Source organism: Ixodes scapularis, unplaced genomic scaffold, assembly GCF_016920785.2.
Source record: "Ixodes scapularis isolate PalLabHiFi unplaced genomic scaffold, ASM1692078v2 PGA_scaffold9__187_contigs__length_104089568, whole genome shotgun sequence".
In the NCBI taxonomy this organism is placed as follows: Eukaryota; Metazoa; Arthropoda; class Arachnida; order Ixodida; family Ixodidae; genus Ixodes; species Ixodes scapularis.
In genome coordinates, this window is record NW_024609884.1 from 53,059,204 (window position 1) to 53,131,292 (window position 72,089).

Consider the following 72,089-nt stretch of genomic DNA (forward strand, 5'->3'; position numbering starts at 1 on the left):
ACTATTTGCATAGGCATCAGCCTTCCCCCTACACCAGCACGCTTGTACATTTCTACCTCCCAAGTGCAATAAATAATATCAATACACGTTTGCAAGTGCGGTCTCAGGGCGCCGCCATCTTGCCCAGTGGGGTGCGCTTCGGCGCGGCCATAATCCGATTATGACGCCTTAGCAAGGCTTCGTAATCGGATTAGGACGGAGCAAGATGGCAGCACCCTGAAGCCGGACTTGCAAACGTGTTATACGGATATTTCGAAGAGTGATAGATTAGACAGGTCGACAGGCATATGATTGCGACTTCATTTTCTTGCGAGTTCAAACACAGAACCCTCGCGCAAACAGGAAAAAATTTATAAACCACAAAATGCTATCGCTTTGGTTGAGGAAGTCGAACAGAAAAAGTCACGCCATCAGAAAGGCGGCTGTCCCCTGGCCCGCACGGCACCACCATTTGCAAGCTGCTGCAGAGATATCCTATGTCAAGCGATGAAGCTGATGAAGCTGTAAATGTTCGGGAGAGCCCTCCCTGACGCAGCGTTTATCTTACGGTGCCATGTCTCCAAGGTTGTTTCGGGAAAGGGAGAAGTGAGGTAAGCAAAGAGGTCAGACATTAGACACGGGTGGCGACGAAGGCGTTGGAGAAGAGCGCCGAAAGGGAGCGAGAAAGAGGGGAGCAGAGGGGAGACGACCGCCATTTTTTCCCAACGCTACCGTAGACCTGGCGGAGAAGAGCACTGCTGAGGCTACGCGTCGTCTGCTACGGGCCGACTACTTTTTCGCCTGAATAAAAGTTTGTGGCCATCCGTCGAGAAAACTTCTTTTATTAGCTTTTTAACCCACCGAGGAATAACAGTATATCATTTTCTTGCCAGAGCCAGTGATATAAAAGGAAATAATCGAGATTTAGAGGTCGATCCCACGCATTCCGCCGGGAGAATGTACGAAAATGGCGGCCCTCCCCGCTCAGCTAGGAGCAGCCGGGAGTTCACGCGCATGAGCTCATGCCTCTCGCTTTGCGCCGCGTGCTGATTGGCTCACTCGGGAGGAGAGCGTTACGGCGGCGAGATCATAGTCTGATGAGCAAACTCTCCCCATTTACGGCTCTGCTTGAACCTAATCAACTGTTAACGAAAAATACAAACGAACCGACCCAATTGATAACGAACGATGGCCGAAGCGGGAAGGTTGTTTTGAGATAGGTCAAAATGGGAAAGGATGAAACGCGAAGGTCGTTTTGAGCCGGGTCGAAACGGGAACCCCAGGAAAGTGTAGGGCGGTGTACTTCTGGTCGTATCTAAATACACATAACGGAAGTAGACTGCCCTACACTTTTCTGCGCTGGTGCAGGAGGTGTAAGTAAATGGAACGCAGAGGTTGCATAGGCTGATCTGTTTGCGAAGTCGCCCCGGTTGCTTCCTTTACGTCACGTAGACGGGGACGCTACACACCGGCTGTTGAAACAGGCACCGCGAAGCATGTTACACCGTGGCACCTCTCGATCGCTCCGGCCCATGGGCATTTTTGGGTCGGTTGTACGAAAATGTCGACCTCTGTGCGGTGAACGTCTTTTCCTGACCACCCCGTAGCTTCTTTGGGCTTTTTAATAATGAAATTGTGAAGAACGGGTATGTGCACGCCCAGTTTATAGCAACCCACGCCCCATTTATAGCAACCGCGTTAGCGTCAATTTGGCCAAATTTCTCGCTTTTCGCAACACAAATACTGCATTATGTTTTTGCATGCTTTGTCAGTACATATTATAAACATTAATTTCGGAGAGCTTAAAGAATATTAAAGATGGCCCCTTTTTTTTAATGATTTTCAAAATAACGCATAGTTAGTTAAATGCCCGTGTGAGCAATTTTTGAAAATTTCTCCCAACCAGGACAATATTGTATGCAAAGATGAACTATATACAGGGCAACACACTGGCAAAGTTTGAAGACCTTAGCTGTCATAGATACGGAGAAACAAAATCTTTAATCGAGAGCATAATTGCGCAATGTGCCGCGTTTGCGATTTTGTTTCTCAAAATAACGACCCTAATACTCGGTGATTAATATTTTTTGTCAATCCTTCCTATGCCTAATTTGACAGTAAATATTTATAGACCCCTAGCCAGAACAGTCTTTTAGGGGGGAAGTCGCCCGAAATGCCAACATCGCGCGATACGCAAAACGAGCGCGTGACTTATAAATTGTTTTCGCAGACCTTTTTTTTAAACAAGGATTGGTTTTATTCTTCTTGGCATAGAGTCAGCAAAATTTTTTTTATCAAGATTAAAAATGGTTACAGGACAAATGGTTGTTCGCTCTGATCTGAAAACGCCCAGCAGAGCTTTTCTCTCTGCCTCACTCCCACTGCCCCATTTCTTACTCCGAGGACTAGGCTGACCTAGCCAAACACTTAAACTGCAGCAATCATTGGCATCAACCGACACGGAGTTGGGTCTAGATTTGAGACTAAACCCACAGAGGCACGGAGTGCAGATTGGACACGAGTCACACCTGTTTGAAACCGGAGGCGACGGATGACACAAACACAGAAAAGAGAGTACCACGGCCCTGTTTATTGTGTAGCATCTGCAGGTGTTGAACGGGGAGCAGAATATAGTATACTTCGTTTCAGCTTCGGTCCGAGCGCGGCCGATGTTATGAGCCGAAGGGCCAATCAAACAGCGGAAAAAGCGCAGCGTCATGGCGTGCTCTCTGTGCCTGATAGGACTAGCCGGCGGAGGAGCACGCAGAGAGACACGGCGAATATCGGCTGGTCCTATCAACTGCAGAGAGCACGCCATGACGTTGTGCCTGTTTCGCTGTTTGATTGGCCCTTCGGCTCATAACATCGGCCGCGCTCGGACTGAATCTGAAACGAAGTATAGCGGTAGAGAGGTGAGGGTATGAAAGTACCAGGTAGGCAAGGAAACCAAGAAAACAAACATTTAACATATTTGACCCCGAAAGCGGGTGGAGGATAGAGGGGACCTGACCTTTCTCTCATTTATTTTTGTGGCTGTACAGCCTGTACTTTCAAAATCAGTCACAAAATGCTACTTATGCGCCGCAGCCGTATCTGGCGCCAGCGCAAATGCTTGAGGGGCGACACTAGCAACAGTGTTTGAGGCTAACCATCGGTGAAACTCGAAAGCCGTGTCCTTGCTAAAATTGACTGCACATCAGGGAATGTCTGGTGGGATAAATACTAGCTTTCTAAGATCTTCGTGAATTATTCCAAGAAGGAAAATGATTTGGACGTAGAAATATACTCCGTTTGCATTTCCCAATGCTGACGCCATTGCATCTTTGCTAAATATTACAAAGAAGCAAACGATTCGGACATTGTATTGTAATCTGTTTGCATTTCCATGTGCTAGCAGATAGACTCGCCGTCTTTATAGCAAAAAAAAAAAAAAAAAAAAAGAGAAAAATGCAAGCCCCTACAGAGATTGCAATGTTGAAGGCTTTACTTCAAGAGGAAAACGGACAGTGGTCATATGTTTATACATCCCAAACATGTGCAGCAAGTCTGAATACACAGGAGTCCCCTTTATAAAAAATAGTTTATTGAATATTTTTGGCACAAGGTTATCACATTACCTACCATCAATGGCTTTCATACTTTGAAGAGCAGCAGCACAACAACCCTCCACCCCTCCCCCTTCCCCCCCTCAAGACAACTGCTCTTAGACAGACTATTGCTGATTTAAACTGCTAGGACCATAATGCTCCTGATACCACTGCAGCTCCAGGGTCTTCATTCTGAGGGATTCCTTAAGGTCTTCTATCTCCTTTTGACGCTCGACTAAGTTGTTTTTCAGCTCGACTAAGTTGTTTTTCAGATCTTTGATAATCTGGAAAGAATCACAATAATGATATGGTGAAGTAAGCTAGACTAGTCATTTGTAGTAAAATACAACATTAGACAATCCAAAACTTTCAGCAAGGTCCCAAAAGGAAGATCAAGTTTCAACAATCATGAACAATCTCGTTTCAAATTACACAAGAAAACAAGCTGATGATTAAAAAAGTTGTGAAAAAATATATATGCTGGGCTAATTCTCGACTATACTCTATTACACCTTATGATGTACCGCAGAAAAGGCTACAAGCGTCAGCTCCTTGCTCTGGGGCGCATCTCAGCGGCACAAGCTCTCGCGCATTCAAGGGACACTGACAGGGTATTTATGCTAAGCGAGGTTTTCAGTTGTACGTCACATATGAGAGCCCAACTACCCAGAACAGAATTTGCGGCTCGAAATTCGGTCTCTTTCCGCCCGAAAACCGCCGATCGAGAACTGGCCGGTTTGAGTCGCGCTCACTCTCTTTTCTGTGGTCACGGACCATTTTCTGAGGTTTCGACGCGACCACCAAATTTAATCAAAGTCGTGGGTCATTGAAGGCACACAGTCAATATTAGAAATAGAAAAAAATATGAAACCCATTTTTTGTGGCTTCCAAAAAGCTGCAAATAAATTGACTGAAAAAAAAAAAAAAAAAGGTAGCACAGACAACCGGAAGCATTCGGTGCATTCACTGCATAATTCTCAACATGGCGTCGTTTCGCGTATCGTGGGACTAGCGGACGGCAGCGGACGATGGGCGTTGGACCTCTACTTCAGAACTGTCGTTCACGGTACCGGCAAATTCTGTCTTCCTTCGAAAGAGAAATTTTGGACCAATCAAAAGAACTGATATTCATCCCATATGACACGCCCGACCAGCAAGCCGATTCCACGACGACGTCGCCGAGTCGTCGTCCCTTCTCGAAGCTGAAGACATCGCTCGCTCAAATGTCAAACACGAAGTGCGTACTTCGAGTTGAATACGCACGCGTACGGTTTCTTTGCGAGGTGCGAATGTGGCCTATGTGTGGTGCTGCCCGACCTCAGGCCTGGAGTGGACATATTGAAAGGAAATCGGCAGTAAACTTCCGACATACAGTCGACCTGCTTCATTACTGCGCATGAGAGTTCCTTCAGTAGCTCAGTGGAAAGACGTCCGCTTCGCAGGCAGAGGGCACAGGTTCAATCCCTGGTGTAAGCGTACAGTCTTTTTTTTTTTTTTTTTTTGTCAAGCATTTTGCGATGTTTACATTTCTTTTTTTTTTTTTACAATTATTAATGAAAAAAAATTGTTGTGGACGATACGTCACTTAACTAAATGGTATGGGATTCCATTTTTGACACCTGCGAACTCAATGTAGTCACTTTCCACAAAATGCAAGGAGCATATGAATCGGGTAGCGTCCGCTTTCCGAGCTTCGCGTAACTGTTCTACATGAATTGCAGCCAGACATTGATCCCGACCCGTTGATCTTTCGGAAACTTGAGCACTCTGCCGCACAATGCCACTTTCACTTAACATCTTGGAAGTATTCTTTTCGGAGCCGATCACGGGGATTCACCACGGGCACTCACTACTAACTGCCAACACTTAAATGTACAAAACGACTCATCTTGAAGTACAGAACATCGAGCGGAACAAACATAACTGCAAAGGAATCGCACGGCGAACGACCGTCTGCTACGTGGTGGGGGGTAAAGGTGGGTGAGGAGGAGTGGCAGATCCCGCGCGCCGACATCCTGGGTCCCGAGTGAAAGATCGCGAAAGAGAGCGACAGAACACGAGAGAAAGAAACTAATGTTACCAGCTGAAGAACGACAGTCGCAATTGTAATCGCGGACTGAAGGCTCTCAGCAATATAAACAGTGATAATTTAACGTTGTAAACTAAACTCCGAGTTATTCTAACGCTTATAAAAAGCAGCATACCCATTACGCTGCATTAACTTCCCTTCTGTTGAAATCTCGGAAATCTGGTGGTTGCGCGGTTTCGTATTCCCGGGGCGCGGCCACCCGCGAAGCCGGTTATCTGGTTTAGTTTAGTGTTGACGGGAGGCCGTACATCTGCGCGCTACGCAAAAAGAAAGCTTCGAAAGGAACGCGAATATCTTTCCACCGGTAAGTTCGTGGATTGTCGAAGTTCATGAAACTGCTCGGATGATATCAGGGGGGTAAATGTGGGTGAGGAGGAGTGGCAAATCCCGCGCGCCGACATCCTGGGTCCCGAGTGATAGATCGCGAAAGAGAGCGACAGAACCATAGAGATCATACATACTAACTCTAGAGGAAAAGGTCCGCCATTTTCCCATACATTCTGGCTGCCGCAAGCGGCGGATCATGCAGGCAGACCTTCGGGGTCCCAAACACGGTTACATCATCAGAGCAGTTTCGTGAACTTCAACAATCCACGAACTCACCGGTGGAAAGATATTCGCGTTTCTTTCGAAGCTTTCTTTTTGCATAGCGCGCAGATGTACGGCCTCGCGTTAACGCTAAACTAAACCATATACCCGGCTTCGCCGGTGGGGCGCGGCTGGGCGCGGTTGAGGAATACGAAACTGCGCAACCACCAGATTTCCGAGATTTCGACAGAAGGGTAGTTAATGCAGCGTAATGACTTTATTGCTTTTTATAAGCGTTAGAATAGCTCAGAATTTAGTTTACAACGTTAAATTATCACTGTTTATATTGCTGAGAGTTTTCACTCTTCGCGTTTACCGTGGCAACGTTGCTTTCTTTCTCTCGTGTTCTGTCGCTCTCTTTTGCGCTCGTTCACTCGGGACCCCGGGTGTCGGCGCACAAATTTGCCACTCCTCCTCACCCACCTTTACCCCCCTGGACAGAACACGAGAAAGAGAAACCAATGTTGCCAGCTGAAGGACGACAGTCGCAATGATAATCGCGAAGACTAAAAACTCTCAACAATATAAATAGTGATAATTTAGCTTTGTAAACTAAATTTTGAGCTATACTAACGCTTATAAAAAGCGGTACATTCATTACGCTGCATTAACTTCCCTTCTGTCGAAATCTCTGAAATTTGGTGGTTGCGCGGTTTCGTATTTCTGGGGCGCAGCCGGCGCGGCCAACGGCGCGGCCATCCGCGAAGCCTATGGCGAAGCCGGTGATCTCGGTTATCTTGTTTAGTTTAGTGTTGACGGAAGGCCGCACATATGCGCGCTATGCAAAAAGAAAGCTTCGAAAGGAACGCGAATATCTTTCCACCGGTAAGTTCGTGGATTGTTGAAGTTCATGTAACTGCTCTGATGATATAATTATATTTGTGAAGTCGAAGGGCAGTTGGTAACCATGTGGGACCCCGAGGGTCTGGCTGCATGCACCGCCGCTTGCTGCAGCCAGAATGCATGGGAAAATGGTGGACCTTTTCCTCTAGAGTTAGTATGTATGATCTCTATTAGCGGCGAGATGTTTTGGTGGCGCCCTCCTACGGTTCCCTCTCGTGACGTCATTACCTTGCGAACAACAAGTTCGACGGTGTTTGTAATTAGCATGGTGGAAGCTCGATATGATTGAGTTCTCAAAGCAACACTGCCAACACCGTCAAAATTAAAGTTCTTACATTCCTCTTATTTCTGTTGATGAGAAAACCTTTGCTGACGTCATAGTCTGCATTTCGCCAATCCTAGAAAGCCGACCACAGCGACGCTTTCGATCGCGCATGTCGCCAATGGCTACGTGCGGAGAAAAAGAAAAAAACCCGCACGGTTGGGTGTAGCCGCGTGACATCCGCCACTCTATCCTCTCTACTTCTCCGTGAAGTGCGGGAGTTTCGGTTTCGAGCAGTTGCATTTTTTGGCTTTATTAAAAAAATAAGTGACTTTGTTCCAAAATATTAATGGGGTAATATTCCGACATAATAAATCGCGTAACAAAAAAGGAAAACATTTTTTTGGGGGGTGTCAGTGTCCCTTTAAGGGCAGCTGCCAACGCTATGAACTCGCGCTTCTAGCCTTCGCTGCGGTACAACATAAGGTGAAGCGGAGTATAGTAGAACGAAAGTGAAAATCGTATTTGTGTCAAATTTTTAGTTCCCGAGTTTTTAATTCTGAAAGGATCGATGACTGATTTCCAGATTTGGGCGATCGTCACAAGTAGCATATGTGGGTGTTTCACGAGGTTAAAGGGACACTGACACCCCCCCCCCCCCCCTCCTTTTTTTTAATCTTTTTTTTTTGTTAGGCGATTTATTATGGTGTCGGAAAAGCACCCAATTAATATTTTGCAACAGAGTCACGTATATATTTATTAAAGCAAAAAAAAAGAAAAAAAAGCGATTGCTCGAAACTGAAACCCGCGCACGCAGGTCGGAGAAGTGGAGATGAGTAAGTGAGTGGCGGAAGTCACGTGGCTACACCCGACTGTGCGTATTTTTTCCCCTCCAATTATTATTTTTCTTTTCTGTGCACAGCAGACAAAGTCAAATTTGAGGGTTTTACGTGCCAAACCTACAACGGGCATCTGGCAGGCCCCAGCGGAGGACTGAGGATTAATTTCGACTACCTGGGGATCTTTTGACGTGCAACCGAAAGCTTGGTTACACGGCGCCTTCTCCGCAATAAGCCTCCGACATATTGCGGGCACCTCGATCGGGATTCGAACCGGCCACCTGGGGATCCGCAGGCCGGCGCTCTCGCCCCGGAGCCACCGAGGCGGCTAATGCACAGCAGACGACATGCGTGGCGGGAACTGTTTGCCGTGCGATTCCTTTGCAGTTATGCTTGTTCCGCTCGCTGTTCTATACTTTAACATGAGTTGTTTTGTAAGCAGTGATAGAGTGCAGGCGAGCTGGTAATTAATATCTTGTAGACCCTGAGATGGGGAACAATAAAAAAACGGATGAACACAACAAAATCTGAGTTTTTGTTGTGTTCGTCTGTTTTTTTATTGTTCCCCATCTCAGGGTCTACAAGTTGTTGTTTTGTACATTGAGGAGTTGGAGATGAGTAGCGAGTGCCCGTGGGGAATTTCCGCGATCGGCTCCGAAAAGAATACCCCCAAGATGTTGCGTGAAGAGCTGGCTCACATGTCCTGCGTCCGAAAAAAGTGTCACTGTGCGGCAGAGTTTGCACAAATTTCCGAAAGATCAACGTGATCGGGACCAATGGCTGGTTGCAATTCCTGTAGAACATTTACGGGGCACCTCGGAAAGCGGACGCTACCCGATTAATGTGCTCATTGCATTTTGTGGAAAGAGACTACATTGAGTTCGCGGGTATCAAAAATGGAATCCCATACCACAACATTTGTTTTTTCAGTGATAATCGTAAAAAAAAAATAAACTGTAAATATCGCAATATGTAATAAACACACACAAAAAAAAAAAAAAAACAGTACGCTACTGGGGAATCTTTTTCCATAGTAGTAATGCAGCCGGTCAACTGTAAGTTGGAAAGTTTGCTGCCAATTTTCATTCAACAAAAGCACTCCCGGGTCAAAGTCGGGAAGCACCACGCATTGGCCACATTCGCACCTAGTAAAGAAATCGTACGCGTGCATATTACACTCGAAGTACACACTTCGTGCTTGACGTTTGCATGAGCGATGTCTTCAGCCACGAGAAGGGAGCAACGGCTCGGCGACGTCTTCGTGGAAATCGGCTTGGTGGTCGGGCGTGTCGTACGGGATGAATACCAATTCTTTTGATCGGTCCCAAATTTCTCTTTGGAAGGCAGACAGAATTCGCCGGTACCGCGAACGACAGTTCTGAAGCAGGGGTGGAACTCATGAAATGTACTTGGGAGCAGCTGAAACAGCTGTTTTGGAGCAGGTTGGGAGCAGCTAAAACTACATTCTGGAGCAGGCTAGGAGCAGCCCAGATCAGTTCTCATTGCGCTTCAGCTTCTGTCTTGGACTCAGCGGAGCGAACGGTGGAGAGGAAGTTGCCTCCTCTGCAGCGTTCGCTCTATTAAAGTGGAAAGAGGTGGGAGGAGCTTCCACTTCGTTCTTGAAATGTTACCGGCTATGGGCAGATGGGATAACAGTGTAACAGATGCGAAAACTTGAAACTTTGTGAGCCTTAATGAGAACCAAAAAGCAAGTACCGTATGTTTCTGAAGATAGTGTACTTGATATTTTCTGAGTGGTTTTCAGCTGCTCAAAATGCAAAACAGCACTGCTTATCGCACAACCCAGACGTGCTCGACATAGTAATTATATGTGCGAACCACGTGACGTGCGTAATCAACGGACGCGCAGTTGCGCTGAGGAACAGGGCAAACACTTTCGAGTTTATCCTATTGTGCAATTCAATATCGAAACAGCCGACTACGATTAACGGAGTTATCGTATTCTAAGCGACCAGCAGGAGCAAGGTTAAATAAGTACGCCGAGCAGATCTACCGCTCGCGTGAGAGCAGGTGGCCGGCAAGGTTTCGGATCGGACCGCGTTTCAGTTCTATCAAATCACGATTTATCTTGCGGGAATGCGGTTCCAACTTGTGACGATGAAGTATTACAATGAATATTTTGCCTATTTGTTTTCAACTGGTTGACGTTCGGATCCCGGGCCGCAGAGCCTCAGACAATCTGAAGCTGAACGACTCGACCTCATCTCGGCCGACTTGCTTAACCGCTTATGGTTGAAGTCTTCAAGAATAACTATCAAGTCGTATGTGGTGTAGCGCTCGGAATCCGACCCGCGAGTTTTTTCACGCGCTTCTGATTCGGGATACACAGGGAAAATAAACAGAACAAAGGCTCGCAAGGCCAACCAAGCTAAAAAATGCTCGTTGTTACCAATCCAGCCGACAGAAACCGAAACCAAGACAATATCAAAAGTTTTTGGCGCACGTTTTGCGATTTGGTGCATAATGGCGAGAGGTATTGGCTGTGGCGCAGTTTCCGCAATATGGCGAAGGATGGCGCAGACAAATGCGTCTGGCGCAAAATAGCGCAAATGGCGCAGCCGTTCCACCCCTGTGAAGTAGAGGTCCCATGCCCGTCGTCTGCCGACATCGCCGTCTCCGCCAGTCTCACGATACGCGAAGCGACGCGGTGCACGCACAGAATGCTTCTGGTTCTCTGAGCAACTTCTTTCAATCAACGTATTTGTAGCTTTGTAGAAGCCACAAAAAATGGGTTTCATCTTTTTTTTTTCTTTCTATTTTTAATATCGAGTGTGTACCTTCAATGACCAACGACTTTGATTAAATTTGGTGGTTGTGTCTAAATCTTAGAAAATGGCCCTTGACATCGGAAAAGAGAGTGAGCGAGACTCGAACTGGCCAGTTCTTGATCGGCGGTTTTCGGGTGGAAAGAAACCGAATTTTGAGCCACAAATCGTGTTCTGGGTAGTTGGGCTCTCATATGTCAAGTACAACTAAAATCCTCGGTGAGCATAAATACCCTGTCAGTGTCCCTTTAAGATACCTTTTGCACAAGGAAACTGTAGATTTTCGAAGAGCAATAGAAGAGCCGAATGACCATAGTTTTCATATGTAATTTTAAAAACATCAAGAACCTAGATGTTTTACAATAACTTACATGACAATGATATGTTGGGCTTGGATAATGATAACCTTCATACAGCCATATTTATGGCAAATTATATATCAAATGCAAGCTTACCAATATACCTATTGAACAAGTATGATATTGTTAATATCGGTTGAAGTTATCTTAGCAAAAAAAAAAAAAAACAACCTTGGATATGAAAGGACACTCTAAAGGTACAATACTGTTATTATCACTTAAAGTTTGAGAGCTATTAATAGAGGTGCATGCTTCTAAGGCACGAGCGCTCTTTCAATGGAGGCCAGAGCCGTATGTACACGTTTGCAAGTCCGGCTTCAGGGCGCCGCCATCTTGCTTGCTGGGGTGCGCTTGGACGTGTCCTAATCCGATTATGAAGCCATGCTAAGGCGTCATAATCGGATTATGGCCGCGCCCAAGCGCACCCCACTGGGCAAGATGGCGGCGCCCTGAGACCGCACTTGCAAAGGTCTGGTCAATGGGAGGAGCCGGCGGGAGCCTGGGTGGAGCGGCGAAAACGGCGTCGCCGCCATCGCCGCGTATTCCCCCGTGATGAATTTGCGAAGTAAGAATGAGCTAGGATGACCTTGAAGTATTTGCGTAGCGTGGCGCAGGTATTTTTCGTTTCTGGATGAGGCTGAAAGTACACGAATGTATAATTGTAGGAGGTTGATAGGAAAAGGGATATTCAAGGTGCTGAGTGTATTTACTCAACCAGGAAAGGTGACATTGACAAGAAAAAATTTCCTGAAACATGAGGCGAAACTGTGAATGTGGGGTGCGCGGTCGGGGTTTGGGTCAAAACTCCCATGGAGCCAAATCGGTAGATTTTACTGACCACTCTGTCATGGCCGCGGCAGCGGCCATGATCAGAAGAAAGGTTAAGCGTGTTCTAAATGTCGCCGTGACAATGACGTCACGTGCGTTGCCCTTTCAGTTACAAACAATGACAAATTTTAGCTCTAGAATTCTGAAATGAAATACTTGAATACATCCTTACCTAGGAATTGTGATTGGACAATATTTTTAAGATCATGGCCTCCGCTAGGGGAATTGTGGCTAGTGGTTGGTCACAAGAGCTGCCGATCATTGCACCCAAGGTCACTAAAACAATTTTGGCCAATCACGTGTTGCCCTATTCTTACCAATTAATGACCAAACTCTCTACATATACGGCTCTGATAGGGGCATGCTTTCAGGTGAAGTGCTAGCACCCTGTGCCTCGCTCATGCACAGCTCACGCCAAAATCTCCCGAATCGGTGGGTGGTACCTGAAAATGGTGGGTTGATTCAAAAATTTACCAGATGATTATTACTCGATATCCCAACAATCCAAGGCTCACCTCATCCTTGGCAATAAAAAGTGGTGAATGTAATATCTCTGCTGCGCTTGGTCTCTCCTTTGGATCCTGGTGGCACATTGCCTGAACAGTAGATGCCTGTAGTGGAAAAGGAAAGGGGTGGGGGGCCAATGAAAACGGAAATTATTCCCGATTAGCCACACACTGCGGCTAGGGACAGTGCAATCATACCACGATTGGTAAATGATTCCTAAGCGAGCTCGGCAGGCACCCCTGGTGTAGCTTCTGGAGTTCCGAGATTCGTTCATGGGCGGTGAAGAAGGGGCAGGCCAGCTCAGTCAGCACCACTCCCAGGCTATATATATCCACCTGCACCAAGCACGAGCATGTAAAACATTACGTTCCAGCAATGTCAGGGTGATTCGGTGAATCCAAGTTGTGAACGAGATGCACAAAACCTTCTTTCTTTGAATGAGAGATACCAGAGATCAATGGATAGGACGTAATAAGCTCCCAGCAAACTGCAGGCATCTTATACTTTGCCTCACACCATAACACACCACGGCCAAAGCTATGGGCCACCCGCTCCAATCACGAACCAGCTGGAAATTACGTGGTATACACTTCCCCAAAAAAGATCTCTGGCCCTGCCATTTTGCTGATGATTATGTAAATAGTGCGACTCTTGAGACACTTAGCAGCAAGAAATATTCTGCGGCTCTCTTAACTGCAAAAACTTGGTACTCAGTAAAAATTTCCACATGCATTGCACACTTTGACTTTTCAGGCTTTTCATGGAAGTTTCAACTTTATTTTCCTTACTTGTACTGGATAACCTTTCTGTGTTCTTTCATCGTGAAAACCAAGTCTCGTAGCCCGAGTGCCTGCTATTCTAGCATTTCTGCTCGGCATTTCCGGGCAACAAAGGAAAGAACACTGAATGGCCTGTGAAGCGACATTGCGAACAATGACTAGGGTTCTATGCCGAGACAATCCTTAGAATGTTCTTCCTCGCCTTCACCGAAAATAGCTGATCGGGTTGGGGTGAGGGGGATCAGACACACCACCTTCATTCCTTTGGCACAGTGCAAAAAGCAAGCTTTTCCCAAAACCTGCCCCAAAACATGTTCCTCTTCGATTCCTTCCAATCGTCATAAAGTGGCTACTGTCGACAGAGTTGATTGGACGGGCTGTGTTATATCAAATGTTTCTCAAATAAACCCTGTTCGGATAACATAGCACGGTTTTTGTGAATGAGCAAGTCTTGACATTCTAAAAAAATATTTCACGTACCATACAATATATTGTTAAAATAAGATAATAATGATAAAAATTTTATTTCGGCATCTGTACAGGTTACAGACGCCGGATCCATGGACAAAAAGTCAACACATGTTGACTTGACGAGGTCCAGGCCTCGTGTACTTTGGCAGACGGCTACTCAGATACGAAAATAACTGTGGAGATTATAGCAAAAGGCAACAAGTAAAATACATGCATAAAAGAGCTAGTTTTCACAGGTTTACATAAAAATTCTATACAAAAAGTAGGTACAATGATTTAGGGTTTATATTATAAATGTCCACGTCATTTACATGATATTTTTTGGGCAATGAGGGTAGATTATGTTTTAAAAACTGGTAACTGTAGTTTGTACGAAACGAAAAAACTTTCCATTTCTCAGAGTAGTGAGCGAGGATGGCGGGCATGTTTTTGAATTATCCTGATGTTTGGTTTAGAAAACTAATCTATTCAGAAGAAAAACGAAATGACAGTCACAAGGTACTCATAAAATCAATGTATATTTATAATTTTGTATCGTGAAAATAGAGCTTCTGTGTGGGCTCTGAAATGAATGTTTCCAACACAGCACAAAACTTTTTTTTTGTAGTAATAATATCTTATTAAGACCTGTCCCTGTGGTCATTTCCCAAACGAGACGACTATAAGCTATTTGGGATTTAAATAATGCAAGATATATTTGTAGTTTTATTTTTTTTGGGCAGAAAGGCTCTACAACGTGCGGGTACACCAACAATTCTGCATAATATATTGACGACCTGGTTTATCTGTTTATACCATTGCAAGTTTTCTGAAAATATAATTCCTAATGTTTTATATTCTTTCACTTTCACTACTTCAATCGGTATGGATTGAAAATGGAGAGTTTCATTTATATTTATGTGTTTGCTGAATGATTTGAATAAAAGTCGAGACTTGCTGAATTTCATGTGTGATGCATGTCGTATACCCTGGTTATTTGTTTGCGAGGGATACACATGCATTTCGGCTATCCTCAGTTGTCAAATATTTTTTACAGTTAAGAACTCTGTTGATTAATGCTGTTGAGTGTGTGGCAGCATGAAAAATCAGCACAGAACACTCCAGTCGTTTTCAGAACATTCCAAACATTTGGTCGCATTCGTCTTGTCCTCATACTCACAAAAATAGTTTGCAGTTGTTTGTCTTTATTCCCGAAGATGGTAGAATGCTTTCTCAATGGCTTAAGAAAGTATATATGCCATAAAACACAAAAAACTGAGAACGCGAGAATTTAGGCACCAGCAGTCTCCAAAATAGCTCCTACACAGGCTGCAACAAGCGAAATCACAGCCTGCTAGATACGGTTAGCAGGCACGCCGGGGAGAGACCAGCCTCGAGAACCCAGTGAGCATGCTCCAAAAAGTGGTTCTCTTGTCCCTGGGGCAGTCTTTCTGGAGAGGTCTTTACTAGTCTTGTGCGAATAGTGGATTTTGAGTTTGAAGCGAATTCGAAGCGAATAGTGGTTTTGGCCGAATTCGATTCGAATATCGAATAGTTTTTCCACGCCTTTCACTAGCATTGCATAATGCATAGACAAAAACCCAGCTAAACTTGTGAAATTTGTTCCACTTGTTCATTTATAAGCTAAGTTTAATCTATCTATATTTATGATTTGTGACCTTAGAAGGTCTGATTGTCTTGGTATGGCAAGTAAACAACGGATTTCACATAAAATGAATCCTGTAGAGATGGCCAACTATACCCAATTGAGTGAATTTACGGATCTAGCTATTTAAATTCCTCTTTCTTTAATCTCGAGTTAAAAAAGAATCATGCATGATGAACGCAGATTGTAAGGGCATTTCTGCCTAACATAGTATACTCTTGCATAACAGTTTAATTTTAAAACTTTTACTGCAATGTAGATATACACATTCACAAATCTTGGGTTGCCAAAGGCATGGTAGCGCTTTTTTGGACGAGGACAGAAGAAAGAAAGACAAGACAGACACGAGCGCTGAATTTCATGCGCTCGTGTCTGTCTTGTCTTTCTTTCTTTTGTCCTCGTCCAAAAAAGCGCTACCATGCCTTTGGCAACCCAAGACCAATACCAACTAGCCCAACATACAGCTTTGATACATTCACAAAGTTTTCATTTATTTTCAAATACAGTCGGCAGAGGTGCACCACCCCACCTTTGAATGTATGCTTTGCTTCTAAGCACGCCATTACGATATTCATACTTTTCCAAGAAGCGCACTCAACGGGTTACCCCGTTGAGTGCGCTTCTTACCAAGCACCGGCGTGCTGAGGAGAAGCAACACCCGCGGAGCTCGCTTCCGCGGGTATTGCTATTATTATTCGTACAGGGACTTGGTACGAAATGCACTGAACGGGGCCAACCCGCCGCAATCAACACTTTGAAAAACGCGAATAGTGCAGTTCTTCTCAAAGCGAATATCGACTAGTGTATTATTCGGAACTACTATTCAAAATTTCGAATATTCGCACAACCCTAGTCTTTACTGCTCCAACGTGTACATCAGTGTGTTGAGATACGCATGTAATATCAAGTCGGTACAACATACCTAACATTCTATGTTTATAAATTAAAAAAAAAGAAAAAACACACATTAGTGAATTTTTTGTTAATTTGGATTTGTTTGATAAACTTCAAATTTCAATGTCCCAATGCAAAAAAATTAAATAAAAGATTGGATTTTACATTTGAGCTTGGTGTCAGCACATAGACTTAATGGTCCTAAAAAAATTCCACCCCGATTTTCTTTCAAATCTCGTATCACTGACAAAAGGGGCCTTACCATTTTTCTCATTAAGGTTCCCTTAGAACAAGTCATAGCACTTTGGATCATGACAAAAGCCAGTGTTCCGGTTTCTAGTCTGGAACATACTATTTGTGCTTCTTAGAGGAAGGAGGGGCCGTGTTTTTTTATAACAGTGAAAGCTATGAACCACAGAGATTCCTTAGAAGGGGAAAGAGGGGGGGGGGGGGGCAGCTGAAGCTTGAGTATTTCACCCTTTGCCACTCCACCCTGTGCGGCCGCAGGATAACACGATGGAACTGAATAGGATGAGATGAAAACGACTTTCCCAGCAACTGTCCCCAGAAGATTAAGATCAAAGCAACACTTGTTTACAAGTTTCCAAGCCTGTTCTTTTAAATCTAGCACATGTTTACACTCAGATATTATTTATTTTTATCTTTGGAAAATAGGAAACACTGCAAAATTAACCACCGAATTTCGGAAAATTGCAAACAAAAATAAACACCGATAACCTCAGAATTTTCAGCAAAAAAATAACCTTCGAAAGAACACCCTCCAAATCTGACAAAAAAAAATTGTGAAAGTATGAAACCCTAGATATACCATATGATTTCAAATTGACTTGTGATTGGACCCTGCGGTCCGTAGCTTGGCTGGACTTCATTGTAGAGCGAGACAAAGTATAGCAGAGATTTGAACCTGCCAACATGAGAAACTTAAGCCAACACATGCCCATTGCAAACTGAAGATTGTCAGATCCATTACGGAAACCCTCCCGAAGGAACGCTACGTCACAGCAACGGCTGAGGAACCAGCATGACACTGAACAATGACATACATAAGACTTCGACAGTTTGATGCACCACACACACCTTGGCATTGTAGAAGGCCTGCCGCTGTTCCGGAGCAGCATACAGGCTTGTGCCAACACCCTGTGTATGTCCCAAACTCTGTCTCCACTGGTGCGAACCAAGCTCTTGGCCACTGTCCTGACAGTTCATGGTGGCCAGTCCAAAGTCACCCAACTTCACTATAGATCCTTTGCTGTCAAACAGAATGTTTTGAGGCTGTAAGAGTAGAATGGAACGACCGACACAAAGCTGTTAGCATTTACGAAGAGGATGTAAAAGTAGACACTTGCATACTATATGTGTATTTATTTACTCTACACACAATGACAGATAACAAGGGTCAACAGAAGGCCACCCACTTTTGTAAACTTTCAGTTCTGATACAGCTTAATTCTGCCATGATTCGGATGGCTTTGACAAAAAATTATATATCTAGAGCACTAACAATAAGCATTTAGAGGGGAAGCAAAAGATCAATCCATAGTGAATAGCCCCCTCATACCAATGCTTTTTTGAAAAAAGTGCAAACGACCACACAAAGTGCTCTATGATTGACAGCGGAATCTGCTGTGTTGTGGAAAGGCATGTTGAAGGAGATTTGCCTTCAGACATTGTGTTGCACAATGTTCGCAGTAAGTTCTTTGTTTTCAGTGGAATCGATGTAGAAGACGTATGTGAGGAGATGTATGCCTTGGTGGAACAATAGTGCGAGATGTTGCATGTGATGGAGAAAGACACATGCTTTTTTTTTTTGTTTTGCTGAATCGCTTTTTCAGAACGGGGGCGCCCGCGACCGTAGCTGCAGTGGAAGAAACAAAAGTATGTACGCGAGCTGTTTTGTAGAGGCGTGCAGTGTGCGAAGGACAACGGGGAGAGGCAGAGCAATGCCTCTGCTGTAGAGTCAGGTTTTGCATACATATATGACAATTTTTTGCCGGCACTAACAGCTATCACTGGAAAAATTGAAAATAATCAGATTATTTTTATTATTATTTTTTTTTAAATTGTGTTAGGTCAGCACTAGAGGGACTTCAGAAATGCTGCTCTTCCATTAAACAGCTGAGTGGCTAGCCCAAGTCTCCTAAGATAGTTTTAAAGAACAATGGATGTCAGAAGGTTCAATGTAACATCTTGAGTGTTAAAACTGTCATACCTTCAGGTCCCTGTGGATAAGCCCTTGGGAATGGATGTACTGAACACCTTTCAAAATCTGCTTAAAGATGGCAAGGGCCCCTTCAATGTTGACACCGCAATTCTCTGCCAAAGAAAAGAGGGTGTGGCACCTTTTAGAGTGAACTGAGGTGGCTTAAAATTTCATTGCAAACCTTGGCTAGCTATATTATATATGTATATGTATATATATATATATATATGTATATATATATATATAAAAAGAAAACTTCAGCCATTTACACTGGCGAGACAAAAAACTTCAACAAAAGAATCCGCCAACGATACAATGTGCTCAAGTTCGACCACAAACGCAGCACAGTCATTGAGCACTGTGATGTCAGAGACCACCGGATTGCTTTCAACAGCACAAGCACGCATGATACTTGCAGAAACTAACCCCCGGCACAGACTTTTAATTTATTCCTGGCACATTCAAGCGACGCCAGGAAACATAAATAGGTGCCTTGGCACTTTGGCAACATGTCAATGGGCTCTGCCATATCACTAAAAGAAGACAGGAAAATACTGCTCCTCAACAACCATCGCGCCAGAGTCACCCCTTGAAGAAAAGCCAAGTAAGCCTCGAAACACAGGGTCCCCCTTTTTAGGATCTGGTCGGTTGTCGTCCTTTATTTATTGTTTTCCCAACCAGAAAGATTTTTCTCAAATGTTGACATTCAGATCTCTATAGGCTGCTCTGCAATTCATTTCCTTCCGACAGATGGCTTTCCAAATGCTACAAGCTCAGTGTGGATATTTGACACACAGCCTAAGGATAAAGAGCTGCTCAGAAAAAAAAAAAAAAAAGTTTTTGGTTTTGTTTAACCACATGCCTCATCTTAACACTTTGACGGTCGCCGTACATGCGAGGTGATGGTTACATATCTGGAAGTTCCCTCTTAAACACGAAACCATCCGCACCCCGGAAGGTGCTGCTATTTGCTATGTCTTTGGGAAACAATAAACATTGTATTCCCTTCGTAGGGACCATTTATAATTTCAAAATTAGACGCTCCATGCACGTAATACGTGAGAGACGGTTGCCTTGCATGTTGACTACTCTGGTCGTAGTGACAATGGGGATGCCAGCTCTTCTGGTTCAGACTTTTAATGCTTCTCAGAATTAAATTCAGATGACAGCTCATCATCGGATGGAAAGGTTCTGTAAAGTACCTCAAGCCCAGAGTCTGACACTGCCGGAATGTCATGAAAGCAGATGCACAAAGATAAAATTGAATGAATAAAAAAGGCAACAACTTTTAGCCCCCAATACTTCCATTCTATGCTTCTCAGCCTGAACAGCTTGCAAGACGTTGATAGCTAAAAAAAAGCTCTGTGCATTTACTTTCTTTGTACTATCCCTCTGGGGAAAAAAACGGACCACTGGGGCACATCTATTAGGGGGGAAAAAAATGACCGCAAAAGGGTTACCGCAAAATACCGGGCAAGCGCCCACTGAAAATTTAGAGATAATCACAAAAAAATGAGGGATGAGCGCTTGTCCAATCATCAATTTTACGTATCAATGTACTGTGCATATTTTCTCAGATCTTACAAATTTGGGAGTGGGTGCTTAGTGTGGAATGGGTGGATGCGCGGTATTTTACGGTAAGAGACAAGACAACTTGACAAGATTTTAAGTACAATTCAAGAGTGGCATAAAACGTTTTGTACTGCCTTTCTGCCCTTTACACGTTTTAAGAGGGCGCGGTACCTCTATTTATTCGTCCGTTTCAGCCACCAGATGGCGCGCGGCTCGAAACGTGGTTGAACGCGCAACTTGTAGATGGCGCCAGTATCGAAGTGTGAAAAGGCCCGCGTTATCCGCTGCGTGAAATAGATCCCGAAATGTGCCGTGTTCTCCCGGCGGAGGAAGTTTCTCCCTCCCTCGCGCGCGCTTGGTATGTACGCGCGGTGGCCGAGTCCGGCCTCTGCGCTGTGTAATGCAGTGGGTGGCGCTCGTTTCTGTTCGGAGGTAGGAATGAAAATGCCTGTCCCCTTTTTTACGACGCTCGTTTCTATAGCTTGTTTCTCTTTTTTTTTTCTATCTCAAGTGACCTACAGTACTGCCTGTTCGAAATCGTCCTTTGCGGTGAGCGATTGAGAGTCAGGTTAGCATTTTATTTGGGTCAGCACTACACGTTCAATGGAGACCTCGGGCTGCGATGTAAATATGCATTGCTCCCCAAAGTGTGTCCAAGGTGCGCAATGACAATTGGAAAGGGTATTGAAGGCGCGCGACCGTCGGTTGGTAAAATACGTGCGTTATATTCACTTATTCAGTCCAATCATTTTTGCCAACGTCTTTTATCTGTTTCGACAAATTACATGGTCGAGTCTATTGAAAACCTTAGCTAGATTGGACGTACGGAGTGTCCGGGCTTTAAATAAATTTGCTTCGTTTATGTGAATGAATAACTGTTTTCTCTTTTCCGTGCTCGGTGCTATGCAAAAATCGCTGAGATGTTATGGTAGCTCAGTGTGGCGGCGTTTTGCACGCTGACTCACTATTGCATTCGCTGTGCACAATATGTGTTCAGATGGAATGTGCCAAATCGTATTTCCGATCGATATGATAGATTTACTTTGCTACGGTGTTAATTATATTTTCCTGATTTAAACTGGTTCGTCCCTGATCTGAGCCTAAGTTCAAATTCGAAGGTGCAGACAGGCTTAGCGTCGTAACAGCCGTAATGCGCAGAAAGAAATTAGTACCATGAAAGAAAAACAAAAGGATACGAGGTGGCTCAGTGTTGTAGAAGTAATGAGTGTGCAAAAGATGCCATCGTATGTGTTTTTTTTTTTTTTTTTTTAACTCTCCGCATCGCTGGGAAACGCTCAAGGTACCAGCAAAGACAGCGAGCTGGCGTGAAATTTCCATCGAGCGGAAAACGAGTGTCATTTTTATTTCATCATGCGCTTTCATTTTGATATGGCTCAATATGGGCGCGAAATAGTAACAGGTAAGGCAACAAAATTTAGATGTTAGGTCTGGAGCACCGCCATACTCAGCCGTGTTGGGGGCGGGATACGGCCCATTCGTCACATGTCGATTCGTCATAGGGCAACTGGTAACAGGCCCGTTCGTCACAGCGGAACATTGGTCATAGGGGATTCGTCACGCTGGCAGTTCGTCACATAACAACTTCAAGATTGTTAAACTTTTTTTTTTTCTATCTTGTTTTCTTAGGAAAGTTACGAAAGGGGGCCACTTAATTAAATCCGTACAAGGCCAGTGAGGTTGACTACGGGAAACAAAAGCATGTCCCAATGACCCCGAGTTAAGGCAGCATGCAGCCTTTAGCCTGCATGTTGTCTTATCGGGGTCACCTTTCTTACAAAAGACCTTCGAGAACATAAAGTTTACAATAGAAAAAAACCCACCGAACGCGATTCTTTTTTTTTTTTTTTTTTTGTGCCCTGTTTCAGGGCTTATTATGCCGGTTGCCCTCCGATTACAAAAATATCACGAGTCTCGATTTCTAAATGGAGGTAGTTACTACTAAGAGAGGTGGCGATATGCTTCTTCACGAAGGACATTCATTAATGTTTACGAAACTACGTTGTATTGGGCCTGCCGGCGGGTTCCCGGACATTTCATCGAACGCCGTTTCGTCGAACGCCGTTTCATCGAAAAAATGGACGTTTCATCGAACGCCGTTTCATCGAACGCCATTTTATCGAATCGCTGACGGCCGTTTCATCGAATGTCTTTTATATAAAAAGTGTGAAAGATGCTCTTTTATGCACGGATCGAGTGCATTTTCGTGTCATTCACCCATTTCATCGTCAGGTTTTTTAATGTACAAACTTGTAGCTGTTACAATTTATTTTGATGCAAGTAACCCATGAGGATATTTGTTCCGATTATTACGTTTGTTTCGCATATTGTGCTTATCTATTCACCCCCTCTGTATCACCCGATGGGCCTTGAGGGTATTGTAACAATTAAATAAAAAAGTCGCACTGCCGGTAAGAGCGCAATCCAACTCGCGGAGGCCAGAAGGCGACTTAGGTTTTGCGCAGGCGCAACAACTTTAGCCCTGTGAGCTACGGCCCTTACTGTGAGCCTCCTAGCCTGCCATGTGTTTCTATTGATACTTTTTTACTGCCCGAAGCTTGCATTAGCTAAAGCTGAAGTGCTATTTATGAAACTACAACGAAACATTTTTTTTTTTAGTTCTAAGACTCAAGTCAAAAGTAAGTCGTCACTTCAATTTTTTTTGAAAACTTTCGGGGGTTTATGTGTTCCTGCGACAGCCATTCACCGTTTAAGATGATGAGCAATTGTTCTTAAAAAGTCCCCCCCAGCCATGCTCCGTCGGTTCTCATAAAAAAGGCGGACCTTCTCATGCTATGGCCTTCTTCTTGCGAGGAGGCTCTTGGGAACTCAACATCGCCTCCAGCTTGCCTTCTGTCAGTTGATGTTCTGCGGCGATGCAAGTCAAAAACTTCCAGAACCCGGGATGGGCACCTCCGACCAGCTTCAGCAAGCGGGAATGCCACCCTGGCGTTCGATAAGACGGCGTTCGATAAAGCGGCGTTCGATGAAACGGCTTCGATGAAACGGTGTTCGATGAAACGGCGTTCGATGAAGCGGCGTTCGATGAAACGGCTTCGATGAAACGGCGTTCGATGAAACGGCGTTCGACGAAATGTCCGGTCCCACTGCCGGCGAAGAGCAGTTTGTAAAACTAAAATAGTCACCGATCACGCCAAGACTCGTGTAATCTCTTATTCAGGAGACCATACGCATGCATTTACAACACCAAGATAAACGTGCTTGGGTTCGTCATGAGATGAAGGAAAAAGCTGGTATGTACCAAAATCTGTTCCTGCTCTTGTATTCCCAAAACAAGGTCATTAATGTCCTTTATTCCAGTGGTAGGCCGTCTATCACCACACCAAATGCTTCTGGCTGCGGTTGCCTGTGTCAGTGACGACACTTCTTTGCAGATTCCCGCACCGCCAACACTCCGGCGCACCATCCGCAAGCAAAGGCAGCGGCCGAATTTCGAGTACAGCGTATCATCTTGCAGAGCCGACATACGATCGAATGCCCACAGAGTTCAAAGTAAAGTGTATTGCAGCGAAATATCACAGTGCGCGACATATTATGAAAATAATGACTGTTTTATTTGCATGCAGACCACAGCCCAAAAAAGACTCCTTTCTCCTCCACGATAGCGGAGAGGGCGACGGCGAAAGAATCCTGATCTTTGCTACCGAGCGCAACTTGAGCTGTCTGGCTCACGCGACTACGTGGTTCGCGGACGGGACCTTGAAAGTGACCCCGGCACAGTTCTACTAACTGTACACTGAGCATGCCACAGTCAACGGCGTGGTAAAGCCAATGGTTTACTGCTTGCTGCCCAACAAATCTGAAGCTACCTACAAAAGGTGAGCATTCAAGAGCTCTGATAAACGTATAAAACGAAACGCTCGGTGGTCCTATTATTGGATATGTGTTTAAACACTTCAAAATATGTTCGCTCGTTTTAAGGTTTTTCGACGTCGTTCCGAGTCACATGGGGTGCCAACTGCCTTGAGGTAGCTTACACGGACTTCAAGATAGCGGCCATCAACGATACAGGGATGTTTTTTTCAGTTCAGACAATTCAGATGACGAGTTTGCTGTTCTGGTATGCGGCATTCTATCTATACGTCTTATTGTTGTCTTCAGGTAAGCCAATTGGTTACTTTATTTCTTGTTGATTTTCAAATTGGAACGCATCCAGCATTGGCCTTCTTGCCAATCGCCGACATTCCCGAGGCCTTCAAGGAACTTCTCGAGATTTTCCCCACCGATGCCTTACTCGTGGCGGACTACTCCGAGGACGTGTATATCGGGAGACCCCGTCGAAACGGCTTGTCGTCGGCCACCTCCCCTCCTCTGGTTTGGTCAGTCATAGAATCAACACTAGCAGAAAGGCCAACAAGGACGAACAACAGTATCGAAGCGTGGCTCCGGGAACTGCACGTAAGAACTGACAGAATCCTCTGAGAACTTGGACGCTTTCTGTAGTACATTTTTGCATTTGTGGCTCAAAATTTCAGTACGGTGCCCACTCAAAAAGCTTTCTCCACGAGTGTGTGTGTTCTTTTTTTCTTTTTATCCTTGACAGAGATGAAACTGGCTCAAGCAGAGGGCGGCACGACATCTTCGACGGTGTCCAAGAAGCACGACGACAGCAAACGGCGTCTTCAAATCATTGTGAGCCACTACAATGGTCGCAATCGTCTAGAAACCCTGAGGGTGGCAGCTAGGAATATCACTTTTTAATTTTTTTTTTATTTCGCTCAATAAATCTGTTGTTTTCTAAGTACAACGATGACTTGTTTGGATGTTCCCTCTCTTTAGTAAAATTAAATATACCGTACTAATCTTTAATGCTTGCACAGCCAGGTGAGTATTTGTTGGGCAAATTCAAATATCCGGTTCGCACAGTGACAAACATTCCTAGGGACAAATTCCCCTATGACGAATGTGACGAACGGGCCTATTACAAGTTGGCCTATGACGAATGCGCACATGACAAACAGGCCTACACCCGTTGGGGGCATCTCTCGCGAGTCAATACGGCAAAGGTATTGCGCGTCGAACTGTACGTGAAAGTTATCCGTTTCAGCGAAACCTTGATTTCGCAAAACTATTGTGGCTCGAGTCGTGGCTTCCAGTACTTGGAAGCCACGAGCGAGAAATAAATGACAGTTGATTTTGAAGGACAATCGCGACGTGGAAACCTATAAAAGAGAGTCCCGATAAGACGAGAGCTTCCCCTTCTCTTCAAGTGCGTGGGTTACGCTCTCAATCCTGCACCTGTGGTAACACTGCAGTCTTCTAAAATCGCTTTAAAAACGTTCCTGATCGCAACAACTTTTTTTTTTTTTTTTTGTCGAGGCGCTATTTCATTTTTTTTTTCTTTTTGTCTACCTTGATACCCCATCAGCGCAAAAACTACCATAAACTAAAAAAAATAAAAAAATAGTGGGCATACAACGACAACGCACCCACTGGGACCCGAGTCAAGGCAAGAACAACAAACTACTAAAAGGGGAAAAAAATCATGTTCGCATACACAGACAGAACGCCTCCATCGAAAGAAATGAATCATGCGCTTGTTCTGCCAGTCTCGTTGTGCGTCTGTCAAAAGCCACAAAGGAGGAACACAATCAGCGCCTACACCACTCCCCTCCCCTCCCCTCCCCCCGCCAACCCTAAAAAGAAGAAAAGAAAGGTTTCTTGGGCGCGCGCGCGGTCGCCCAAGCGATGACCTTGGAAGGGTATGCGATTGTAGCACGTTTGTCCCCCGGTTGTGCCCCTGTCTCAAATGCCACGGTCCGTTTCTCCCAAGTGCCCGTCTTATCTTCCCGAGTATCAACTCCGCAGTGATTCTGAATCATTCCGATGCTTTCCAACGTTGCAAAACTGTTAGACGAATATTTGCACAGAAGTATACACTGTTTGCAGAACTATCTACAGCGATAAAAATTCAAAAGTGCTGTGTTGGATTCGGGAACTGGTGTAGGTTTAGCTAATGAACTTTCCAGAAACGATAGTAGTTGTCGGGGTTCCAAGCGACTGGACAGGTCGCATTTATTGGTTCATTAAAAATTGTATTTTATAATCACAATCGTAACATCAAGGGCACGCCATTTTCTCATCACTTCTTCTACGAACAGAGTAGCTGTATTCGTAGCACACACAGACGGAAACGGTTGAGACTGTGCCCAAATAATATCTTCTTTTGGCAGGTACTGCGCAGCGATTACACACAATGCCTCTAACATAGACATGCTGCTCCACATGTCTATTCACAAGATGCAATACATCGTTCTCCCAACTTTGTTGAAATGGGCATGAAAGCGCGTAACCGTCACTTTTTTGAAGTTCGACTTAGAGGTGAAGTGTTTACCGTAAAAAGTCGTTAATTATTTATTTTTTTCCGTTCCATTACAAAGCTCGATTCACTTAAATTTTTGTTTTTATATCGTCTCTACAGCACTTTTACGTCGGTACTTTCGTGTTAGAGGACATCACATAATGTGCGAAAAAAAAACAACAAAAAAAACGGTAGGATCGATGCTGCATAGCCTTTTTTTTTGTGGACATCAAGAAAAAAAAAAAGATAGTAGTTGTCTTCACTTCGCACTGCATGTTTTAGCACGGAAGTTCCTATTTGGTTATGATGTCTTTATTTTCTTAAAAATTGTATACAGTAATTTAAATTACCGAATTACAAAAACGTAGAAATTGTATAATTGCTTTTCGTTGGGACGCCATGACGACAGCGACACTCGTGTTCCCTCGTGGTTTTCGCCAGCATTTCTACGATGAATTGCCAGGATCGCGAGATGCAGCAGCGTGACACTCCGTCTTCTGTGACGTCATTTGTTGCACTTCGGGACCACTTTTGATGTATGGCCAGCATAAGACGCTAAAAACACCAGTCGGAGACGCGCTGCAGGCGCCATAGTAGTGCTCCTAAAAGTAGCTGTCACGTGCCTTGCTCCGCGACTGTGATTCCCTCACAGCAGCTCTGACTGAGGGTTGCCAAATTACGGTGAAACGGAGTATAGACAAAACAGACCGGAAACGAGCTGCCAGCATACGATAGTCAAACTCCAACAAAAAGGATTAGTTTCTTCCCAAGCTGGACGACATTTACCGGGCATCTTTGGAGCTGCGAAGCTCAAAATCACGCGTACTCATAAGATTTTTTTTTCTCGCGTGTTTGTGATTTTTATGATGTCCTGCAAGCAAGAAAAAAATATATATGGTGAAGTCACTCCGAGTCACGAACATGAAGGATTCGCTAACATCCGTCAGGAGTGTGAACGGTAAATCGTCACGCAAACATATTCTCACAAGCTGCAAATATTTATTTGGCTTAGCAAGTAGAATACTAGTATACTAACGACATGTGATTATTGTACACAAGATACCATTTCTCGGTTCTTCAAACCCATTTCCCTAGTCTGAACGGTCGCGCTACGGACCGCGGCTAGCCGTGCCCTCGATAGACTACGTAGCTGCGTTGTGTCGTCTGCTACTGTACCGCCAACAGGAGAGCGATAGCTCTGTGTGCTCCACAGATGCGTGTTGCGGTATAACTCTGTACGTCTGTCCTAGAGGAAGACAAAAAGATAGGCTCTGTGACCCCCTCCTAAGCTAACAAAAACAAACAGAAGTATACTCGTTTGGACTGAAAGGTTTACAAAATAGTGACCAGACATTGGAAATGCATATGTCACAGAACTTGGTTTATGAAATGGCATCATTGTTTCGAGCAAGAAATCACCTGCTCACCACTGGGACGATGAAATCGTCACTATTTATTGCGTCAGGTATATTTTCGCTCATGAAGAAAAATCTGAACACATCCTTCTCCCAAAGTCCTATGTCGAATAATAAACACTTTTTTAAACATCTATGCACAAATAACTCATTTTTTTTCTACACTTGTATATACACGTTAATTAAACGAAGTCAAACCACATTTTTGATTAGATCTTGATGTCTACACCAACTACATTCATATTTTTTAGGGCTTTATTGAACGATAACTTCAACTATAGTTAATGGAACACGATGGCTTGATCTCAACAAAAACCTCAACGTGCGAAGCTTCCACAAACGGTCGCTTGCGAGTATTCTCAATGTGAGACTTCAGAAGCTTTCGCTTGCCATAGGGAGCTTGCTTTCGACTACAGCACTGCACGGGCCCGAAAAGCGCGGAGCGCGCTGCTGTGGGGAGAAGTTGACTTACAAGATGACGTGTTACGTGGTCACGTAAGATGGCGTCATTTCGTGCAGCGTGATCACGTAAGATGACGTCATTTCGTGTAACGAGATCATGTAAGGTGACGTGTTTGTGTCACGTGATCACGTAAGATGACGTCAGTTCGTATGAACTGACGTCATCTTACGACAACGCCAACAACATTAGTGCCGTCCGGAACCATTGACCTTAGAAACGCGCCTCTTCGCTTGAAGAGCTGATATGCGTTGATTGTTATTTGTTTCTTTTGCCTACTACAGACCATTCAAAAACTCGCCTTCTGAGTGCCACCAACTTCGTCTACTGGGCTGTGAAGCGCGTTCGAGCGTGCGCAATACCTCTCTAGGCCGAAAGATTGTACACTGAGTATGCGTTCACAGCTCAATGACTTAGGCATTTTTCGTCAGGATAGATGCTCCCACGAGAAGAGCGTAATGGATATGTGAATAGAATTGGAAATTTGAAATGTTCTTGTCCAATCGCATTTTTCTTTGGTTATCAACGCTTTTTAGCGTCATCACAAGACGTTCAACCCATAATACACTGGTGATTAAAAAATAAGCACCGAAAAACATGCACCGATTTTCGCTCAAAAATAAACACCGGAAAAAACATACCGTAATCATTACCCATGTCACCTTTTGGGTGATATGTGAATTTCCAGAAGAACAGCGAGTTATCACCCTCCCCTAGGAATACCCTGACTACAGAGCAGGCGACCCGTTTTTCCCCGCGTTAGATTGCGGTGACCACGAACCGTACGGAGGTCACAGGACGTCCGTGAAAAATAAAAAGGAGGCAAACAACGATCTACTCTGTGCACGCTTCATCCCCGATTTCCACGACCCCAAGGCCGAAGGACGTTTGTGTGAAGGATAACAATAAAATAAAACTTTGCGTCAAAAAAAAAAAAAAAAAAAAAAAAAAGAAATAAAAAGCCGTTTTTAAAAGAAAAAAAAAAGTAGAAACAAGCACAACGCGTTGACGGACCGCGAGGTTGTGGAACACCTCGCGGTCCGCTTGCCACAGGACGGTTGTCTTCGACCCATAGCTCCAAGGTGAATTTGCCACTTGCGAAAACACGGAGACCTACCCAGCGAGAACCAGGAAAGCAAGACACGCACACTGACGCCTCGGCGTCCAGAATGAAACAGGATACGGGCGCGGAATACGGCCGCGGAAGAACACCTCGCACATTGCCGATCCGGCTGACCTCCGAACGGACGATTTCGCATTTCGTGGACAGCGAGCGCCACCGCACGGGAGAGAGAGGTACCTTAAAAACGACGAAAACAAGCACCGACACCTTGGTTCTTTATATTTGCTGTAGTTACGGAACAAATCGACTTACATGAATAATTTGAATATTATTCAATTCCGTAATAAATTTAGAAGACATTAAGCGCAATACTTCTTATGTTTGAATTTAGATAATTTTGTAAATTCGCTCCGAACGCAAGAGTGCCGAATTAACCGATTTTGACTATTTTCATGATTTTTTAAAGAATATAATTAAATTTATGATGAAACATTTGTTACGCTTAGTGTCTCGATAATGACTCAACGTCTTTAAAGCCGAAATTTTCAAGAAGATCCGCGCAGCCGTTATTATATGAGAATTTTTTTAATTTGGTGAAAAACCTCATGTATTCTCTATGGGGCTCTGAGGTGCGCCCCCTCTTAAAAGGGGAAGTAATAGCCGGCCTTGGAACACCCCCGTAATATCTTTCTCTTTCAAAGTTACTGAAGCAAGGACTTCAATACTAGTTTTCAGTTTTTAAGTCTAGCATTTGTAAGGTTAAAATTTTAATGTTAAGATTTCATTGGAAAAAAAAAAAAGGACCTATCTGAACAGGGGGAAACACCAGTCCCGTCCCGTCCGTCGTCTCCCCCCCCCCCCCCCCCCCCCCCCCCCCCAAATGAGGGTTCCCATAAAAACTTAAATAAACTCGGACATCATAACTAGGGTTTAGTGTTTTCGGGGTTTATTAATGCAAAAGTATTAACTACCCCATGGAGCGGAGCCGGCGGCATCTGAAACCACAAAACAAACGCGAAATAAATGCCCATCCTCCCATTGACTGAGCAAAACGGCTCCTAGATAACCATTGGCGACCGCTTCACGAGAGCGCGTGCTTGGCCGCCGGCTGCAACCTCGACAGTAGCAAAACGTGGCCGTCCACGCGGGGCTTATGTTGAAGAAAGATTACAGGATTCCTCAACCTCCAGGGAGCAGAATACTTGGAAAACGTCCCAGTATCGATAAGAGAAGGAAACGAGATAAGATTTGTGATTTCCGTAAAAAAAGCAACCTCGATGACTGCTCAGTGCGGATTGTGTTCCAGGTCAACACAAAACATAGCTGCACATAAAACTTTTTTCCATAAACCTCACATATTTCTTATCAGGGTTTTTCGGTTTTCCCAGACTCTGATAAAAACCGACTTGGGGTTAATTATCGGGGCTTATTGGTATTTACCGAAAACACGGAACCCTAGTCGTAACTAAGAGTCAAGAAAGTTGTAATGCAAGCCATACATACCCAAGCCTTCTTCTATTTTACGGTTGCGAGATGCTAACCAGTCAGCCAGGTTGCCAGAGCACAGCTCCATTTGAATGAACAATACACCTTTCACATTCTGCAACAAGAGATCCAAGTTGAGTTGACCTTGCTTTGTTCCCACAAAATAAAAATAAAGCTAACAAAATAGAAATTTTCACTTAAGGATCTTATCCAAGCCCCTCAAAAAGCCTAGTCTACGTAACATTGGCAGGTATCTTGCAACTTTGCTTTAAGCAACACTTTGTACGGCCCCGGATATGGGGGTTTCTAAGCCAATGCCTCAGAAAATGTTGTCTGTTATTATATTGGGTCGTCAAGATAAATCCGGACTTTTTCTAGGTTTCGTCTCTTAACAATACAGTGAAGCTAACCGGCCGTATTGCGCTTCTGAGGCCACGTGATTTGACACCGGACTATTACATAAACAATTCACGACTTGCTCAAAAATGAGCAGGGAGTATGACCGGAGGGCAGCAACACTTGAATCGCTTAGCGCCGGAAAGTCACCTAAGCCAAACATTGGGTGGTATGGCTACAAGAAGTCACAAGTTCATAGCATTGCCAAGACGTTCAGATAATGTCGGCCAGGAAGACGTTACGGCAGACCAAGCAAAGCACAGAAAACGGTTGATATTCATTTGATCTTTTTCTCTGTGTTTACCTGAATATGGTGAATTTTTTTTGTTATCTCGACGACCCTGTACTTTCTATCCTAGAATCCACATCCCTATAGAGCGCAACAAATACTTGCCGAAGCATTTAGCAGCTGGAAAGCATGTTCCCTCGCCGTTTCAATCCTGCGTTCTCCCGATTCATCACTCGACGTTTTCCTTCTCGAATACTTGAATGTGTCGGTCATGCTCTTTCTGATTTCACTGTCACTCCTAGAACTGTGCCGGACACGCATATGGAATTCTGTCCTTGAAAAAAGTGAATCACCACTAGCGAAAACAATGTTCGCATCAGAAGGCTCTTGGAGTGAAGCACACCGGCCTTCCTGGTCTCCGTTATTGACACAATTACTGTCGTCGCTTTCAGTGAAAAAACTAGTTGAGCGCTGCAGCGAGGGCCTTGGCATGCCCGAGCTCTTCTTCGACGCCTGCTGGGAGGAGCAATGGCAACTAGGGCTCGTGGTGTTCCCATAAGTGTGCGACGTCGATGATAAGGGTATGGTACTGTAAGGAAATAAAGCAACCGTAAAAGATCACCAGAAAAAGTTCTGAATCTCATGTGTAGCACTTACCACCAAATTCACAAACCTCACTCCATTTGAGGGGCCCCTCCACTTCCTCAAGGAAGGCACAAAGGCTGCCTATTTGTTGTCGCGATCGGCCCCCGCCCCCCCCCCCCCATTGCCGGCCCTGGCGCCTTCCTTGGTGAAGTGGAGGGGCGCCTCAATTGGAGTGAGGTTTGTGAATTCGGCGGTTAGTAAAGAATGCACCCAGTATTTGACGACAAACTGTGATGTTAATGTGACCTAGTAAAGCTGTCGGAAAAAGATAAAAACTCATTTTCAAACAGGATTCAATTCCTAATCGTGTCAAGAACGGAAGAAATCTAGTCAAATCCTTTTTGTATCAGAAGTAAATGCCATCAATCAGTTTTTTCCTCTTTCGTGCATAAGACTGCTAGAAAAGACATCTGTGCTTGCGCACCCACAAGAGGAAAGAAAAAAATCATCAATGGGTATGTTGACTATTAAAAAAGAGAAAACTGTGGTTTTATTGCGAAAATTTGTGAATTAATCTTTTGTATTTCATTCTTTGCATTTTTTCCGGAATTCATTCATTTTATCCCTTAAAGGCCGACGTACACTTCGCGCTTTCCTTCTTCCGATTCCTCCTCTCCCCTTTCTACCCTGCCCAGCACTGCCTGCTTCCTCCTCCCCCATGGGGAGGAGGATCTTCTGCCTTGCAGAATCTCCAGTCTGGTAGTCGGCCTTTAACCAATTTTTAGTCGCGGTCAGACAAAAGGTTTGCAGCAGTACTTTGATAATACCTGACAAAGTTGTCATACATAGCATACGTTTTTGGGTCAGTAAATCTTGGTGCAATCGTTTATGTATCAAAACTCTATCCGCAACTTAAAGAAGAAAAAAAAAAAAAAAAACGCCATTAAGCATTGGTAACCGCTACGGTTGCTTATGCCAGTCAATGATAGTGAGCAATGACCTGCGAGGGAGCCCTGCTACAACAGTCACATTTTGCAATGGCCACCAGAATTTGAGATGTAGCAAGCCAAAGAGATCCACTACATTTGATGGGTGAAACATCACCTACGTACCAAATTTAGCGGACAGTAATTCTGCGACTTGGTCAGTAGCGTGCAGCTCTAGCATTGCACAAGCGAAGTGCACCAGACTTGCAACATCGTTGTGCAACGTCACTATTGTAACATGTTCCGCACAGAGAACTGTTTGCGAGGCGATCTCGGTAGTAGCGCTAAAGTTGTCGGGCGTCCTGCTTCGAACATTAGTTTCTTCTTTTTTTTTTGCACATTGTACATGGTGCTGTCAGCTTTTCAGCGAGTGCTAAAATATATCTAATGAAAGTGAGCATATGAATCGTTTTTTAAAAGCAGTGCTTGGTTGGTTTTTATTAACACTTGAAGCAGGGCTGCCAACACGGAAAGTTACAATTTCCCGAGCGGACGCCTGCAGTTTCCCTATTTCTGCTTAAATTTCCATCGCTTGTTCAAATAATTATATAGGTAATACTAAATATTCATTGTTTTCTGCATCACTTCCATTTTTATCATGATAAATATGTTATATGCAGAGTGCAAGTTCGTCTGCTTCTTGAAAAGGGTTGCGATTATGTCAGAATGCCGAGCTCTTATTGGCCGATTGAAAAAAAATAGTGGCTATACCCCAACGCATCTAGCATTGAGATCTACCCACTTTCCTTTCAACCAAAGCCAATCAGAGCTCAGCGTCGTACTGACATCACGGCAACCCCTGCGCAAAAAGCAGACGACTTGCTCTACGCATAGCGAAATATACGCCTCGCGCACGTTTTGCAATAAATTAGTTTATCAGGCCAAAACCGTGGCCAAAACAAATCTGATGAGGGGAACTGTTACCGGGACATTCAAACTGACAAATGAAACCCTATTTTTGCCTTAGATGTTATGCACGTCATCAGGACATGATACTGCTTTAATAACTTTATTAGCACTTTTTATAATAGTCATTCCATTACAAAAGGTGTAAAACCCAAGCCAGAGTTCTCAAACTGAAACACACGGAACACAACGGCACTTCACGAAATATTATCAGTCATAGTAAGTCTCAATCTCCAGACACTTGAGTATTTCTTTTTGCACTCAAGTGTTTTTCTTTGGAGAAGGCACAGCGGTGCTCTCAGAATCTTCGACTTGGCTGGTACCTTCCTCCACTGTTTTCAGGGGGCTATTAAAACTGATTTCGCCGAAAAACGTTAGATGGATGGATGGATGCTAACGGCTGTACCCTTTATAATAAGTGGTGTCTTGCGCCAACTAGCCTAGTACTCCTCCGTGTTGCCAGATGGTCACACCACAAACCGCCAGACAGCTAAAGGAAATAACCCAAACGTAGCTAAAGCCGCTAAAATTCGTTGTTATCTCGAAAAAAAAAAAAAAAAAAATCATAATTGACCTATAAAATTCCGGATATATAGACCTTTTCTGCAAGTGCGCCGCCATCTTGAATTGACGTCACTTCCAGTATCGGCAGAAACATTGTTTTGCCTTTGCCACGTCAATAGAAGGCATTTAGGATATAAGCGTAACCGTCACACTTTCTCTTTTTGCCTCCCCTTTGTTTTTTTACTATTTGCAGGTTGAAACGTTGGATTATTTTTTCGTCGCCCATACCGGATACGCCTATTAGGTGGCTGGGGACGAGAGTACACAGAAAAGGTCTATACAGTGCCCAAAATTTCCCTTAAACTAGCAAGATTTTTTTATTCCAGCATAGACCCGAATATTAGCTTAATCTGGGAAATCTCCCTTGGGTTGGCAGCCCTGACTTGAGGGTACATATACACAGAAGAAAAAATCATATAACAAACTATTGGCGGCGGGTGCGAACTACAGAGGGCGCTCCTCTAGCTATCATCATGATCGTTTGTGACGTCACAGGTAGGGCAGACTGGGACAGAGGGCGCAGGTGTTCGATTCCTCGGCTCTGTTTGGGCAACGCACAGCAAAGCCCGTTTCAAGCGTTGTGTTTATACTCGGAGAAGTGATATTTGTAATAGGACATTTTACCAAAGCTTGTAACCGTGGCATGCGTACTGGTGCTAACAAACACTTTTGGCGCTCAAGTGTCGAAGCGCTCGGATGGTGTTGCGCCTGTTCTCTACCCCAGTACAAAAAGCTGGATGATGAAAATAGAATATCCAGCGCTTTACCCCACTAAAACATCTACCACGGCAATAGGGTGTATTTTTTAAATTATTATTTGGACTAAATAGAACTGTGAAAGAAATGTCTCACCAAATTGAAAATAGGAAAGCGAAATTCGAGAACCTCTCGCATGTGTAGTAAACACTTCAGTGAAAGTGACCCTGTGTATCCTGTTGGTTGCAATGTGTTCTGTGGGTGCTGGTTTCCTACTAGTTACAAGTTGACTCCTTTTTTAATTTTGTAAACCAGTGAACAAACATTTCGTCAAGATAACTGGCAGGAAGAAGCAATGGCTGGTTTCTGGCAGTGTTTCAACAAAATCCCCGCTTATTCCCCCGGTCAACGCGAAATGTACGAGACCCCCTCGCGATCGAACTTTTAAATCTAGTAGATGACACTTCAGTGTCCCAAAAGATGAGGTATACACCTGTTATGAATTACCATCGTTTGTATGTTTAATTTTGCGGACCTAAATGCGCATAAAGTGTAATGCGCTTCTCAGCGAGCGATTTTACTGTTGTAAACAATTCTTAGTGAATATTGAATAGAACAAATTAATCAGTTTCCTGAATTTGCTGGACCATGGGGCCGACAATTTAATGATTTACAAAAATTTCTGCTTTTCCGTTTATCAGTAGTCGCGATGTGACAAACTTCTTTGCCGTGTATTTGATGCGGGAGGAGCTAAGCGTCAGTTGCTGACGAGCATTTTCTCATCAGCAACTCTCGAGTCGCACTTGGATAGAAGCATCGGTATCAGCAAGCTCAAGGTAGCTAAAACAAATGTGCGGCACTTTGCAACACATCTGTGCGTGCATGCACAGCCAAGACAGTGTCATTTACTCTGGTGAATGCAAAAACCTTTTTCTAAAGCAGCCTCCACAAATCCGGAAAAAAAGAAAAAAAGAAAAAAAAAAAAGCAAGGATTAAAGAGGCTATGAAGAGCCTTGATGCACGCAGCACAAGCTGTAATGTGAAGCTCCAAGCTAGTTCTGAACATTTTAAAGTTTTTTTTTCTTTATAATAAAAAGCAACTTTGAGGAACTGTGTCATACACGTTTCTTTCATAAATAAGCCGTTTTTAATCGGCATATATGCAAACTAACATAGCCACTCCGTGCTTTGACATAGCGTGTTGTCTGCTCGCATCCTACCAGCTCCGTCACAGAAGGGCGCCCAGGAGAGTGCCCGCGAGGTGGCGCCACCCAGAGTAGTTTATTGGGAGAGTTTGGCCATACATTGGTTTGAATAGGCGAGCATCTCAAGGCCAACCACAGGCCTCGAAACAGCCCCTAGCGGTGGTCAAGAGCTCTAAATATGCGACACGACTAATTTAAGCAGTTTTAGCGTTGCTAGAGAGACAAGGTATAACTCTCGGTGACTGAAAACTTGGCGCATCTGAGGTTTTCATTACGTCCATATTCAACGGCAGAATGAACGAACGTGCGCTCCAAACCAGGGCCGACTTGCTTGAAACATTGTCTCAGCTGAGACTGGGGGAAAGAAAGCACTGCCAAAGCCAGCGCACGAGCTGAGTGGGACTCAATCCACGTCTCGAGATGCTCACGCGCTCCAGCCTTTACACTGTTTTCTTTCAGCCAGTCTCAGCTGAGCCGCTGTTCTACCAAGCCGGTCCAGGGCAAACTGTCACCGAGACGCCGAGATTGAAAGCTTCTATTTCACGCTTTAAATGTTGTTTGCAATATTGTGACGTCGCGGTCTGCTGATTGGTTGGCGCTGTGTCATCCTTTTAGTTTACGCTCTAACCGCGGGGGCAGTATTCGGCACTGGCGGCGGCCTTTGCTCCACCCATTGGCCAAACCCTCCCAATAAGCGGCTCTGGGTGCCACCAAAACATCTCGTCGCAAATACATCATTACAAATACAGGGGTTCAATTAAAAACTGAACATCAGCAAAACCACGTCTCACAAATGTGCAACAAAGGTTGAAAAAAAATGTTTTTTTTCTTTTGCATGTGTTCTTTAATGAAGCGTCAGGTCCCGTTTTCATGGGAATGTGCATAGTTGCACAATCAGTACTAAGCAAATGGAAGAGAACCGAGAAAATGTTTACTTGCTAAAAACATTATTTTAGAAAAATTAAACATGCTACGAAAATGACACTTTCCATAGAGTACAATTTTAAGCTTTCTGTGGTTACATCTGTCAATACATTTAATTCGCATTTGTGTGTGTACGGGCCATTTTTTTCATATTACTGAATTTGGCATGTTTCAGTTAGCAACATTTGTCCATTACTTAAAAACTGGAAAGAAAGGCACTTGTGATTTCATTGAAGAACTGCAGAAAAATGTGCTTTCTTTTACATTGAACTGAATAGCAGCAGAGCTTTTCAGAACTCTGCCTCGCCACCCCTCTCCTCCTCCTCCGATGTCCCATTTTCTACGCTGAAGGTAATGGTCACCCTACTCTTGACTGCCTCAAGAACTGAGGCTGTAAGACGCGGTTCAATGGCTATGTTAAATAGCCAGAAATTAAAGGAGCTGTGCAACAATCTTAACATTAAAATTATTGGCATCTTCTACTTTTGACATTGTTTACCTTGTCACAAAGAACAGAAAACACATCTCCTTCCTTCTAAATGTTGTAATTCCGCCACGTAATTGTGTGGCAAAAATGAGAATATTCCCGACCTGCAGCCGCGAGCGGCAGCGGCATGACGTCAATGGGGGTCTTGTAGAAAGATAGCAAGTTGTGTGAATACCTGCTCAATAAAAGGAAACTTTTTTATAAATCTTGTCATTCCAACAAAAATATAAATGCGTCAAAATCCTGGTATCCCTCTGCCAAGCTGCACACTCCTGACCTCGTCACACGAAGCTGACGACATCACTTTCATATTCCTTTTTCATGGCAGTCACTTTTCTGCGTCAGTATTTACCTACATGGCCAGCCCTATAACATATATGAGCAGTTGTTTTTTTCGAAACGAGCTAAATCCCAAAACCGAACCTAAGCCGATTTCGGCTGAAATTCGAAGTATATCTAGGGTTCATCGTTTCAAAAAGGTGTTATTATGAAATTGGTTATATTATGCGAGAAAAAACAATGTAAGGTTGGCCGTGGAATAGGGTTCAAAGCTAGTCCGATGAGCACACATTTTTTTGTTTATCTCAGTTTCGCTTCAAATAGATTTAGCTTATTATGAAAAAAAAAAAAAATCCTTATATGTTAAAGTATAAAACCCAAAAATGTCCATTCCTGATTATAAAGTAAGGCAGAGTCGATACCTTTGACAGCTGTCGACAGCTGATAGGCCTTCAGTGACTGTCACTACTGGCATGTTCTCGATCCAGGCAGTCTTGTAGGCCACAACATGAGGATGTGAAAGCTGGGCAAGGAGCTCAACCTCTCTGAGTATCTGAAAGGGTAGTTCAGTAACAATGGCACTGGCACTGGGAAACACATAGGAGTGAAGTGCAGTCAATCAGTGAGCATACCTGTTTCAGCAGCTTGTGATCATAATACTTGAACGGAATCTTCTTGATGGCATAAACATATCCATCCATTCGTTTCTTTGCCTAATAAGAAAACAGAGAGGAGAAAGTTAATGATTCAGCTTCACTGAAGGATGACTTAAAATTTAAAAGGATGCAAATAAAATTAAGAAAAACACACAGGGTGTTTTTTTTTTTTAAAGCTTTACAGTTTTGTATTGTGAAAGCTATACTAATAAGGACTGTGTAGGTGAGTTATATGGCCAGGGGGACATAATATAAGAGGCTAATAGTTACAATAAGGCAAATAATTTTGTTAATGAACTTTTTAATAAGTGAAAATAAACCTATGGTTCCCATTGGACCAGTACTCAGTTGAAATATCAACTTAGTACTGGTTTACCGAAGAGCGCACAATATCTTGCGGCTACCCCTGGAATTATGGCCATGAGGATGAACAAACAAACAAATATTTACAATAAATTGTAAATATGTCATCTTTTGGGTTCCCCTTTTGCTTAGCAGTGGCAGTGACCCACCTTAGTTTTGGAATTTGCAGCTGCCGGGTGGACTGCATTGCATATGCTGCGACGGAAAAGTCGTACAGTACAGGATAACCTATTTACCAGCGGCAATTTGCACAAAGGCAGAGTAGGCAGTACTGACAATGCTGTTTGCCACTGTTCAGATATGCAAAGAGACCACGAGGCATTCTGCGCATTCACTAATGCACTTGCTCTCATAACAATAGCTCTGGGGGTGGCCATAAAGTGCTGTGTTCTGACTGGCTGATGCTAGCTTGATTTTACTGACATCTTCATCACCTATGACTTCTCAGATTTCCATCGCTGTGAACAGGGAAGGTCATTTCAAAACTGCAGCAAAGGATCCCAGATCCAGTAAGTTCGTAGGTTTGCCCCCAAAGGAATTATTTTAGACTTCCCGGTTGCAAAATACACTGAAACCAACTTTTGCACTTCATCAATTACCTTGCACACAATTCCAAAGCCACCTTGAGCAATCTCTTCGATTTCTTCAAAATCATATAAGTAGCGCCCTTGTCGACCGTCAACCTCATCGAAACCATGGATAGCAAAGTCCTGTCTCGGTCTGCAAGGGTGGGCAACACGTGATGATCGACAATAATGCAGTGCACATTCTACCAACTTGACAGCTTTGGCATTAAACAGAGGGTCTAGCCAGTATGCCGACTTACCCAGGAATGGGCACCAAGCTATCGTCAGGCTAAAACAGAAAGGGAATGGACAGGATTGGCATGTGGCGATTACAGATACCTTTTGAAATGCAAACTTCTCCATACCTGGTACTTACCAAACTCCTCAAGTTTCTCTTCACATCACCAACAAGTGCTCCAAAAGCCCGACGAAACCTAAGTCGGATGGAGGATACTTCTTGAAGATCAGGAGTATGATCCAGTAACTGAAAATGAGACTCTTGGCATTAGCTCTCACACCTCCCCCCATTGTAGACAATAAAATAATACCGAAAAGTGATGATAGGTTTAACGAACCTGAAGCTGACTCAAACGGCGGCGTAATGCTGTGAACAGATATGCTCATGTTAGTAGCAAGCAAATCAATCGGCTGACACACAATGTCAAAGGAAAGTAAGTAATTCAATACTCATTATCACCCCCCCCCCCCCCCTAAAAAGAAAAAAAGAAAGAAAAAAGAAGCAGGTTTGCATTCTGCACAAAGTTGTTCTTACAGGATTTGGTTTCAGAGAAAAGAAAACGCTGCTTTTGCATTTGGAATGCGCACATTTTGTTAAAACAACAAAGAACTGGCCTAAATGTACATACAAGTATCTTAATTCAACACAGAAGGGATAAAGTCAATAATACTCTGTGGGGAGCCAAACTTAATTGTTTACTATGGCTATTGAGGTAAAAATGAGTACAGTATAAAATTCAGTCCTTACCTAAGAACAGTTCCTTTCTTATACTGGCATCATTCTCATAAAATATGCAGAGTTGCTCTAGCAAGGACTCTAGCAACAAGTACAATGGAACATTTGCTCTTGGTCGTGGAATCAGTGGGTCAGCAGGTTGTAGCCCTGTGAAGTATGACAAACACACACACAGCGTAAGTAAGGTAACCGCCACACGAGGTTGTGCTGCAATGAAGATCTGACTGCTACGCTAGATTTTCCTAGTTCATGTTTGCGCTACTTCTAGACTCCCTTCAGTTGTGTTCCGAACAGAGTAACATTAGCATTGCAAAATAAATAATGCAGTGTCCAGAGTGGCATACGATGGCACTTTATGCCTGCATTTGAGTGCCGTCCTACCATGCCCCTACCGAGAAAATCACATTCTTTAGTGAAGAATGTCTTGCTTTTGGCACTTTGTGACCGAAATTAGTATGCCTACTTTTGCTGTACCTTCTGTGTGTTAAATTTGCTAATTATGAGTTTACCCAAACAGTAGCATCACTAGGGGGGGAAGGTGTTGCGTCAGGCCACCGCCCCGGGTGCCACTGTACTTAGATTCCATAAAACTTTCTTTATAATAAATAATATCTGAAAACCAAAGAATGATATCCCTGGCTCGTTTGAAACACGTTGTGATTAGAATGTCTGGCTAGAAGTCTATGGTCTCACAACTATTTAGGTCAGAATACTTTAAAGGATAAAACATTGACATAAGGGATAAAACATAGAACATCGACATCGACTTGAAAGGACAAAATATCGAGGACGGGGACGTCCGTCCCCGTCCTCAATGTTTTATTTTTTCAAGTATTCGTATCTATTCACCAACACGCTCATTTTCAATTTTATATTTAGGTCATTGTTACTAGATTACCTCAGATGTGGAACTCCCGCAGAAAGGGGTACTCCCCCTCACTCACTTCAGTCTGCCTCCCATTGTTTGAAGTGCCACCTAGATTTTTGTTTCAAAACTGTGTGTTCCATAAAGTATGGTGGAACGCCATCTAGACACTGTGCTTCAAAACATACTCATTCCATAGAATACACTGCAGTTACGATAGCAGCCATCCGGCACGTCAAATGACAAGAGGCAAGCCGTGGTGAGAACGCGGGGGTACTGCTCGTGCACGCAGAGTATATGAGCAGTTCCGCAAGTGAGCTTATCTAATAACATTGATTTAAGTTCAATATTGCACGCCTTAAATTTTTTTTTTTTTACTTTTTTTGTAGATGCTGTTGCTGTTACTGGAGAATGTGAGATTGCAACTCACATTTATTTTCAATCACAACCTTTGCGAGCAAGCCACTTTAGCAAACTAAAGAGCTTGCATGCCTGCACAGCGCAGGCAATGTAAAAGTGTAATTGGTTTAGTTACAGTATTTTTCTTCAACGGTGAACAATGTTAAACTTCGCTATAGTTAAGGCCCAAACCCCTGTTCCACAGCAGGTGTGTAACAACGAGCGACAATTTTATACAAAATAACAATCGAAGGGAATGTAGAGTGTGTTCAAGGTTCGCCAGCATCCCAGGCGCACTTATATATTGTTATACGCATGCCAGTCCTGTCACTATATGAAAATGACCCCGTCATGCATCTTTACGAGCAGTTAAAACATTCAAAATGTAAAGTATAAAGTATGTGGGCTATGGAATGTGTTTCTTTTCATTATTTCCAATGCTGGGCATATGTTTTCGGGCATTTGTTCTCTGGCGTCTCCCTATTTTCAAAGAGTTTGAGCGCGGTGATGTATTGAACGCAGAACAGGCATTTTCGCATATATTCATGAGCAGAAAGAATAAAGCAGTATTTATTTATTGCAAATCAGACTGTATTACGTGGCCTTCAATTTATTTTGATCATCTACATGCACAGGAAGTTACTGATCCAGTGTCACTGCATAGTTCTTGCCACCTTTCTTGGTTTTCCAGATGCCCTTCGTTTGTTTGGCATGCACATCCCCCATGCTGAAAAGCGCTGATGCCGAGTTCGCGCTAAGTGTCCGAGAGTGTGCATAAATGCATGTACGAAGCTGTTTTAGCACTGTTTAATGCCATGAATTAAAAAAAAAAAGCAGTAACTTATTAATATTTTTGTTGCGTGACTGAGCAATGTTCCAAGCTATCCAGTACGTACAAATTATTCGTGATATTTGCTCTTACATTCGAGTGCAGGGAGAAAATGCACTCGCTTTTACCCTTAGATGTGCATTACCGGAAGTCAACTTTCGACTGGTTGCTGTCTGCTTCAATCTGCAACAGCACACTAGTGCCAGTTGAACCTCTAGCATACATTATAATAACTCTATCACCGCTGCACCTCCTCTCCAAGGCTATGAGTGTCATGTGGCCACATGACACTTACGTGGCCCTCGATTGGCTCCGATGGCTCGTAGCATACTGTGCTTGGACGTAGGGTAAACCGGACAGACAAGCGAATAAACAAATTCGGCAGAGACATTTAAGAGTGCTTATGTGTGGGAATGCGAAAGCATGACACATGCACAAGGCAGAGCTTTAGTCAGGTGGAACCGTGGAGCCGCCGTGGTGTCTGGGAAGCGTGCTCGTCTCACACCCCAGGACCGGTTTGCTCATCTTGCGGCTGCGGCCGCGGCCAAGAGGGATTTTTACGTCACGTGACCAGCTTCATGGGGACAAGGAAGTACCTAGCATCCCTGCCTAATGGCGGAGAGATCCGCATCGCTTCAAGCACAAAAGCCTAATGTCGCTCGCAGAAACTGATTGCAGGGACTTTCAACTGGAGTCCAATTGACGGCCCCTTTATACTGTAGGAGCGGCAGGTAAAGTTACAGCCAGGGAGGGTAAATAGGAGCCAAAATAAAGAAAAAATCACGCGAGATAAAAGCAGTAGTAGTATATTCATATACCTCTGCCGGCGCCTCGCGCTTTCTGCTATGGTCGAGAGGTTAAAGCGCCGGTACTTGTCGTCGCGGCCGTGAAAGTTCCGGGTTCAAATTGCGCTAGGGACTTCTTTTTTTTTTTTTTTTTTTTTGTATTTTGCGCGTGTCTTACTTTTTAACTGTGATCCTTTTTAGGAAATCATCCACTTGCACTATTGCGCCTTACACGGTTTTTACTGTTAGTACCACCTGTTCAATCGGAACACCGGGAAGAAAAAAAAAGATCAACGCAAGTTAACGCGCTAATACAATCATTTCATAATGTTCATTAAAAGGAAACCAAGGTAACAGTATCGGTATGGCTTTCACACAAACGGAGCCGAAACAAACATCCTTTCACCAGCATATACAGTTTTATCTGTTTTTAAATAACGCTGTTGCTTCGATTCCTTTCAATAACAAGAGACGCCTATTTAGGACTAATAAAAAATGCAGTTGTGACAATTAAAAAAAAAAAACAAAAAAAAAAAAAGCAAAAAGAAAAAAAAAGACTAGCAACTGTGATTACATTGATTGAGCGAAACCCTACAGGCAAGGCAGCAAGTCAAACGTCTGAGAAAGTAGTAAAACCGAAATAAAAGAGATCATACTTTTACTTGCATGGAATGTGATAAAAAGTATATTTATGCTCTTTACATTTTGTTGTGGCAATCGTTTTGTAATATTAAGACATTACTTGTTGAATTTTAGTTAGATTAGCAGACGATCACAACCGAATGCAAAAATGAATCAGGCATCGACCATCGCAAACCCTCTCTCTAATGCAAACACCTAACATGATTTTGGAAAAACAAATGAAATTCATTATAATTAATTCTATTTCTTGATTAAAAGTCATTTTAGGTCCCTCTCTCTAATGCAAACACCTAAAATGACTTTGGATCAACAAATAGAATTACTTATAATTAATTCCATTTATGATCCAAAGTCATTTTAGGTCCCTCTCTCTAATGCAAACACCTAAAATGACTTTGGATCAACAAATGGAATTAATTATAATTAATTTCATTTCTTGATCCAAAGTCATTTTAGGTCCCTCTCTCTAATGCAAACACCTAAAATGACTTTGGATCAACATGTGGAATTAATTATAATTCCATTTCTTGATCCAAAGTCATTTTAGGTGTTTGCATTAAAGAGAGGGTTTGCGATGTCGACGCCCGATTCATTTTTGCATTCGGTCGTGATCGTCTGCTATTCTAACTAAAATTCAACAAGTAACGTGTTAATATTACAATACGATTGCCACAACAAAATTTAAAGAGTATAAATATACCTTTTATCACATTCCATGCAAGTAAAAGTATGATCTCTTTTATTTCGGTTTTACTACTTTCTCAGACGTTTGACTTGCTGCCTTGCCTGTTGGATTTCGCTCAATCAATGTATCCACAGCTGCTAGTCTTTTTTTTTTTCTTTTTGCTTGTTTTTTGGAGTTTTTTTTTTTTTAATTGTCACAACTGCAGTTTTTATTAGTCCTAAATAGGCGTCCCTTGTTATTGAAAGGAATCGTAGCAAGAGCGTTATTTAAAAACAGATAAAATTGTAGTTGCTGGGGAAAGGATGCTTGTTTCGGCTCCGTTTGTGTGAAAGCCATACTGATGCTGTTGCCTTGGTTTCCTTTTAATAAACATTATGAAATGATTGTATTAGCGCGTTAACTTGCGTTGATCTTTTTTTTTTCTTCCCGGTGTTTCGATTGAACAGGTGGGACTAACAGTAAAAACCGTGTAAGGCGCAATAGTGCAAGTGGATGGTTTCCTAAAAAGGATCACAGTTAAAAAGTAAGACACGTGCAAAATACAAAAAAAAAAAAGGAAGTCCCTAGCGCGATTTGAACCCGGAACTTTCACGCTGCGACGACAAGTACCGGCGCTTTAACCTCTCGACCATAGCAGAAAGTGCGAAGCGCCGGCGCCGGTATATAAATATACTACTACCGCTTTTATCTCCTGTGGTTTTTTTCTTTATTTTGGCTCCTATTTACCCTCCCTGGCCGTAACTTTACCTGCCGCTCCTACAGTATAAAGGGGCCGTCAATTGGACTCCAGTTGAAATTCCCTGCAATCAGTTTCTGCGAGCGACATTAGGCTTTTGTGCTTGAAGCGATGCGGATCTCTCTGCCATTAGGCAGGAACGCTAGGTACTTCCTTGTCCCCACAGAGCTGGTCACGTGACGTAAAAATCCTTCTTGGCCGCGGCCGCAAGATGAGCAAACCGGCCCAGAGGTCCTGGTTCGATTCCCACCCAGACCGAAATGTATAAAATTTTCTTTTCAAAGCCATTAATTTCCTTTGTTTACAGGAACCTCCCTGAGAAATGTTTTGCAGCCAATGGGAATTTAGGTGCCTTTTCGCTGCTACAGACAACGCCCACTCAATGGTAATTTAGTTGCCATTTTCGCCAGCTTCGCTCTATGAGACAGTTAATACTTTCACATTATTAAATAAGACTATGCGGAGCGCAAGTTTGTCTGCTTCTTGTACAGGGATTGTGATCACTGATCTCTATGTCAATTGCTGGATCGCGCTTCTCCGCTTGGTCGCTGCAGCACGAGTGCGGCCACCGGACGGCCATCTTGCATGCGGCAAAATCGCTTTTTTGCTAGCGTTTCAGAGGCTGGCAGCAGCGTGCTGAAGACACGTTTTCTACTCGATCATTGTCATTCGTTGAAGAAGTTTTTTTAAAACCCTATGTAAGCGGTGATACTTAGCCTTGAGAACACGTGGAAATTTTTACGAAAGCGCAGTGCCGCAGAAAAAAGGCACAACTTGTCGAAAGCATGTTTCGCCAATCTTGCGGCGGGATCAAAGCTTCTTTCGCACGCCGCAGTGCTGTGTCTCTGTGCCTTCGAACGCTTGAATGCCAATCACAAATCGACGCCGTGTGAATGTGTTTTGCGAGTGCAATGTGCATAAAGCCGCATGTGCCTCTGGAGCAGCATTTTACTTTACTCTAACGAATGTATTTGTAACTTGCGGCACTCACAGTCCAGAAATGAGCTTGATCGAGTGTCCAGTGGCGAGGCCTCTTCAAAGTGGTCAGAGCAAACAACACTTTCTTTGGATGGCTGCCAATTTTGTCTTCGGATGTTGTGCACTCATTGTTTATAAATTTCTCTCCGACTTTGTGGAAACCTTGATCCGAAACAAGTATTGTTACAGGTCGCACTCCAGTGAGATGTTCTTCCCAAAGCAATATGTGATACTTACCAATGATACATCTTTTTTTTTTTTTTTTTTTTTAACGTTAGACGGTTCACAGAATACAAATGCTCCTCATGACTGATCAGTGGTCTGGATCACTTGACATGAAATTTGAGCACAGCTCGCCTAATTGTGATTGGTCAACGGATTGCACACGACCATATGGGCCGCGCTTCAAAGATTTTCAACCTCACCGTCTTGTACTTTTGCCTTCAAAAACCGTCCTTGCTCCACAGCGTTGCTTTATTTGTGCTGCCATGTGATCCATTAGAGTAGATTTGGAACATAGCTATGATGCTCAGAAACACTTCCTTCGATTTCTTTATTCTCAAAGATCTAACTGACTGACATAGCCATGGTTAATAGTGCATAAGAAGAACTGTACAGGTTTCCCTCCTCCTCCTCCTCCCCCCTTTATTGATAGCAACTCGCTGCAACAGCTGGACGATCTAGAACTCCGTGGCCACTGTATATATGATCTAAAGACAGCTATGCGCGACACACCTTCAAAACTTCGGCGCTGCCTCGATTCTCGATCGGTATACAAGCGTGCAAAGGCAGAGACGCAGCATTCGGCGTGCCAAGGAAGCTTTGATCATGCCGCGAGACCGGCAAAATTTGCTTTCGACGAGTTGTGCAATTATGTACGGCTTCATGCACATTGCACTCGCAAAACACATCCACACGGCGACGATTCTTGATCGTTATCCATGTGTTCAAAGGCACAGAGACACAGCACTTTGGCGTGCCAAGGAAGCTTTGATCACTTCCCAAGACCAGTGAAGCTTGCTTTCGACGAGTTGTGCCTTTTTCTCGCGGCACAGCACTTTTGTAAAAATGTCCATGTGCTCTCAACGGCAAGACTCAGCACTTACACCTTCGCCTCTACACCTGCGCAAGAAGCAGACGCATGCTCACCGCATTCGAGCCTCGCTCAAGAAACGTTCTCGAATTTTCTGTAGTCGCGCTTCGCTTTCAAGCGCTACAAGTCTAAGGCACAACAGAGAGGATCTCATGACCCAAAATAAGGCATGTATGGAAAATACAGTGCTGTGCTCACCTAACTCTGGAACATCGAGCGTCGAACAGGGGCGCGGAGACAGCTTCGGAATAGCGTTCATAGTTCGTCCACTTGTTTGGGAGAGGCAGCGAGACAGTTCATCGAGCTGAAAGCTGCATTTAGAGTTTGAACATCAGATAGGCATGGTGTTGCTCTGTAACGGATTCAAGAATATGACACGCCAATATTACTCAAATTTGAGCACAATACAATCGCGCAAATCTAGCAAACTCAAACACGCGCGAAGGCAAGTCCAAGGAACGGACAGTGAGCGAATGAAGAAACTTTTCCGCCACAATTAAACAAGGGGTCAGGGTGGCGCTAACTTTCAGCTTTTAGTCCCAATATAAAAGATTGTAAACACCCTAAGTCAATTTATAATAATCGACTATAATTCAAGAACAAAACGTATAAATCTTAAAAAAGCAAAAAAAAAAAAAAAGTAGAAAAAGTTGCGGATGGATGGATAGATGAATACGGCTGAGCCCTTTGGATCGGGCGGTAGCTTACGCCACCTAGCCATTTTGTTTTACCATTTAAGCTTAGAATATTTAAATGTGAAATCTATATTCACTCCGCAGTGCAAAGAAAGTGAGGCTATGACACCCCCTTGCCATCAGTGAATAAGAAAATAACTGGTTTTCTCTCGATTTCTGCCACCATTCACTGAATCTTTGCTTGGTAATCTCTACAGTCTTGAAATCCACTCTCCCTTCGCTGCCTCTAAAACCCAATGACTTTATTAAATCTATGTTGTCTTCGGTAGGCATAGGGTGAAGCCCTTTACAGTAGAGTATCAAGTGCTCAGCCGTCTCGTCCTCCTCTCCACAAGCAGTGCACAATGTATCCATTTCCTGGTACTTCACTCTGTATGTTCTGGTTTGCAGAACACCCGTCCTCGCCTCAAACAACAATGAGCTTCCCCTAGAATTGCCATAAATGCTTTCTTTGGCAATAACTGTTTTGTTCAATCTATAGCTTTCCAGAGCCGTCTTTGTCTGTATTCCCTCTAGCCACCGATCTCTTTCTGTGGCCTTAACTTTCTTCTTAACTGAGACTTGCTCTTCCGTATCTTCGCTATAGCCCAAAAACTTTCCTCTTAATTTCCTAGTGCGCTGTCTCCACTTTGTGTCTACACTCCTCATGTATAAATAGCTGAAAACCTTTCGTGCCCATTGCTCCCCATTCATTTGCCTCAACCTATCCTCAAATTCTATCTTGCTCACCGCTTCCCTGCTTTCAAATGTCGCCCATCCCATGTCTCCTTGTACTCCCTGGTTTGGCGTTTTGCAATATGCCCCCAAAGCCAGTCTACCTACTCCGCGCTGTTTTATTTCTAGTCTCTCATGCACTTCGGATTTCGTGCATAGCACTGCGTTTCCAAAAGTCAAGCCCAGGCACCATGACCCCCTTTCCAAATCTCTCTCACCACCTCATACCTGTTGTAATTCCAAAGTGCTCTATTTTTCATTACAGCTGCATTTCTGTTGCCCTTACCTATTATATACTTTTCATGCTCACTTAGATATTCTGCACCATCGCATATCCATACTCCTAGATACTTGTATTTACTAGCTCTCTCAACTGTAATATTCTGTATCTTCAGCAGAGTGTCGAACCAAAATTTTTATCGGTTCGGTTCCAGTTCGGGTTCACGGCTTTCGGTTCGGTTCCGGTTCAGTTCTGAGGAGCAAAAAAGAACGGTTCAAACCGGTTCGAACCGGTTCGAACCGGTTTGAACCGCTAAATTGAGAATATATTTTCCGCGTTGTTCTGCCCATATACACTATTTACACCCGTGAAACGATTAACTATATAGTTTCTTCGATCGTCCGTGCAATTTACTTTTGTTTTTAGGTACCAAAATATGAAATTCAGTTTTAATTTTGACGCAAGGGTAAAAGAAAATCTTCTTTATGTACATAACGTCGTGTTCATGCGACTCAACATCCCTTTGTTTACCAGTAACATATATTTTACCTGATTCAAAATGTTTAAGTACAAGAGTGAAGAGTTGAGCTTGTTGGTACATACCTGTAAATAGATCAGCTTGAAATTTAGAACTATACTTTATTTTCTTGTCCTTTCTTCGTGTTTAAGTAAAATTCTTAAGTTCAAGCTGATTTATTTACACGATATGAAATATTGTCGCGAATTGTGGTAGGTCGCCCAAAATACCCGTGATTGGTACAACTTTTGTCGCAGTATTAAAAGTAAAATCGTGATTTTGTCTTTGAACCATGAATTGATTACATCACATAAAATTATGAAAGGAGTGTCTTGTGGCCATATATATCACAAAATATGGTTTACGAAATATGCTTCACAATATATATGTATACGATGACGACACTACTGAGCTTTAAGCAATGGAATTTTCAAGATGTCACAAAAGTTTTAGGATAATTCCTTTCAGTCTATTTTTTATAGAAACACCGAGCGGCAATCAAAATGCTTGTTGTTCTAACCAAACATTGTTTACACTCCGCACCGCATGTATGCGACAAATCATGCAGCAAGGTGTAATCACAATTGTTCACTCTAATCTATACACACCTTCACACTCAGATCGAATCTCGCCCAAAATAACGCTTACCCAAGTGAACATTTTCTTATACAGGAGAAGCTGGCATAGCCTGGCTGTTGAGGTTTGTTCTTGACCAAATGCCGGTCAACTTAATTTGCAAATGAGCATCACCCTTGCTAATTGATGATTTTAACGCGATAGCGTTAAGGAGCTCATGTCGCAGAAAAGCCGAAGTCGGTGGCGTGACTGGAAAATCTTGATTGGTCGATAAGGTGATGACGTCAAAACTACATGCCCTTGCGCAAGTCTTTTTAACAACCCACAATGGTCACGTGAAACGTGACATCACGCGTGGAGTGAAAGTGATTAAAACATGACATGTAATGCGAATTAAAGGTCGACGTATGCTTTGCCTTAAAGAAAACGATTCAGAATTTTAGGCGGGATTTGAACCCACGACCCTTCGGTTGCGAGTCAGACGCTTTTGACTAGGCCACGCGAGGCACACTTGCATGGCAAATGAGAATGCGATGCAAACGAGGCCCGTTAAAGCTATCGCGTTCCACTTTTAAAGGCGAAACTTAAGCGTCCTCCAAGATTCTTTTTTGTTAAGTAAACCGAAGTAGTATTTCACGTTCTACTCGACATGGCAGCTAATTAATTGGGCACTTTCTGACGGTTTGCGTGCGTAATCGTCATACTTCCGAAGCGCGCCGTTGTTCACTTTGTTTTTGTCCAGCCCACAGACACATAAAAGTAATGTTTACCACATACAAGAGGCACTAAAAGACTTTTATATGTTTGAGAAGTTATATGTGTGAGGAACACAAAGTTATTTAAATTAGCTTCAAAATTAGAAATGTGTGTAAGGCTGTCCCATATCACTTACAGCGAGCCTGTAGAGGATAAAAACGCCAAAAAAGATTGGCAGTACACCTTTCAGACAATTTGGGGGGCATTGCTTTAGGGTGGTCGGCCCTATTTATGTTGTCAAATATTCAGTTAGTTATTAAATATATTTTTATAACGATCAATAAATTTTACTGTAAAAAGTTCACATAACCGCTTGAGACCGCCGCGGAAGGACGATACTCGAAACTACGCGAGCTGTGGAGTGTGCGTAAAAGTGTTTTTCTGTTTGCTGATTGGCAGTGTGAAACATCGGGTTGCAGGGTACGCTAAAAACGGCTCTGTGCTCATATGATACATTGGAAGTCAAATACGTGAATTTAATAAAGAGAGAGATAATTAATGGTTATTTTTCTAAATAATCCCTCACAAAACACCTTACTGCAATAAGAGATACGTAAATATGCACGCAATGAAATTCATAAATTTACATGAATAGGGCGAAGGACAGACAAATATTCTTGAAATCTTACTATAAATCACATTTCATCAGCTTGCATGAGCTCGAAACTTCGCGAAATACTGCCCCGGGAGGCTAATGTTATATTCGATTTTACCTGCATTTGTTTCGGGCCCTCACATCACAACACTATGCTTGAATATTCATGCGCTCTAACCGTTCTCTAGGCTGTCATATATCATTGCGAGACTGCTATAAATACTGCACAACTTTACAATTAGGACATCTATTGCTAGTGTTACGAACATCAGATTTCACCAGAAAGCTGAACTTTTTAACATGGTATGCACGTGACGCCATCACACTATAGGCTGGTGGTCATTCTGATTTCTTCTTACTGAGAAACTCGAATTCGATGGTGCAAAATGCATGCTGCAGGAGGTTCAAGCTTAGTGAAAGCCTAGTATTTTAAAGGCACGTGTTATTATCCTGACTGCATCGTCGTGATGAACGGCACGAGCGTCTGGTACGACAAAAACGTGCTTTTTGGCCAGAGCGTTTTTGCACACAAAGTAGTTTCCGGGGTCACGCTTTTTGGTCTGCGCCAAAGATGCGGGGAAGAGAAACCTTTACAACAGAGTAAATTTTTCAAATTAACCCCCCGCCACACACACACGCGCACGCACACACACACACTTCTTTTTACTGAGGAGCTGTTAAGGGCTAGTTTCCCAGTATCGTGTCCGTCAGCAAACAAATGATGACACTAAACTCTGGACAACTACCGCCATCTATAAGTGACGACGGCAACCGGACAACCGGCTTGCCGGTTTTCTGGTTGCCGTCGTCGCGCATAGATGGCGGCAACCTCTCCAGCCTTTCCACCCTAGCTTGCCGACTTACGGCCGGCCATTACTTCATTCCCCCCATGGTATACAGCTACGCTGGTCTTCCTTCTTCACCAGAGTGGAAAGGTTGAAAGTATTCCTGAGGAATTGCCTCCTCCATTCGTCTATGCTAATTCGACAATTTTATTTGTCACTTGTTAACAGCAAACCTTCACTGCTTTTATTTTGCACCCCGTGAAGTTTAAAGTGGTCATAAAACGATATCGGGTTGGAATGTTCATGACGTTTTCGAGGCGTACTGGTCCTAGTCAGACCCAAGTATACTCGCACAGGCCGCCACTGATTCAGAAGCTTCTTTGTCGCGGTGAAATTGCGAGAATAAAATTAGACTATTTCTTTTAGTCTTGCCTTCGCAAAGATTGATGTCGTAATTGTGGGATCAAAACCACCCGCCTGACGACAGTCCAGCGCGGCTCATGGATTGGCCACGAGAACTGCGTGAGCACTGTTCATAGGCTCGTAACAATCAATGCCTCGGCGGACACTCAGCTAGTGAGTGGCTCCTGTCCAACCACTGCGGTAATGAGAACAGCCGAATTCTAACAATACCTGGAGCTGCAGCACGCGTTTTCTTCCTTTCCAACCCCAGCGCGGGGGTATGATTAACGTTGGGGGATTAGGATAGGCTCAGACCTGTGCCCGTTACTCCGAAAAAGTAATTAATTACAATTAGAATTACTTGGCCTAAAAAGTAGTGGATTACCGTTACAAATTACTCCCCGTAAAAAGTAACTGATTAATTACTTCGTTACTTTACTCAATTACTTTTGCGTTACTTTAAAGAAACACGCAAATACCTGCGTGGTTGTGGGGGGAATTTCGGGCCCCATCAAAGATAAAACGGATTCACTACTATATCTACCGATTATTTTAGGATAATATTTTTACGACGGTGGATCTATAAAGCTCTAAAGGACTGGAACAGGTGTTCTATATAAACGAATCTAGCGCTGTCCACCCGGGACAGAACTGAATCCCATGAACATGCGACGAATGCACATGGGTGGCGGAGGCACGCACACCATTCGAAATATGGCAACGGCAAACTTTAGAACACGACTTTCCTGAAGATGTGGTTTTTCTACGGTTGCTCTATATTGACTAAATAGGGGCTGGTTTAGCCACTAAAACCAACTGGCTGACGTACATGCGGTACTTGCGTTTGGGCAGATTTCAGAGTACCGCTTGTTGAAGGTGTTATCCGGCCTTGACCCACTTGATCTTTTTTCTTGGTCATCAAACTAATCAAAACTGAAACTTCACACGAAATATTCATCCACAATTTTTCAGTTAAGCTGATTTTTCCGTTCAGAAAATATTAAAAAAGCACAATTTTCAGTGAACAGCAGGGTTCAATGTATCTCACGCGTTTACAGCCACCTTGCGCTGCCTCAACTCCTGTGGAGGCACCATACTGTGTCCAAGTCAGCCACTGTTTATTCTCAGAAAACTCGGGCTGTGTTCCCTTTCCCTGAAATGTCGGGGTAAGTTCCCGTAGGCAAGATCCGCTGACGAGAACCCCAACATTCTCGTTTCTAGGAATATGGGTTCAGCTTCGAAGTCCCAAGCCATTTTGGCTGTGCTCCCCGGCCACCTTATCGCCTGCTGTCTGAAGTTACTGTTTGAACTGACAGTAGTGTTGATGCTACATTTTTTTTTTCTGTTCCAATGGGCTGCTTGCATCGCTTCCCTTATTTTTGTGCCTTACGCATCCGCTAGTGCGAAGTCAAGTGACAGAAACCACAAAGCTGGTTGGTCCAGCCAGTATTTAGCTTTCACAGCGCTGTCAAAGATGAACAGAATCAAGATCTCGTTACAATTTGTTTTGTCTGTGGGGTGGGTGTGTGTAGGCAGAACATCGACAAGCAAAGGACGGTCTCGTGTGACAAAAAAAAAAATGCTGATTGGTTTTTAGGGGACTACACGCAGGGGGTGGGGCGGAAAGGAGGAGGGGGGGGGGGGAGGGGGCGAGCGGACATCTGCACCACAGTCACAGTGTCCACGTTCGTACTCTTCACGACTCCCACTCGACGGTTTTATAGGTCATTAGTTTTCTGCTGTTTTGTGCGCTCGAAGCAGTCCGTTCGTTTTCCAAGTCGAAGCTTGTTGCCTTCATGTAGACCAGTGGTCGGCAACCTTTCGCCGCAGCGGGCCGAGTCGCCGTGAAGCTAAGGTGGAACGGGCCGGACTGCAAGCAGCGGGGGAGGGGGAGTTAAAATTAAAAAAAAAGAACACTCGCACTAACTCACACTGACGTAGTATATAAATCGAAAATGAACATTTTCTTTATTTCGCGACACATGACGTGAGATACAACATTTCCACGAAAACCTAGAGACTCCTCTCAGTGAGACTTCTGGTGTTGAACTGCAATCGCCAAACTACGGACATCCACATTCAAGCTACTAAATGCGAGTCGCAAAACATTCTGGAGGTTCTCGTTAGTCATTCGTGAAGGCAGGCAACGGACAGCGAATCAAAGAACTTTATATCTTTTTCCTTCTTATTTAGCTGACCGCACGGGGAGAGGGGGGGGGGGGGGGGGGGGGCGTTGGGGGTTTAGGGGCCGCATAATACTGCCTCGCGGGCCGGATCCGGCCCCCGGGCCGCTGGTTGCCGACCACTGATGTAGACAGTCGAATCCTCCCAGCCTGACTGACCGTACGAACAACTCCAGAAAAGGGCTCTGGCTGGGCTGTCGCGGTTTCCGTGAATTCCTTTCCTTCGCCAGCACTAGATCTCTTCGCGAGCGAACCCCCGTCTTGTGTTACCATGCTAAAAGCGCGAAGGCCGTTGCATCACGCTTCTTCCTCTCTATTTTTCCCTTTGACGGGGCAGAAGAATTGTAACGAGTAATTTCAGTAACGCGTTACTTAAAAAGTAATAAAATTAGATTACAAATTACATTTTCAAAAAAGTAACGGATTAATTACAAAATTACTAGAAAAGGAATTAATTACAAGTAATTCCGTTACTTGTAACGGATTACTTCCAAGTCTGGATAGGCTAGGGAGCCTTCATGAGCGCACATGAAGGCACCCTAGGATAGGCACCAAGCCACGTAACCGCTTCTGGCTCCGAGTTGAGTGGATTTTTTGGCGACTGCCATTGCCCAAAAAAAGAGCAAAGCCAAGTTCAATCAGTTATTAACGTTAGGGAGTGATTCTGAGTAGTATTTAGTGATGTATAGAAATCTTTTTATAGCTTCTTTAAGCAAAATACAGAGGGGGTCAAAACTTGGGCAATAACTTGAGAACGACGCTGACATATTTCGGATGCAGTTTAGCAACAACGAAAAAAATGTTTGGGTGCCTCAATAATGTAAAATTATAATAGTCTTGCAACATCTTTTTTTTCTTGTATACTTTCAATAAATGCTGTTAGAAGTGACCCCTGACGTTGTTAGCTTGCGAAAAAATTCATTAGTTTTCTCCTCCGCGCAATAGCAGATACAGAAAAAATAAAGGAAAGAAACAGCTGTCGATCCCCTCCTCAACTCGCAACTTTGAAGAAGCGGCCAGGTGATCTGACTCTAATTATATACCGTCAGTGTTCGTCATAGGCATGCCCTAGGCGGCAAGGGTTTGGAAAGCAAAAGCTTGGGCTGAGCTTCAGGTATTGTTAGAGTTGGGCTAGTATCATATTTAATTGAACATGAGCCGTTACCCGAATGTTTGGCGATGCTGATTGTCATGAACCCGAGCACTCGACTATACTTCGTTTCAGCTTCCGTCCGAGCGCAGCCGAAGGCTGAGGGACGGTTCGCAACTTCGAGAAGAGCATTCCTACGCACCACAAGTAGTCCGCAAAAGTAATTTTCTTAAAATAACTGTTTTGTGCGTAAACATTGCACAACATTCCAGATGTGTACTTCTGACAGTTATTTACAACGAAAGGAATTAAATATCTGAAGTGTATGTTTTTATTAATATATGTAAATGCATGTGGTTTGGTGAAAACGCGTACATCCGCTGGCAACACGGCTGCAGCGTTTGGTTTTTCTGTGTGATTTCGTTCCCCGTATTGGCCGAATCATCTGCTTCGCTGCTTTCTTCACCGAGTCGTTTCAAAACGTCCTTTCGCAAAGGCACATTTGGGCGTCAGGCGCGAGAGGTCGTGATACTTTCAAACCCGGCAGGAGACTCCGGCCGCGTCGTACCGCGATTGCGTTGTAAACAAGAAAACCGTCTGGGCCACTACAATTCACTGATACGCGGCGAAATCGGGGCACCCCTTTACTGGCCGATCACATTGAGCGCCGAGGAGCAGGTGGAAAGCACTGCGCCTCGAGCTCTGGTATATGCACACAATATAAGGAAACATCAACGGCCGGGTCATCGGGCACCTTGCACTGTGTACTCATATCTCGAAACTATGCCGAAATGACGAACAGATGGAAAGCTCGGACAGAGAGGCCAGCGGCTAGCCTATATATGTGCTGCCATCCCCTGTGACTAAATTTCAGAACGTGAAAGGGCACTTTTTAAATCTCTAGCAGACGATACCGTTGAAACACCTGTAGCAGACGAAATACTCGGCGAGCGCGGGCGGCGCGGACGACCAGCGGCGCAGCGGAGTGATACAGAAGTGCAAGCGAGATCACGTGACCTATTGCCGGCGTGTGATTGGCTCAGGCCACACGTAGCTTTGGCTGCGCTCGGACGGAAGCTGAAACAAAGTATAGGGGTTATGAAAATCACTTCCGTCACGGTGTCACGTGACTCTCGGTGCAAAATCGTGATGTCATGTTACGTCACGCTGTCAACAAGGTTAATACATCTAGTGAATTCCTCAAATTAAATCGAGTTGACGCAGTGAGTCACGTGACTTCACGAGGTCACGTGACATTGATTGGCAACATGTATTGACACCATGACGTCACGTGACAACGTGACGCATGGTTAATTATAGTGCCAATACAAAAGCGCCACGAAAACCCACAATTCAACATACGTTGCAATTCTGTATATGACGATTTGATCAATAGATAGAAATACAGCCGCCAATTTTTCATTCCCATATGTTCATTTTGTGATATTAACAAAAAAGAAAAAAAAAGAAATCAGCTTGAACCGTTTTGAAACGGTTACCGTTATATTTTTTTTCGGTTCGGTTCCGGTTCAGTTCCAAGATGGCGGCGAATATTTCGGTTCGGTTCAGTTCCGGTTCAGCTAAGAATAACGGTTCTGTTCCGGTTTTCGGTTCGGTTCGGTTCCGGTTCGACACCCTGGTAAAGAGCACATGAAGGCACCTATAGGAGGTATTCACTGGACGCCATATTTGAGGGCGATGTTTAGACCGCATGCTGAAAACGAGCTCACATTAATCGCCGGCTAAGACCGGCAACCTTGATGGTGCTAAGTGCACGCTCCAAAAGGACAGCGGAAGCTCGCCGTCAGCACGCGCTCAGCAGCAGCGCACCTTTGTCCGGAAGTGCTCTTTTTAGCCTCGACCGCAAGGAGCAAAAGCGAACAATAATCTCGAACCCAGACGCTCACGGGGAGGGGGGGGCTGCGTCGGCCCGCGCCGCCGCTTCCCGTTGAGGGCTTCTTCGCTGGTGTGCCGACTGCCGTTTTGCCGGCATCGGTCCTGTTTACCGCGGTATGTGAGAATAGTGCCCGTAATGTGAGAGCCGTGTGTCCATACGCCACTTTGCCGCTGTTGGTTTCCATCCAGCCGAGCCAGAAAACATCTCGCGACGAGTTGACCGCGCCGCGAGTGACGAAGAAGAAGCAAACATGGCGACGGTTTGTGCGATTGCTTTGGTGGCTCCGGTGTTGAGTGTCTTCAACGTCCTCGTGAGAATGTTCCCCTGCCCTTCGAAGTTATTGCAAGCACCACGAAAGATGTGGAATCATCGTCTCAACTACAAATAAGCAGGCCTTCACGAGCAACAACGGTGCCGAGCAGGCGCTCGAAACAGTTGTGTTGGTTGTGTCGTCAGATGTTCAACAACGCCGAGGTATTTTCATTTATCATTTGGAATGGCTTCAAGAGTGGGAAATTAATCTATTTCGCGGATTGTTATCGCCGAGGCGAGTGCCCTCCGTTGCAGTGCCGTTGTCGCGCAAAGTGCATAGAAAACCGGGTGGCGATGGCGGCGGTGCTCTTTGATCGCTTTGATCTTGCGCCGTCGGGTTCAGGGAGTCCGGAGTAAACGTACGTACTATCGGGGAAAAATGAAATGCGAACAGAGGAGCGCGTGGCTCGCGGTACAAGCTGCGCCGCCTGGAAGTGAACCTAGGGGAGAGGGTGCGTGGCCTACTTCGATGTGTTCACGCTGCTCGATTTTCGTTCCCCCAGCTTCGGCAGTGCGCCTCTCAGTGCGCTGAAAGCTGTCACCGCTATCTTTGCCTGCTCGGCGAGTACGGCGAGCTTCTTTGCACCGCACGCGCTGAGCCAGCAAAGATAGCGGTGATAGCTTTCAGCGCACTAAGAGGCGCACTGCTGAAGCTTTGGGAGCGCAGAGGGAGGGGCGTGAACACGTAGAGTAGGCCACGCACCCTCGCTCCTAGGCTCACTTCCAGGCGGCGCAGCACGTGCCGCGAGCCACGCGCTCCTCTGTTCGCATTTCATTTTTCCCCGATAGTACGTGCGTCTGCTGGATCGGTGTTTTGGACTGCCTCAAAACTCTTTCTCATGCGCATTTTCCTTGTGAAGCTTAGTAGCTCATTACACCTCGTCGTCGACTGCGCTCAATTGACTACGACGGACGAGCCCGCGTGATGTGAATTTCACTGCCTAAGATCCTTGGTGTGCTGTAACGAGGGCTAATAAAATATCACCGCAAATTTATGAACAAACGAGTCGAAGTTTCGTCTGTTATCATAACTGATCGCCTGTCACAATATTAATCAGTAACGTTCCTAGACTCCTGCCCCACAGGCACCCTGCTTCGTTGCCCGATAGTAAGTGTCTCCTGGTACCTCGTAGAATTCCAGCTCCCACTTCAAGTAAGTACCATCCTTTAGAATTGGCAATTAATAGTTTCGAACCCAGACGCTTGCAGCGTGTGTGTGTGTGTGGGGGGGGGGGGGGGGGGGAGGAGGACGCGTGCTAACATACTCGGAGCCCTCGTTTACGCCGCTTCGCGGCGGCAGACAAGGCGGCACATTATAAAAGAAAGCTAATCCGAGCTGTCTATGTAACTAGACCCATTCGCTATTCATTCGATGAAACGTCGTGGTCTTGTTTTCATTCGCTAAAACGGCGTTCGATCAAGTGAACGCCTCCCACTTATTTCGGCTCGGCAGAGCCGCGCTGCCGCAGAAAGGCAAGCAGATCGCGAAAATCGGTCTCAAACGTGCCACGAATGTAATGCTGTATACAAGAAGCCAACAATCAAGCATTTGAAAGCTACAAGAAAGCGGTAGCGAAATATTTACTACGCAATGAACCCGGACTGAAGCGCGGATGTCAAGGGTCAGCAGACACCGAGAACATTTAAGACAAGGAAAGTTTTCTCGTTTTCTTGATCGAGATGGGTTCTCGAATGTTCACGACATCTTATCTGTTGAAGAACGGGCCGCGGAGGCTTCTGGTGAAGACATCTTTCACGATATGCCTGTGCATTCGGACAGCCTGCCGCATCCAGCTCCTCAAAGCAACGCCGCCAACGCAGCCCCCCCCACAGTTTATCATTTTCACTGTGGCCCCCCCCCTCCTGCCTGCCAGTTCTCTCCGCGTGGTGGCGCGAGCGAAGATAAACATGGCGGCGCCCTGGAATTGGTGCGGACACTGGTCTATAGTCCGGGCTTGTAGGTACTAGAGTTCCTGTATGGACCTTTCCAGAAAGGGGCTGCTGGCCGGTTTCATTTTCAGTGTTCGTGCGTATCGCGCGTAATTTGCTCGCTTTCCGAAGCGACGCACACGCGCGTGCTGAGCTGTGGAGATCGCACGCTGAGCTGTGGATTTGTAAACATTGGAAAGGTCTATAGGCTCCCTACGGGAGGCAGAGTTGCGCCTTGTGCGTCTGTTTTGCACGTGCCGCCGGGCCGCTATTCGCCGAGATCCGATCACATGATGAGCCGGATCAAGTGCCGTGTAAGAAAGTAGACGTTGCGCGCGCCCCGCTGAACGTTCCCCTGCTTTTGAGCGCGCCGCGCTCCTCGAACGCGCGGCGCTGCTATTCGCCGAATTCAGTCGCGTGAGGAGCTGGATCAACATGCCCAGAGCTCTGAACATGCCATGCAGGAAAGACGGCGCTAGGTACCGGGCTTGTAGGTGCACGCGCTGCAAGTACTATACTCCGTTTCACCTTATGTTGCACCGCAGCGAAGGCTAGAAGCGCGAGCTCATAGCGTTGGCAGCTTCCCTTAATGCACGAGAGCTTGTGCCGCCGAGATGTGCCCTTCTGTTGTTTTGTTTTCTGTTCTGTTGCAGATGCTATTGGCGACGTGAGCGATCGAAAGCGTCGCTGTGGTCGGCCCACCACTATTGGCCGAATGCTGACTATGACGAGAGCAAAGGATGTCTCATCGACGGAAATAAGGGGAATGTAAGAACTTCAATTTTGACAGTGTTGGCAGTGTTGCTTTGAGAGCTATGATTTCAGGCTTCCACCATGCCCATTACAAACACCATCGAACTTGTTGTTCACAAGGTAATGCCGTCACGAAAGGTAAACGAACGAGGGCGCCACCGAAACATCTCGCCGCTAATACTCTGTTTCACCTTATGATGTACCGCAGGAAAGGCTACACGCGTGTGCTTCTGGCTCTACAGCACAGAGCACGCGCGTGTAGCCTTTCCTGCGGTACATCATAAGGTGAAATAGAGTATAGCATCCGCAACAGAAATTGGTTTATAGCAAAAAATCGTGAAACAAGTGGAATTGTGTTCGCGCATTTATCATCGCCTTACTTTAGTCAGTTACTTTAATTCTTGCCTGCAGTTAAGGCGCATGTGCAGCACATGTAACCACACTTCCAGCCTGCTCCTCAGGGCTTGATAACAAACGTAGAAGCATAACAAAAACCACGTGCAAGGTCAGTTTACTGCAAACTAAAAGCAAGCCGCGCGCGACATCGCGGAAGACTAAAAGTTTATACAAAGTATATAAAAATGATACATGCTCGCTGCCAAAATACGAATCGATCAATATGTCTTGGAGAGAAAACGAAAACACTATATCAAGATTCGCTAAAAGAACGTGCTCGCCATACCCCACATATCGAGAACTGGGAATGGTTGGCGGAATATCGAAGATAAAATTAGCCCTCTGGCGATTACGCGACAGAAGGTGAGAGGTTCAGTCTGGTGGCGTCTTCATGCGAAACCAGTGTCATCTTCATGTTAACATTCTGCCAGTCCCTGAAGTTCCTGTAATGGTACTTCACGGTGGTGCACGTCCAGATCACGAACGCGCTTAGCAGCAAGCACGAGAGCATGATCAGACTGCCCGCTTGCCAGACGTGGCGCGTCGTCGCCTGGCTCGAAGCGCCCTGAACGCTCAATTCCAAGCCGAAAAATGCGATGGGACTTAGCACAACGAAGCACATAAGGTCCCCGAATAGAGCTCTCTTTTGGTGACCCGGTCCACTGATCCACTCTTTCAGCGACCTCCTAGTCTGCACCGTCGGGAAGCGTTTCTGACACAGTTCGCACATGTCCGTGTTGCGAGTGGACAGCCAGCGCTCCAGGCAAGGCACATGTGTCAGGCCCATGGTCCCAGAACACGCGCAGTGAGACGACAGGGGTCCGGCCTGATCGCCTTCGTGACAGATGCGGCAGATAGGACCACTGCTTGACGTCACGTTCAGGCGTCCGTAGACGTGCGGGCTGCCAGGACTGCACTGGAAGCTCCACAGGTTCCCGCTGACGAAGCTGAGTTGTTTGACCTCCAGGCTTGAGGTCGGATCATCACCGGTCGCTGCCGACGAAGCGCGACTCGAGGGCCGAACGGGAGTGACGTAGGCTGGTTCTGGCTCGGCCGTACGCTGAGCTCGCCTTGGGATGGGATCCGTGAAGCAGCTGTCGTCTCGCGGGCGTTTGCGGTTTTTCGGGGTGCTGTTGACTTGGGTACGGGGACGAAGGACGCCCTCGCCGGTGTTCGGGACAGAGTGATGACGGCGTAGAGGATGGTGTCCCGATGTGTCCTGCATGGTGCCGTGATACTGACTGTGGGAGGCTTCGTGATAGACCATTCTACTACAGTTTTCCCGAAGCTTGGATTGGCTGGTTCTTCGCTTTCTTTTTCTTTCTGCAAGTATCGCTTTCTTTTTTCTTTCTGCAAGTATCGCTTTACAATCATCGCTTCCAATAGAGATATGATAGATCTGATTCACGCATTCATTATTGAAGATACGAAGGCACTGCTTAGTCAGTTCTATATATTAGTCATCTGAGCGCATAAGGGCGCGACCAAGTTAGCAGGAAATACAAGGTTAGAATGAATTGAACAAAGCAACCCCACATCCGGCACTTCAGAGCGATCTCTGCTTGCGCTTCTCTTTTCTCTCGAAGGAATGACTAATGGTAGTTTTAAAAATATTGAACAAATGTATGGCAAATTTCTAGGCAACTGGTTGCATGCGTGAAACGTTCTAGCATCACAAACTTTTAACGATCGATATTCTGAGTTTACAGGCGCCAGACGCCTACGTTCACGGCGCTTTTTATCAGGTAATTTAACGCGTGGCATGTGTACATTTGATAGTTGTTCCTAGAATGAAGCGATACCACCGCTAATCGAGCTGATAAACCTGGCGATCTTCCAGAGCCTTCCATACTCTTGAGCTCCTCTCCCTCTGTGCGCACAGGCGGTCCAGCTCCTCCTCGCCTACCTCACTCTTCCTCGCCTACACCCCTCTGGTCGCAGGCCTTTTTGTTCGTCGCGCACCTCACTCCTCCTCTCCCACCCATCAACCAATCAGTGTCGAGCCTCGCGACCATGCTTTTTTCTGGGCTTCACGAAATACCGAACACCTAGCCAAAAAACGTTTTACCGTATTTGGTTTCACGCAAAAAAAAAACAAAAAAAAACAAAAAAAAACAACGATTTTACGAGTTTGCTATCTATTTATTCCTATAGGCAGGGACAATATCGAAGCTCGTCAACGTCAGTGATTATGATTCCTGTGTGGCATCTGATACGTGTTCCTTCGTAACGTTGGTTTCTGCTGAAATGGTCGCAGGATGAGAAACGACCTTTGCAGGGGCCACGAAATGTTTTTAGATGCGGAGCATCTCTTGCTCGGGTCTATGTCCCGCGGCGTCGGCGTCGTAGTCCGCACTCACACTACGCATGCGCAACTCTCCTCCTTCCCTCTCTCCAACAGCTGCGCGTTACTCTCTCCGATCTCTCTCTCTACCAGCTGCGTGCACTTCGCGTGCGTTCGGTTCTACTCACACCGCGCGCATGCGCAACTCTCCTCCTCTAGTCTCCTCTTCTTCAAGCGTGAATATAAGCAGCGGTAGGGCGCGCTGCGCGCGTTCAGTTCACCGCTGTTGATTCCACTTTACTCCGTTCTTCCGATGAAGTGGAATGGAAGCAACAGTCCCGTCAGTTAGTGGGTTGGCGCAAGCAAGCGTCAGCACCACCCCACAAACTAACAACAACGCTACGTCCACTGAAGACAAAGCTGCGCAGCGAAGGGCACGCGACGCTGAGCGCAAACGCTTGAAGCGAGCGGCAGACCCTGAACTACGGCAACGAGAAGCGGCGTCCATTCGTCAACGTCGAGCGGCGGATGCTGAACTACGACAACGTGAAGCAGCGGCGGTTCGAGAATACGCAGACACACATCCTTTCATGCACGTTGGCGACTTTAATGTCAACGTCATGAAGAGCCATTGGATAGTTGAGTACACGTCATCACACCACTCGCTGCAACACGTATCATACGACGACCGCAAACAACAGCATTCACGGCACATGCATTGATCACGTCTTCACCAATTTTAAGATCCACCCACTGCACCAAGATCCCCTCTCGGTTCACTTCAGCGACCACAAAGCCATCCTCATCAAAGCAAAGTGCACACCTCAAGTAATAGACGCTGCTCTCAATAAAGACCTTCGTTAACCGCTTCACCTTCGTCTACGCAATTAAAACAATTACACCATCTTCCCGAGGGGAACCATGGGGTGATGCGGAGCATCGCGGAGTTTCCAACAACGTTCATGCGATGTGTGGTAACCAACGCAAGTTAACAACGTAATAACACGCAAGTTAACAACGTTACTACCAACGTTACTACCAACGTTACTAACACCGTTAATAACACCGTTAATAACGATCCGCGATGCTGCGCATCACCCCATGGTTCCCCTCGGGAAGATGGTGTAATTTTTTTCACCATCCCTTTCCTCCTCAACTTACAAGCGAAATGAGAAACCACGTGGTCACGGCGTAGTATTTCAAGGTACAGGGGCGAGGGTATACAACTAGCAGTTCAAGAGGAGGGAAAAGGGGGACTCTCCCTTTCTCGGACCCTCGTTTGTGTACCCGCACGTCGTCATTCTCCTCAGAAGATTAGCCCGTCGCTCCAAATACGGACCAAAGTTACTTACCCCCTTTTCCGCCCGTGGCTTCCGCATTACTGTGCGACTTTCTGTGCGTAACTGGTGAGACAGAGCATAGTGACGCAGTGCTCGTGTCCAATGCGTGAGCTGGGGCCGGCTGACGTGATTTGGTTACCGCGGATGTATCAACAGCGAAAAGGCGGAGAGTTCTCGAATGAAAGGAGGTACGAAATAGCCCGCTATGTTTTCAAAATTTCATACCGAAAAGCAGGCTTTTGACTTCCTACCCCTTTTTTTTGGTCCACTAAACGATATGCAATTGTAAAATCCGAATCTAAAATAATTTATCTTAGCCCGAAATTTATTCATGGCTCCTTTAATAGTACATTTATTAAGATCAACCAAAACGAAACCATTAACGCATAGCACGGTGATAAATACCTTAGAAATTACGAATCAAATTGTGGAAGAGAGTAGGGGATGTCGGTTATAAGAAGAGAGTAAACAATTATTTAATTATTTATGGGGTTATGTCAGCTAAGCGTTTTGCTTGGAGTTTCTGAATCGTGCATTTCTGGAAAAGGTCTACGCCGGTTCTATCAATAAACCTTTTGCAAAATCCCTAACATTCCCATGAATAGAACTCGCTAGCAAATTAAATTGTGACCCTTCCGTCACTTCGGTTTTGTAGAAGCAATAGCTTCTGTCGCGGTATAGAATTAGTGATTGTAAGATATGTTATAACAACGTTTCTTTCTAGGTTCCCATACCTACTATGGCCCACATGTGTGAGCCGCTGTGTCCTTTAAACATTGTTAGGTAAAGTACATCTAAAAGGTACACTCTAAGAAAAAAAGGAGCAGTACTTCCTCCCTTAAGGGACGAACTGGCATGTCCAATATGTTACCACCCTAAAGGAGGAAAATTCCTCCCATAGTGAAGGGAGGAAACTTGCTCCCCTCAGAAGGGAGAAAAATTCCCACCTCTATCTGAGGAATGGAGGGAATTTCCTCCCCCTTGAAAGGAGGAAAATTCTCACCTCTGTCCTAGGCATGGAGGAAATTTTCTCCCTCTTAAAAGGAGCAAACTTCCCACCTCTACGATAGACATGGAGAAAATTTCCTCTCCCTTGAAAGGAGGAATATTCCCACCTCTATCATAGACATGGAGAAAATTTCCTCCCCCTTGAAAGGAGAAAAATTCCCACCTCTACCTTAGGCATGGAGGAAATTTTCTCCCTCTTGAAAGGAGAAAAATTCCCACCTCTATCCAGACTTGTACACGTTACTGAAAAAAAGTAACTGATTACAATTACAATTACTACAGTCAAAAAAGTAACCGATTACCGTTACTGATTACTGCCTCCCAGAAGTAATTGAACAATTACTGCAAAGTAATTGATTACTTTTCAAGTTACTTTCACGTTACTTCTTATTGCGATGACAGAAGTACACAAATACACAGTAAAATATTGCGTACACAATTTTGTTTGGTTATTGTTCCCTTTTTTGTTTTCAGACCCGGACCTTGTCGTGTAGCTGACGCGTCGACCTAGGGAACAAAGCCCACTAAAAAGTCAATAGCGAGTTCCCGCTTCCCGTCGACTTTATCAGCAATCTGCAACGAGATCCGGAACTCCCCATCCAAGGCTGGTGGCGCGCTTGTAGAAGAGGGTGGCGTAAAAGAAAAAAGGATTTGCCGACTAATCCTAGTTTTTTTTTTTTTTTTAGATGTTAAAAAAATGTCAATCATTTTTGCTCCATGGCTGAGTGACTATGCTGATTTTTGTGAGAAAAAAGAATTGTGGGATGAGAAATGTAATTGGTAATTGTGTAATTGATTATGTAATTGATTACAGGAAAAAAGTAATTGAATTACTTCGAGCGTTACAGCTTGACAAATGTAATTGAAGCGTTACAAAATTACACTTAACTGTAATTGATTACAAGTAATCAATTACTTGTAACGCGTTACGTACAAGTCTGCCTCTATCATAGACATGGAGAAAATTTCCTCTCCCTTGAGAAGAGGAATATTCCCACTAAATGAGATGGGATATGTACTTCAAGTAAAGTAGTAAGTACACTGTGTGCAATGTACTTAATGTAAAGTACTATAAATATATTGTACTTTTAAAGTAAAGTACAAGTATTTTAACACAATCTTTCATGATGCAATTTCATTCCCCTATACAGTGAGTTTTTAACTGGTAGGCATTGCCCAGCGGTAATCAGGGGTGCATGACCTATTTTAAAAAAAAAGTGGCGAATATTTGATAAAGTCAAGTGGTCACAGAATAGTTATTTTCAGGAATGAAGCCAAATTCAGAAATCCCTATTCTGAATTTGGCACCGCTTGCACTGGATTGTTGCACCCAAATGGGTTAAATGTAATAGGAGAGAGCATGACGTCAGTCCCGTAGCTTCCGCAAGCAATCCTCTGATAAAAAGTCAAATTTGGGGTTTTTATCGTGCCAAACCTATAGTACGACGGGCATCTGGCACGCCCCAGCGGAGGACTGAGGATTAATTTCGACCACCTGGGGATTTTTCGACGTGCAACCGAAAGCTCGGTTACACGGCGCCTTCCCCGCAACAAGCCTCCGTCATTATGCGGGCACCGCGGTCGGGATTCGAACCCGTCACCCTGGGATCCGTAGACCGGCGCTCTCGCCTCGGAGCCACAGAGGCGGCTAAGCCTCTGATAGAGAAGTCTCCTATCTTTAATGAGAAAAAAAAAAAAAAAAAACAGTGAGTGTGAAAGCGAGACGGTGATAATTAATCATGATGTGACACCTGAGATTGGGGGGCGAAAAAATTAAAGGGGCATTCAAGCGGTTTTTGGGGAAGCTACTTTTTGGTGCGATGGCGTTAAGGAAGTGTAAGTGAATGAGTGTCTTCAGTTTTAGAATGCAGAACCGCCTATTAATCAGGCAGGAATAAAATACGTGCGGACTCTTTTCTGTTCCCGCGCCGACCAATGAAATTATCGTATGTTTGAAAATTTTGGCGGCTTTTGTAAAGTTTCGCTAAAGAAACAATTTTCAGTTCATTTAGATATGTTGTGCATGATAATTTCACAAGACGTAAAATAATTATAGTTTAGAATACGCGATACCGCAATTATCATTTCACAAACAAGGGGCTATGTTTTCTCCTTGCCTTCCTCCGCGGGGGTGAATTTCCCGTTCCTTCGGGATGCGCGGAAGCCCACGTATCATGAAATCTTTCCCTCCGGGTATTCAGAAGTGCGTTCGTGTCTCCTGGCCCGTTCATGATCGTCGACGTGGACGGCGTAGTGAAAGCTCATCGTTCCGCGTAAAAGCGCTATCCTTGACTGTGAATTTTCGTCGTGCGTCGCTATGATAACCCAGCACGTACTAGAAAGGAAGATCCACCTACTCGTGCGGCGATGTCGCGGCGGCACTCTCAAGACAGCAGAAACGCCCGTGCCGTCGTGTTTGTTTACTTCGACTACAGTGGTGCTTTCTAAGCATTTGTGTCCTCGAACATCGCCCAGATTTCTTATTTGGCGCATTTCATGCGTGTGTTCAAGTTCAAGGTATTACTGGGGCGTACCGTATAAAGGATGCGAATTTTCACGCGTTTTCATCACCGGAAAGAAGTGATTAGTGTTAGCAATCCTGAACGCTCGCAACGTCTATCTGATCACAAAATCAGATTTCTACGTTGCTATATCGCTGCTAAGATTACATCGTCGTTTATAATCGTAGAAAAGGCGTGTGGCGATATTTGTACTATTGGCGAAGTCATGTCTTAGAGTCATGATCATCCAAGACGGCGTACTGCAACTTTTTCTTTTCTTTTTTCCATCCACTGTACCCTGCAAGCCTATCATGAAAAAAATAATAATAAAGCTTAGGCTATAGAAAACTGTCTGTCTATATTCTGTTACGGCATTGAGTGGCAGTGCGTCCCCGTTTTAGAGGCGCCGCTGAAACAGCTGACGGCGGCGTAGAAGCGGTCGCCGTGCTGACGACCCGCTGCGCTTGTTGCAGTGGTTGCAGGTGTGTACGCGCGGCGCAGAGCGATCGTTCCGGTCGCTCCGGTTACAACGGACGCAGTCGTAGAACGCGCTCGTTGCACATGTCTGAACCAGCCTTCCTCCCCGTCCTCCTGAGGTGAAAGTCATTGTGGCGACATCGTTTGACATCGCTGCGATGCCAAACGTTTGTTTGGTTACGACTTGCCCCAACTGCAAATTGAAGAACGCCCAAAAGGTCTGCGTTTCGTCGTCCCCGGAACCCGAACACGACTCCGAAGCGCTGCTATCGTCCACATCGCACGTCGGAGTGGCGTCATAGGAAATCATCCCCAGGCCGGCTGTCCGCCGAAGAATTTCAACCTCTAACGGCGTCAGGTCCTAGAGCGTAGAGAACTCTGCCGCTCCGTCACGATCGAATCTCGAATGACAAAAAAGTTTGGCCGGTGCGGCAACCTCGGGAACGCTACGCGACGGAACGTCGTCCAACGCCATTGGCCTGAGATCGTTTTGATATGCGAGCGGTGACCAATGAGAGTGGTTTCGTTTTCGGATGGATCCGAGGTTTGGCGGCCTATAATTACATTTTTATTATAGAAATTATCACCGTATGACTATATAATTTGGTTTTTATGGATACTTAGGGCGTCCAGATTCAGTTGTGATCATCAAAACACGAACTCAAAAACCACTTGAGTGCCCCCTTAAGGCACTTTCAAGTCGAATGAAAAGACAAAAAGAATGTCTTAAAACATTGTGACGTTGTCCTCTGTTGTCTTTTTCTTCGATTTGAAAGTTTTATTTTTCCGCACCACAGTCTCAGGTGCTACATTATGATTAATTTTTCTCTCATATTTTAAACCTCCTCGCTTGAGCTGACTGACCGAGAAGTAGCGAGAGCTCAAAAAGCTAGAGGAAAGCCGCCCCCAGAATAAACGGAGCGATGCGTCGTCTGCTCATGTTTCTGGTGAGAGTAGAATATCCCTTCCAGTATTTCTTTGGAGTTGACGAAGCGTCACTTCGTGCTACAAGTTTAAAAAAACCAAAATTTGGGGAATATACTTTGGAGTCGGGAATTGTACTTTCCTTGGAAAGTACCGGGAAAAAATACTTTAAGTAAAGCACAAGTAAATACTCAGATAATGTACTTTAAGTAAAGAACAAGTTTCCTAAACCTACTTGAAGTAGTACTTTAAGTACAATGTACTTAAAGTACTTCCCAACACTGTCTTTAAATAAATGAATTCGCGAGGCGAAGTCCTGTCCCTGCAGAATCTACCACGTGACACTAAGGAGAGCGAGAGAGGAAGGCGGCGTTGCCATTATTCGCGTGCTCACCCGCGCTTCTTTTTTTTTTGTCGTTTTTGTTTTATTGCAACCGGCTCTAGCTGTACCGACTTCCCATCATCCCTTCTGGTGCCGCGAACGGCGCTGCATGTGTTGCAACGAGTGTATTTTGATTTTATTCGAATGGTAAGGGGTGAAACCTTGGATGAGGGTGTTATTCGATTATATCCCGCAATAAACACACACACGCCAAATAAAATATCAGAGTGCGGGGGAAAGCAAACCCGATAACACTTTGAATTCAGGTTCTGACTTCCGTAACCTGGTTTATCATAAGAGCCGAATTTTTTAGGTTATGTACTCAAGTGGAAGCTATAACCCAATTTATGTTCGTTTTTACCCACGCAGATTTGATGAGAACTATAACACCCGATACGCTCAACTAGCGCTTCTCCAGAGTTATGTAACTGGTTAAAGTGTTATCTGTCATTTCTCTCATACGCTGTTTGTTGACAGATACTTCCAACTGTGTTTTTTTGCTTTTGAAACATACGATGGTTTCCCAATAATCAATCCTGCATGAACCTTTCCTTTTTTTAATGTGATAGCATTCTTCAGCTACCCCCTCCCCGGATTTCTTGGACTTTCTGGCCTCCTAATGCGCAATAGGTAGGCGCAGAGACAATTTCAGCTCACTCTCTCACACACCTTCACAGTCGCACCCTCTTCGAAGGATCTGAAGACCTTGCCGTCGTCCTGGACGTCGTCCTAGAGGTCCTTGAGGTTTTCCTAGACGTCGTCCTAGAGGACAACATCAAAGACGTCCTCGTCGTCCTCTAGAGGACATCGTCCCCTTGAGGACATCAAAGACATACATCCTCGACGTCGTCGTAGGCGTCGTCCTTCAGATTGTCTTTCATAGACGAATGCTATCGCAATTCCTTGACAACCAACAATAGTGATTTCTGCAGCAATTACTTTTATATTTATTATCCTGTATCCAAAAGGCCGAGTTGAATTACTTGTTGCTTTTATATCAAGTTGTTTGAAAGCGGTCATTTTAAACTGTGATTTTTTTTAGAGCAGGGTCTCCAAATGTTATGGCTAGGGGGCCGGATTCAGTGTCTGTCGCCGCCTCGAGGGCCAGAAAATAAACATGTAAATGTCGTGTGGCAGGGTGTACATAGGTCAGCCGGGGAGGTACGTTAATGTTAGGGCCAGGGTGTGTTAATGTTAGGGTCCTTTCCCTTTGTTCTTCACCGTCGGGACACCTTGCAGTCCATTGTAATAGGTGTTCGTGTTCTCCAGTTTTCACGGAGATTAAAATTCTGGCTCGTCACCAAAATAAAGTGACTAGAGAAATTGACGAGGCGTTCTTCATTTCTACCTACGGAGCGGACGCGCGTGTTAGTGCCCCGTCCGTGGCTTTGGCGAATGACGAAGTGTTTTTATAAAGAAATTCGGCAGATTTGTTTAAGTGTTGGGGCGTGCCTGAAGGGGGTGGATTATGTTTTATCTATCTTGCATCTTTTACGTTTTCCTTTCTGTTTCTC

General features: G+C 44.6%; 2 protein-coding genes across 3 annotated transcripts; both read right to left on the reverse strand.

The window, feature by feature from the left end:
• Window positions 1-3,540: 3,540 nt before the first annotated feature.
• LOC8026781 (eukaryotic translation initiation factor 2-alpha kinase 1) lies at window positions 3,541-48,314 on the reverse strand. 2 transcript variants are annotated; one of them, XM_029992945.4, is made up of 15 exons: window positions 48,038-48,314; window positions 40,840-40,974; window positions 40,430-40,458; window positions 40,231-40,338; window positions 40,115-40,143; window positions 39,888-40,008; window positions 38,902-38,982; window positions 38,692-38,822; window positions 31,803-32,226; window positions 31,031-31,127; window positions 18,687-18,790; window positions 17,555-17,749; window positions 12,865-13,002; window positions 12,676-12,771; window positions 3,541-3,850 (listed from the first exon to the last, which is right to left on the reverse strand). In XM_029992945.4, the coding sequence occupies exons 1-15, from the start codon at window positions 48,096-48,098 to the stop codon at window positions 3,692-3,694; spliced, it is 1,908 nt and encodes a 635-aa protein (XP_029848805.2). In that variant the 5' UTR covers window positions 48,099-48,314; the 3' UTR covers window positions 3,541-3,691. The 2 variants fall into 2 exon arrangements, with proteins under 2 accessions (XP_029848805.2, XP_042143078.1); XM_042287144.1 differs by having other exon boundaries at window positions 39,888-40,143; window positions 40,220-40,338; window positions 48,038-48,297.
• Window positions 48,315-61,968: 13,654 nt separating this feature from the next.
• Window positions 61,969-62,926, reverse strand: LOC8025607 (E3 ubiquitin-protein ligase MARCHF2-like). Its single transcript, XM_002409515.3, has one exon. It carries the CDS (start codon window positions 62,924-62,926, stop codon window positions 62,009-62,011), a length of 918 nt encoding a protein of 305 aa, XP_002409559.3. The 3' UTR covers window positions 61,969-62,008.
• Between the last annotated feature and the right edge of the window lie 9,163 nt (window positions 62,927-72,089).

What these genes read in the sequence shown, in the direction of transcription:
- LOC8025607 (XM_002409515.3), bottom strand. Translation starts at nt 62,926, where the DNA reads ATGGTCTATCACGAAGCCTCCCACAGTCAGTATCACGGCACCATGCAG.
- LOC8026781 (XM_042287144.1), bottom strand. Translation starts at nt 48,098, where the DNA reads ATGAACGCTATTCCGAAGCTGTCTCCGCGCCCCTGTTCGACGCTCGAT. An exon ending in ATCACAAGCTGCTGAAACAG is followed by an intron (nt 38,823 to 38,901) that starts GTATGCTCACTG and finishes CTACCCTTTCAG; the next exon opens with ATACTCAGAGAGGTTGAGCT. An exon ending in GCTGTCGACAGCTGTCAAAG is followed by an intron (nt 32,227 to 38,691) that starts GTATCGACTCTG and finishes ATTTCCTTACAG; the next exon opens with TACCATACCCTTATCATCGA.